The sequence below is a fragment of the Bubalus kerabau genome, chromosome 13, assembly GCF_029407905.1.
Source record: "Bubalus kerabau isolate K-KA32 ecotype Philippines breed swamp buffalo chromosome 13, PCC_UOA_SB_1v2, whole genome shotgun sequence".
Classification (NCBI taxonomy): Eukaryota; Metazoa; Chordata; class Mammalia; order Artiodactyla; family Bovidae; genus Bubalus; species Bubalus kerabau.
Window position 1 is genome coordinate 1,257,517 of NC_073636.1, and position 72,089 is coordinate 1,329,605.

Consider the following 72,089-nt stretch of genomic DNA (forward strand, 5'->3'; position numbering starts at 1 on the left):
CACCCCTTACCCAGATTTCCCTGATGTTAACACCTGCTGCTGCTGCTAAGTCACTTCAGTCATGTCCGACTCTGTGCAACCCCACAGATGGCAGCCCACCAGGCTCCCCTGTCTCTGGGATTCTCCAGGCAAGAACAGTGGAGTGGGTCGCCATTGCCTTCTCCAATGCATGAAAGTGAAAACTGAAAGTGAAGTTGCTCAGTCGTGTCCAACTCCCAGCGACCCTGTGGACTGCAGCCCACCAGGCTCCTCCAACAATGATCAAACTTGTGTGTTAGTCATTCAGTCATGTCTGACTCTTTGTGACCCCATGGACAGTAGCCCACATTGCAAGCAGATTTTTTACCATCTGAGCTACCAGGGAAGCCCCTTGAATGGAACTTGGTTATGAGACAATTCTTTTCTGTAGCTGAGCTGGGGAGAGGAGGGAAGGAGTCTAAAGGTTCTGGGGTCCCCTGAGAAGGAGGTCACTTCAGGAAAGCTGAATCAGAGGTGGAAGGGGCACTGAGCCTGATGACATCCCTGAGCTCCCAGACCTGAATGGGCCCTCCCACCCCTTGGCTTTTCATACGTGAAGCCCATCACAGATGATTCTGTCCTCGCCACCTCAAGAACTGACAGGACTCCAGATACCCTGACTTTGGCAGCATCCAAACCAAGGGCTGGACACTTGCAGACATGGGAGGCAAGCAAGCTTTCCCCTGGGCCTCCATCAAAACCAGGATATAAACAATTGGTACAATATTATTTGCTATGTTACTTTATTTGAAGTTCACCACTTTTCCCACTTATGTCCATTTTTCTGTTCCAAGATCTAATTCAAAACACTAGAATATATTTATTTAGCTGCCATGTCTGCTTGTTCTCCAATCTGTAACCGTACTACAGTCTCTCCTTGTTTTTCATGACCTTGGCAGGCAGAATATTTCTTGATTTGGGTTGACTTGGTATTTTCTCAGGATTATCTTGAAGTTCTGCATCTGTGTCTAAAACAGCACACAAGAGATGCTGTACCCTGCTCAGGGCATCTTATCAGGAGGGTGAGATGAAAATATCTTATTATCAGTTATTCCTGTTCTCTTTGTAAAGGTGTTGTCTGCTAGGTTTCTGCTCCATAAAGTTACCATTTTCCTTTTAAAATTAATATCCTGGGGAAGAGGATTTGAAACTATGCACAAAGCCTGCTTCTCAAACTTTGCCTACTGCTTTCAGAATTTATGTTGGTGACTCTTGCCTGCAATAATTATTTCTCTGGTGTTTGCCTTGTCATGATATATTCCCTCATTCCTTCTATATTAGAGTCTTTCTATAGATAGAGCTTTCTGTTCTCTCCCACATATTTATTTATTCCGCTATTCGTTCTATCAGGAGGAATACATGGACATTTCCTTTATTCTGTGGATTAGAAGCCAATACATATTCTCATTATTTTTTTTTTTTTTTTTGCTCAAAATGATGTAACTTTTGGCCTCTTTCAGTTGAAGCCTAGGTCCTCTCGACATGTCCACATCCTTTTCTGATCACTTTCTAATTTTTTGGCACTAAAGGAGATTCTCAGCTCATTTTGTAATTTTGTAATTTTAAAATGAGAATTTCTCCTTTTTTCATTTAAAATAAAAACAATTTTCATGCAGTTAATAAAAATGACTGGGATTTACAAAAGCCAAATAATTATCCTGGAAGAAAAGTGATTTAATCTCCATACAGAAGAAAGATGGAAGGTTGTAAGAGAAAAGGAAGGAAGGAAAACACAGAAGAGTAATGTAAATGATAGTTAAGAAAACAAATAAACTTGAGAAGAGAAACAAAGTGAGTGGAAAAAAGAGAAAGACTTTTTAAAAAATTTAAATGACTCTAAAGCACAGTAAATATGGAGAAAGTAAATGAAAACATGAGGTGTAATGACGGTTTGTTTTTTTTTTTAAGTAATTTGTATTTGACTTTATATAACATTTTGTCACTTTATAATATTAAAATTAAACACTTAAACATCATTATTTATCTTACACAATAAAATAGAAAATCTGCGGTTTAAAAAAATTTAAATACTTTGCATAAAATTCTTATGAAAATTTAGGAAACTAAATTCCAGTCTTTTATTGCTCAAGCTCTTTTGGTGTAAGATTTATAAATTTGTGGAGTTTCTTCTCTGAGATAGAACATACTTTGATTCCTTTTTTTACTTTTAAAATTTTTTCATAAAAACATGATGCAGGGGACAAGATTTCTTCCTATCAGTTGCAAAGCTAAGCTTGGTTAGCTGCCACCTTCCCCGATTTCTCTTTCAGTCTATCCTTGAAGCTCTAGTTCTAAGCTCTGGAGCTGTTATTGATCCCCGTCACCAAGAACTGATGACACAGATGTTGATATTCTCTTCCCAGCCGTGGGAACAGACACATATAAATGATTATGTTTATATGATATATGAGGGAGAGTTTGCTAAACTAGCCATATGTCAAGCTTCAAAAAAGGCCCCATTCTAGATCAAAGGCCTCCCAAGGGCTAGGACTCCGGTCTGTGAGCAAAATGCTGTTTCACCAGAAATGAAGAAATGCTACAAAGCTATTGTAGTAAAGGCAAAATTCTGGAGCCATATAGAAAAGTCAGAAAACAAGCACATGTGTATATGGAGACTTGGCATAATATAGAGGTGGCACTTCTAATCGGTAGGGAAATGATGACTTGTTTACTAGAAGGTGTAGTGTTGAGAAAACTGGATAAACAAATAAAAATAAACCTTTCTCACATTGTACCTTCAACAAGTGTTGGGGTGGGTAAAAATGTCTTAAAAAACACACTAAAAAAAGCACAAATCATAAGGCAAAACTATGGATGGATTAACTTTACAAACACAATTCAGAATTCCTGTTCAGTGTAGGAATCATAGACAAAGTCGGGGAAGTGAAGTGCACTAAAATCTATGTTATTAATATCAATAATATACAAGGACACTAGAAAAAGAATGGGCAACCCATAGAAAAATAGGCAAAAAGTAAGACTGAGGCATTCTTAGTAGAAACAAAAATGACTAGAAAGACTATGAAGTTTATCACCCAAGAGATCAGATTAACGGAATGCTACAATAATGGCCCTATCCTTTTGAAAAAAAGAAGAAGAAAACACCAGTGATATACCAAGTGATAGCAAGGCCACAGGAAAATGTGAGTCATATTGGACTTCAGGTACACCTTCAGACAGTGCAACATTCAGAAGAAAGATAATAATTTTCTGAAATTATTCTTGCAAAATCTTTATGAAACACCCTTGCAAATATAAATCAGAGAAAAACCTGCATAAAGGTCGTATGAAAGGATACTTGTCTAAGGTCTTAGTGATGTCTTACTTGTGGTACCAAGCATTGAGGCAATCCTATTGGCTACCATTAGAAACACAGGGAGACAAAAAAGTGATGGATACTGTGTAATTAGATGCAAAGAGCTATAGCAGAAACAGCAAAAGGAGGATTCTAAAAAGAGCTTGGGGGTGAAAAGAAGAACTGAATGATATCTGGAGCACGATACTTGTGGTGTGAGGAGAGGGGAAAGTAAAATAAAATGAGAAAGAAATTTTGCATGAAATAATGATAGCATCCTAAGAACTGTGCTTGTGCAACTAGCTAAGCAAAAGCAAACATTTCTGAAGTTTTCTCCACTGCAGATATGTAATATATCTTATTTCTTCCACTGTCTACATGATTGATAGATAACAGGCTACTCTGGGGTTCAGTTGGTTTAAGAATCTGCCTGCAATACAGGAGACTTGGGATCAATCCTAGAATTGGAAAGATCCCCTGGAGAAGGAAATGGCAACCCACTCCAGTATTCTTGCTTGGGAAATCCCATGGATAGAGGAACCTGGCGGGCTACAGTTCTTGGGACATGACTTAGGGTCGTGTCCAAGAGCCAGACATGAATTAGAAGTAAATCACCACCACCACGTGGTAAGTAAACATTAAAGCCATAGCCCAACCCAAACAAGCTTTTATATCTTATACATCTCCTGTTTTTACACTCAGAAAAAAATTTAAATTATTTTTACTGTAATCATTGATCCAAGTGCTTGTCATTTTTACATAAATCAGGAAACCCAGGTTGAGACATATTTATTCAGTTACGCACATGTCCTTTCCCCCAAGGTCAAGTTATGGGTCTTCCAAAGCTTAATTGGTTTGTTTTCTTAATACAATGCTACACTAACCTTTTAAACAAAGAGTTTACCTTTTTTTTTCAGGTTGATCATTTCCCTGAATCTGATTTTCATCTGTTATCAAAGTCAGGAAAACAAAGTTTAGAAAAAAGGTCATACCTTCAAACAGTTTAAATAAAAATCATCGATAATTCTCATATCTTTATTTAAAAGAAAATACTATAAGCACTATTTCTGAAGCCACATGTACCTTTCATATAAGAGGAAAAATAAAAGTTTTCCTAAAATGATAACTTAGTTTTTATGCTAAGTGAAATGGTGCAAACATGTCTTGTATTCCATTGATACAATTTCCTTCTGAATCCTTCTTTTAGAATCTAAATAAGGAACCTATACTTCATATGGTAACTCTCCAAACCTGCATACTGGCTGGGAGCAAAAAAGAAGATCATATTCTAGGGCATTTGGTTCTTGAGAACAATGCCCTGTGCTCCCAGGCAGGTGGCAACCTGACTGTTCTGTGGATTGGTTCTAGCCAGCTTTTAAGATTTGCGCCACAAGATGGCAATAGAGTCTATAAGTATACAGTCCTTTCTTTGCTGTGGGATCTTTACAAAGCTCCATTATTCTTGCATTTGATTTATTTATTTTAGATTACTCGTTATAATACAAGCATAATTGTTACTCAGATACTTGAATTTCTAGATGACAGAAGCCTTGTCTCTGTCTTTGAAGTGAAGTGAAGTTGATCAGTCATGTCCAACTCTTTGCGACCCCATGGACACCAGGCTCCTCCATCCGTAGGATTTTCTAGGCAAGAGTACTGGAGTGGGTTGCCATTTCCTTCTCCAGGGAATCTTCCTGACCCAGGGATCGAACCCAGGTCTCCCGCATTGTAGACAGATGCTTTACCATCTGAGCCACCAGGGAAGTCCTATTGTCTCTATAGCTTTGTGTACTTCACCTCGGTAGTATATATTTTTTAAAATAGCATATATTTAGTAGGAATCTTAGAAGAAATGGAGTAGCTCTCACAGTCAACAAAAGAGTCTGAAATGCAGTACATGGGTGTAATCTTAAAAACAACAGCATAATCTCGGTTTGCTTCCAAGGCAAATCATTCAACATCACTGTAATACAAGTCTGTGCCCCAAACACTAATGCCGAAGAAGCAGAAGCTGAACGGTTCTATGAAGACCTACAGGAGCTTCTGGAACTAATAGCAAAAAAGATGTCCTTTTCATCTTAGGGGGCTGGAATCTAGGAAGTCAAGAGATACCTGGAGTAATGGGCAAATTTGGCCTTGGAGAACAAAATGAAGCAGAGCAAAGGCTAACAGAATTTTGCCAAGAGAACACACTGGTCATAGTAAGCACCCTTTTCCAACAACACAAGAGATGACTTTACGTATGAACATCACCAGATGCTCAATACCAAAATCATATTGATGAGTCAGCCCTTCGAATCAGGTGGTCAAGGTACTGGAGCTTCAGTTTCAGCATCGTCCCTCCAATGAATATTCAGGATTGATTTTCTTTAGGATTGACTAGTTTGATCTCCTTGCAGTCCAACTCAATGGACATGAGTTTGAGCAAGCTCTGGGAGATGGTGAAGGACAGGGAAGCCTGGTGTGCTTCAGTCCAGGGGGCCACAAAGAGCTGGATGCGACTGAGCAACTGAACAACAATATTTACTATGGGCTTTCCTGGTGGCCCAGGAGAAAAGAATCCAGCTCCAATGCAGAAGATTTGGATTCCATCACTGGTCCAGGAAGATTTCCTTGGAGAAAGAAATGGCAGCCCACTCCAATCATCTTGCATGGGAAATCCCATAGACAAAGGAGCCTGGTGGGCTACAGTCCATGGGGTTGCAAAGAGTTAAACATGACTGTGTGATTAAACAAACAAAACAAAATATTAAGTATGTAAATTATATGTGCCACATATTATATAAATATATAATCTGTAACATAAAGGCAGGTGTTAAATAGCAATATATGCTCCTTTGTTGTGTTGTTTTAGTTGTGAGTCATGTCCAACCCTTTTGTGACCCCATGGACTGTAGCCCACCAGGCTTCTCTGTCCATGGCATTTCCTATGGAAAAATACTGGAGTGGGTTGCCATTTCCTTCTCCAAGGGAAATTCCCGACCCAGAGATCAAACCCACCTCTCCTGCATTGGCAGACGGATTCTTTACTACTGAGCCACCAGAGAAGCCCACACTCCTTTGTTACTGTCATATAAATAAGGACTTGCTGGCTTTCATATTTGAAGAAGAAATTTTTTGTTCACACTGTTTATTCAGTCTGAAAACAGCAAGAACCTAATAAATATTTGTTGAATGAATGAATGTAGTCACTTGGCTTGCATCTTCTTCATTCTACCTAAACTAATAAATATCACTTCAAAAATATGCTATTTCTTTAAAATCACAGTTAAATGACTATTGAATTTGACAGCGGACAGTTACTACAGTCAAACAACACTTTGTTGCATCTCCTAAAACAATCGTATTTTCCTACGCTTATTTTAAAAGTTTCCCTGTTACAGTAATCAACATACGGGGTGGGGCAGGGGAACTATCCTTCTTAGAGGGTCCAAAATCAAATGCAGCTGAAACGGACCACGTGACTATAAACGAAAGACAGACTGAATTCCACATCTGCTTGGCTCTTCCTGTGTAACTTGGAAAAGTTACTCCACGTGACATAATAGCCATATAATAGAATAGGTCCACTTAGTAAGATGAGAGACGTACAGAATATGTTCAGCCAATGGCTATATTTTCCCTACATTGTTTTCCCCGCCCCAGAGACCAGGTCATTTCTGATCCAGTCCTGAATTTTAGAGTGAACTTTAATATACACCCAAGTTTTTCTCACCTTCTGGGGACCGTCCTCTGAGCCCAGAGACCCCACCACGAGCTGCCCTGTTCCTCCACACAAGTCTGAGTGGCAGGCCCACAGGACCCCTCCTCCAAGTGCAATTCACCAGCATCTTCTATGCAGAGACCCGAGGTTCAGGTCTACAGAACCCCTTCTTTAAATGTCTAGTTTTGATTAGTCCAACACTTTCCCTTTTCTTCCCTTAGCCCTATGAGTGCTAGTTGTTTCCTGCAATTTTAAGTTGAGAAATAGTTTTCTTTCTTTTCTCTCTGTTGCATTAATCATTCTTTGTACTGATTTCTCACTGACAACGGAACTGGCATGATTTCTGTTCCCTGAATAGACACTGACCAATAACCCTTTTGTCAGTTGGAAGCATATTTCAAATCTTGCCTGTTGAAAATTTGGTAAATTTCTCATCCAGGGTAATGAGACATGAATTAACACTTAGCAAACTTTCATCTGTATTCTAAAATGAAAATGAGAGATATCGCTTATGGCAATATAGAAAAAAAATCCAAAGAGGCATCTAGCAAAGATGCTATTTTTGCAAAGTATATGCTTGGATTCTACAACAAAAGCATCTTTGAAAATTCAATTATTACTTAAACTGACTGGGAAATTACAGTTCAACAACTTTAAAAATGGGGAACATACTTTGACCCTGAAACAGAAACATCAGTATCCATAAAACAGTAAAAGAAAACTGGATATGTTTGTAATCCTGGCTTTTACATTGTCTACAAAGTTACCTCAACCCATTGTGTTTTTTACATCTTCTTGCTTCTCAGAGTCAAAAGAAACCATTCAGATATTTCATTTTCATTCAACAGCATGCCTTTCTCAAAGGGCAGCCCCAGTTTAATTGGGAAGGAATTCTGTCAAAGGAAAGTTAAATGAGCTGGATTAAGATGCAAGGATTATGATTTCTCATCTGTTTTGATAGCTTTTGTTTATCTGTAACATTTCCCAGATAGCGGACTAGGAGAGCTGGCTCAGTTTTGTTTAGTTTTCTTAATGAGATGTCCTGGCTTGCTTTTCTTATTACAGTATGTGTTACCATGGCTACTATATTTTTGAAGATTTAAGGTTTTTCTCAAGCAGATACCTTTATTGAGCTTTCCCCCCAGATTACATAAATAATGCTACATATAGAAAAGTAAAGATCATCTGAAATCTCACCACTCTGCCTCACTATTAATTTACATACTTTTATGTAAAATCTATGATAAAAACTTTTAAAATACCACTTTATAAAATTATTTGTTATTATCTTGTAAAGCTAACCATATGCATAGCCTGGCAATTCAAGCCTTAGGTATATACATGATGGGGAAATTCAGCAGACATAGATTGAGATGATTGTAATAGACTCCCAAAGAGAGAAAGCAGCACAATTGTTCATCGCAGAGGTAGAAAAAATAAACTGTGGTATAATCATAACTAAGAGATTATGTAGCAGTGAAAATGAATAGACTAGACTCCTCATTTGCATGAATTTTAGAATATAATTTTTAAAGGAAAAAAATGTAAGTTACAAAAGAATGCACATAATTCCATTCTTATGAAGATAATAAACAAATGAAAGTCAACTTTATCTAGGGATATGTGGTTAATCTGTGAACAAAAGCAAGAGAACGATAAAGCACTACAGTCTTCTCCTGTTTCGTCACCTCTACCTCACCTTCACCCTCTAGTCTTATGTTTTCACCCCTACCAAAATCCCAGTTTATGTTCAGCCTTGGAAATGTGCTGCTTGGATCTCCTTTCAAGAAAGAACTGGACACTGAGCTGCAAGGAACACAGTTAGTTAAAAGCCATGAACTTCAAGCTCCCCCTCAGCTTTTGAGTTGATGCTGCACAGCTTGGGACAGAAGTCAGCCAATGACTGGCCATTTGTGCCCTATGTGCGACTTCTTCAGTGGGCAATTTTAGTTTCAGGGCTTCCCATTGTACTGGTCAAGGCTTTGACAGAGCTGAATTATAATCTATGGCTTGCTTTATCCTATCCTGCATTTTCTCCCCTTCAATCTTTCAGACACTAGCCACCACAAAACTTCTTGCAGTCTTAAACCCATCTCAACATCTCTTTCCCAGTGGACAGAACAAAAATACCTATTTTCTCCAACTGACCTAATTTTATACAAAGCACACATTACAAGGTTTAGTATTGTTTAAAAACTATGATGGTATCACATATAATTCTATTCATTTGCTTCTGCCATTTAAGATAGTGTGGCTCTGACTCCAAGTCCACCTTAGAGATTTAACTAGTTGTTTTAATGGCTGCACAACATTTGCTGGCATAGATGTCCCTCAGTTTGATCAGTTACTCCTGTTATGGAAATTTTTGTTTTCAATCATTTAGTATTTAAAAGAGTGCTGCAATAAAAATACTTGTATATATAATGCACATTTTATATACACAGATGGACCAAACTTTTTATTTCAATGGGATATATTTTCAAAGGACTTCAGGAAGTATGAACATGCATATTTTGAATTTGAACAAGTATTGCAGATTGCATTCCAAAAGCCCCTTATACAGTACACATTCTCATCGGCCAGGGGACAGGATACCCTTCTTCCACAACTATGCCAGAAGCAGGTGTAGTGATTCTTTTCCAGTCTGAAAGATATAAAGTTTTATCTGCTGTTACTGATAATTCTACTCTCTAAGGGACTGGGAAAATTGAGCATTATTTCCACATGTTTATTGCTTATTTGTATTTTTTCCTCTATAGACTAACTTTTCATAGTCTAATTTTCCTATAATTCTTTAATTTGTTATAGCTCATTGAGTATTATGTATAACTACATACATTTTATTTTTTTAATTAAAGTGTAGTTGATTCACAATATTATGTTTGTTTCAGGTCTATAACATGATGATTCAATATTTTTATAGATTATACTCCATTTAAAGTTATTATAAAATATTGGCTATATTCCCTGTAGTATACAATATATCTTAGAATCTTATTTTATTTTATTTAAACTTTGTTTTTTATAACACAAAAACATTTTGTATTGGGATATAGCCAATTAACAATGTTGTGATAGTTTCAGGTGAACATACACATGCATCCTTTCTCCCCCAAACACCCCTCCCATCCAGGCTGGCACATAGCATTGACCTGAGTTCCATGTGCTATACAACAGGCTTTTCTTGGTTATCCATTTTAAATATGGCAGTGCACATGATCTTCCCAGAGTCCTTAGCTATCCCTGCCCCCCAGCAAACCATGAATTCATTTTCTAAGTCTGTGTGTCTCTTTCTGTTTTATAAGTTCATTTGTATCATTTCTTTTTAGAGCCCACATAAAAGGGATATTGTATGATATTTCTCCTTCTCTGTCTGACTTTTTCATTCCATGACTCTCTCTAGGTCCATTCATGTTGCTGCAAATGGCCTTATTTCATTCTTTCTAATGGCTGAGTAATATTTCATTGTGTATATATACCACATCTTCTTTTTCCATTCTTCTGTCAATAGACATTTAGGTTGTTTCCATGTCCAATGTTTCCAACATTTAGTTGCTGCCATTGTAAACAGTACTGCAATGAACATTAGGGTGCATGTTATCTTTTCAGGCCATGTTTTCTCTGCCCAGGTGTGGGTCTGCAGGGTCATATGGTAGCTTTACTTTTAGTTTTTAAAGTAACCTCCATACTGTTCTCCATAGTGAGTGTTCAGTTCAGTACAGTCACTCAGTCATGTCCAACTCTTTGTGACCCCATGAACCACAGCACGCCAGGCCTGCCTGTCCATCATCAACTCCTGAAGTTCACCCAAACCCATGTCCATCGAGTCAGTGATGCCATCCAACCATTTCATCCTCTGTCATCCCCTTCTCCTGCCCTCAATCTTTCCCAGCATCAGGGTCTTTTCCAGTGAGTCAGCTCTTCACATCAGGTGGCCAAAGTATTGGAGTTTCAGCTTCAACATCAGTCCTTCCAATGAACACCCAGGACTGATCTCCTTTAGGATGAACTAGTTGGATCTAGTTGCAGTCCAAGGGACTCTCAAGAGTCTTCTCCAACACCGCAGTTCAAAAGCATCAATTCTTTGGCATTCAGCTTTCTTTATAGTCCAACTCTCACATCCATACATGACCACTGGAAAACCCATAGCCTTGACTAGATGGACCTTTGTTGGCGAAGTAATGTCTCTGCTTTTTAATATGCTTTCTAGGTTGGTCATAACTTTCCTTCCAAGGAGTAAGCGTCTTTTAATTTCATGGCTGCAAGTACCATCTGCAGTGATTTTGGACCCCAGAAAAATAAAGTCAGCCACTGTTTCTACTGTTTCCCCATCTATCTGCCATGAAGTGATGGGACCGGATGCCATGATCTTAGTTTTCTGAATGTTGAGCTTTAAGCCAACTTTTTTATTCTCCTCTTTCACTTTCATCAAGAGGCTCTTTAGTTCCTCTTCACTTTCTGCCATAAGGGTCATGTCATCTGCATATCTGAGGTTAGTGATATTTCTCCCAGCAATCTTGATTCCAGCTGTGCTTCCTCCAGCCCAGCGTTTCTCATGATGTACTCTGCATATAAATTAAATAAGCAGGGTGACAATATACAGCCTTGACGTACTCCTTTTCCTATTTGGAACCAGTCTGTTGTTCCATGTCCAGTTCTAACTGTTTCTTCCTGAGTGTGCCAATTTACATTCTCACCACCAGTGCAGGAAGGTTCCATTTTCTCAACACCCTCTCCAGCATTTATTGTGGATTTTTTTTGATGATGCCATTCTGACCAGTGTGAGATGATATCTCTTTGTAGTTTTGATTTGCGTTTCTCTAATAACTAGCAATGTTGAGCATCTTTTCAAGTGCTTTTTGGCCGTCTGTATGTTCTCTTTAGAGAAATGTCTACTCAGGTCTTCGGCCCATTTTTTGAGTGGGTTGTTCATTTTGATTCTATTAGGTGTCATAAGCTGTTTGCAAATTTTTGTGACTAATCCCTTATCAGTCAGATCATTTGCAAATATTTTCTCCCAACTTGTGGGTTATCTCTTTGCTATGTTTATTGTTTCCTATGCTGTGCAAAAGCATTTGACTTTAAGTAGGTCCCATTCATTTATTTTTGCTTTTATTTCCATTATTCTAGGAGATGGATTTAAAAAGATGTTGCTGTGATTTATGTCAGAGTGTATTCTGCCTAAGTTTTCCTCTAAGAGTTTTATAGTGTCTGGTTTAACATTTAGGTCTTTAATCCATTTTAAGCTTATTTTGTGTATGGAGTTAAGGAATGATCTACTTTCATTTTTTTACATGTGCTGCCCAGTTTTCCCAGAATCATTTGTTGAAGAGATCATCTTTCCACCATTGTGTAGTCTTGCCTGCTTGGTCATAGATTATTGACCACAGGTGCGTGGGCTTATTCCTGGGGTTTCTATCCTACTCCATTGAACTAATTTCTGTTTTTGTGCCAGTTTCATACTGTTTTGATGACTGTAGCTTTTTAGTATAGTCTGAAGTCAGGGAGCCTCATTCCTCTAGTTCAATTTTTCTTTGTCAAGATTGCTTTGGCTATTTGGGGTCTTTTGTATATCCATACAAATTTTAAGATTTTTTGTTCTAGTTCTGTGAGAAATGTCATTGGTAATTGGATAAGTATTGTATTGAATCAACAGATTGCCTTGGGTAATACAGTCATTTTTACAATATTGAGTCTTCCAATCCATGAACATGGTCTATCTTTCCATCTGTTTATGTCTTCTTTGATTTCTCTCATCAGCATCTTATAGTTTTCAGAGTACAGGTCTTTTGTCTCCTTAGATAGGTTTATTCCTAAGTACTTTGTTCTTTTTGATGCAATGGTAAATGGAATTGCTTCTTGAATTTCTCCTTCTGATTTTTCATTGTTAGTGTATAGAAATGCAACAGACTTCTGTGTATTAATTTTCCAATCTGCAGATTTACCAAATTCATTGATGAGTTCTAGTAGTTTTCTGGTAGCATCTTTAGGATCTTCTTTTTTTTAATTTTTATTTCTTAAATTAGTTTATTTTAATTGGAGGCTATTTACTTTATGTATAGTATCATGTCATATGCAAAAAGTGACAGTTTAATTTTTTTTAATTTGGTTTCCCTTTACTTCTTTTTCTTTTCTGATTGTTGTTTTTAGGACTTCCAAAACTATGCTGAATAAAAGTGGTGAGAGTGGACATCCTTGTCTTTTTCCTGATCTTAGAGGTAATGCTTTCAGCTTTTCACAATTGATTATGATGCTAGCTGTAGGTTTATCATATATGGCTTTTATCATGTTGAGGTTTGTACTCTCTATGCCCACTTTCTGGTGAGTGTTTTCTTTTTTTTATCATAAATAGGTGCTGAATTTTGTCAAAAGCTATTTCTGCATCTATTGAAATGATTATATGATTTTTATTCTTCAATTAATTACACTCACTGACTGGAAGATGCTGAAAAATCCTTGCATCCCTGGGATGTATGACCTTTTTAATGTATTGTTGGATACAGACGGCTAGTATTTTGTTGAGGACATTTGCATCTATGTTTATCAGTGATGTTGGCCTGTAATTTTCTTTTTGTGGTATCTTTATCTACTTTTTCTGTCAGAGTGATGTGGCCTCATAAAATGAGTTGGGAAGTTTTCCTTGGTATGCAACTTTTTGGAACAGTTTCAGGCATATAGGTGTTAACTCTTCTCCACATGTTGGATAAAATTTGCCTGTGATGCTGTCGGGCACTGGACCTTGGTTTGTTAGGAGGTTTTTAATCATTGTTTCAATTTCAGTGCTTGTGATTGGTCTGTACATATTTTCTATTCTTCCTGGTTCAGTCTAGGGAGACTGTACCTTTCTAATAATTTGTCCATTACTTCTAGGTTGTCCATTTTATTGGCATACAGTTGTTTATAGTGAAAGCAAAGTCGCTCAGTTGTGTCCAACTCTTTGCGACCCCCTGGACTGTAGCCTGCCAAGCTCCTCCATCCATGGGATTTTCCAGGCAAGAATACAGAGTGAGTTGCCATTTCCTTCTTCAGGGGATCTTCCTGATCCAGGGATCGAACCTGGGTCTCATGCACTGCAGGCAGACTTTTTACCATCTGAGCCACCAGGGAAGCCCATAGTTGTTCATAGTAGTCTTTTATGATTCTTGGTATTTCTGTGGATTCATTTGTAACTTCCCCTTTTCCATTTCTAATTTTACTGATTTGAATCCTCTCCCTTTTTTTCCTGATGAGTCTGGCTAAAGGCTTATCGATCTTATCTTTCCAAAGAACCATCTTTTAGTTTCATTGATCTTTGCAATTGTTTTCCTTGTCCCTATTTCATTTCTGCCCTTATCTCTATGATTTCCTTCCTTCTACTGACTTTAGATTTTGTTTGTTTTTCTTTCTCTAAATTTTTTAGGTGTAAGGCTAGATTGTTTATTTGAGATTTTTCTTATTTCTTGAGATAAGATTGTATTGCTATAAACTTTTTTCTTAGAACTGCTTTTGCTGCATCCCATAAGTTTTGGGCCATTGTGTTTTTGTTTTCATTTGTCTCTAGATATTTGTCTTATTTATTCTTTGATTTCTTTAGTGATCCAATGATTGTTTAGTAGCATAGTGTTTAACCACTACATGTTTGTGTTTCTTAGAGCTTTTCTCTTGTAGTTTATTTCTAATCTCATAACATAGTATTCAGAAAACGTGCTTGATATGATTTCCATGTTCTTAAGCTTGCCTTGTGACACAGCATGTGGTCAATCCTGGAGAATTTTCCAAAAATATTGGGGAAAATGTGTGATCTGCTGCTTTTGGGTGAAATGCTCTATAAATATCAATTAAGTCCAACTCATCTAAAGTGTCTCTGAAGGCCTATGTTTCCTTATTGATTTTCTGTCTGGATGATCTGTTGGGTGATCTGGATGATTCTGTCTGATGATCTATTAAAAGTCCCCCACTATTATTGTGTTACTGTCAATATCTCCCTTTATGTTTGTTAGTATTTGCCTTACATATTGAGATGCTTTTATGTTGGGCACATATATATTTATAATTATTATATCTTCTTCTTGGATTGAACCCTTGATCATTATGTAGTGTCCTTCTTTGTCCCTCTTTTGTTTTAAAGTCTATATTATCTGATTTGAGTGTTGCTGCTCCAACTTTCTTATAATTTCCATTTGTATGAGATACCTTCTCCCATCCCCTTACTTTCAGTCTGTAAGTGTCTGTAGGTATGAAGTGGATCTCTTGTAGACAATATATATAAGTCTTGTTTTAGTATCCACCAGCCACTCTATGTCTTTTGGTTGGTGCATTTAATCCATTTACATTTAAGGTAATTATCAATATGTGTGATCCTATTACCAGTTTGTTAATTGTTTTGGGTTTACTTTTTGTAGATATTTTCCTTCTCTTGTGTTTCCTGTCCAGAGAACTTCATTTAGCATTTGTTGTAAAACTGGTATAGTGGTGCTGACTTCTCTTAACTTTTGCTTGTTTGGAAAGCTTTTGATTTCTCCATCAAATCCAAATGAGAGTCTTGCTGGATAGAGTATTCTTGTTCATAGGTTATTCCCTATCATTACTTGGAATATATTATGTCATCCCCTTCTGGTTTGTAGAGTTTCTGTTGAGAAATCCACTGATAATCTTATAGGTTTTCCCCTGTATGTTGTATTTTTTTCCCTTGTTGTCTTAATATGTCTTAATAAATTATATTTGTCTTTAATTTTTGTCCATTAGATTACCATGTGTCTTGGTGTGTTCCTCCTTGGGTTTATCCTTCCTGGGACTCTCTGTGCTTCCTCGACATGGCCGACAATTTCCTTTCTCATGTTGGGGAAGTTTTCAGCTATTATCTCTTCAAATATTTTCTCAGGTCTTTTCTCTTTCTCTCCTCATTCTGGGACTCCTATACTGTGAATACTGGTGCATTTAATGTTGTCCCAGAGGTTAAGCTGTTAGGTTGTCTTCGTTTCTTTTCATTCCTTTTTCTATATTCTGTTTTGCAGCATTGATTTCCATCATTCTGTCTTCCAGGTCACTTATCTGTTCTTCTGCCTCAGCTTTCTGCTGTTAGTTCCTTCTAGTGTATTGTTCATCTGTGTTTGTTTGCTCTTTAGTTCTTCTAGGTCCTTGGTAAACATTTCTTGCATATTCTCAATCTTTGCCTCCATTCTTTTTCTGAGATCCTGAATCATCATCACTATCATTATTCTGAATTCTTTTTCTGGGAGGTGTCCTATCTTCACTTCATCTAGGTATTTTTCTGGGGATTTATCTTGATCCTTCATCTGGACACAATCCTATTTCTTTTCATTTTGGGTAGCTTTCTGTGATTGTGGTATTAGTTCTAGAGATTGATTGGGTTATGGTTATTTCTTCTGTCTGTCCTCTGGTGGATGAGGTAAGAGACATGTTCAAACTTCCTGATGGGAGGGACTGGCTGTGGGGTAAACTGGGTCTTGCTCTGGTAGGCAGGGCTCTGCTCAGTAAAACTTTAATCCAATTGTCTTCTGATAGGTAGGGCTGTGCTCCCTCCCTGTTTTTTGTTTGGCCTAAGTCTATAGGCTTCTACAGTAGGGCTACTGGTGAGCTCCAAGAGGACTTAATGCTGAGACACATCTCCCAGGGCAGGCCACTCCCAGCTCAAGCCTCTGCAGAAGACCTTCAAGCACTCACAGGTGGGTCTGGCTCAGTCTCCTGTGGGGGTCACTGCTCCTTTCTCCTGGGTCCTGGTGTGCACAAGATTTTGTTTGTGTCCTCCAAGGGTCTCTGTTTCCCCCAGTCCTATGGAAGCTCTGTAATCAAACCCTCCTGGCCCTCAAAGTCAGATTCCCTGGGGATTCCCAGTTTCTTGACCAAATTCCCAAGCTAGGGAGCCTGATGTGGGGCCTATAACTTTCACAACAATGTGAGAACTTCTTTGGTATTATTGTTTTCAAGTTTGAGTCGCCCACTCAGTTGGATATAGGATTTGATTTTATCATAATTGTTCCCCTCCTACCATTTCAGTGCGGCTTCTTCTTTGTCCTTGGATGAGGGGTATCTTTTTTTGTTGGGTTCCAGAGTTTTCCTGTTGATGACTGTTCAACAACTAGTTGCATTTTTGGTGCTCTGGCAAGAATGAGCGCACTACTTAATCTTAATCTTGTTACTCTGTATCTTATTTATTACATAGTTTGTGTCTCTTAATCTTCCATGCCAATCTTGCCCCTCCCCCCACCATCTCCCTACTGGTAACCACTAGCTAGTTTGTGCTCTATATCTGTGATTCTTTTTCTTTTTTTATATGCACTAGCATTTTTTAACTTTTAGAGTCCACACATATCATGCAGTATTTGTCTTTCTCTATGTATTTCACTAAGCATAATATCCTCCAAGTTTTATGTTGTCACAAATAACAAAATTTTCATTTTTATGGCTTTGCAGTATTCCACTGTGTATATGTGTGTGTGCATGTGTATGTGTATCTAACATCATTTTATTAATTCATCTGTTGATAGGTACATAGGTTGCTCTCATATCTTAACTATCATAAATAATGCATTGTGATGCTTTTGTCTTTTCAAATTAGCGTTCACAGTTTTTTTGGATATATACCCAGGAGTAGAATCCTGGGCCATACAATAATTCTGTTTTCAGCTTTTTGAGAAAACTCCATACAGTTTTACAGAATGGCTGCACTAGTTTACAAACCCACCAACAGTGAACAAAGGGCCCTTTTTCACCACATCCTTGACAACAGTTGCTATTTATGTTCATCTTCATGATAGCCATTCTGACTCATGTGAGGTGATATCTCCTTGTGGTCTTGTTTGTATTTCCCTGGGCGCTGAGAGAGGACATCAGAGAGCAGACAGACTGAAACCACAATCACAGACAACTAGCCAATTTGATCACATGGACCACAGCCTTGTCTAAATCAATGAAACTAAGCCATGCCCGTGGGGCCACCCAACACTGACGAGTCATGGTGGAGAGGTCTGACAGAATGTGGTCCACTGGAGAAGGGAATGACAAAACACATCAGTATTCTTTCCTTGAGAACCCCATGAGCAGCATGAAAAGGCAAAAAGACAGGACACTGAAAGATGAACTCCCCAGGTCGGTAGGTGCCCAATATGCTACTGGAGATCAGTGGAGAAATAACTCCAGAAAGAATGAAGGGATGGAGCCAAAGCACAAACAACACCCAGTTTGTGGATGTGACTGGTGATAGAAGCAAGATCTGATGCTATAAGAGGAAAATTGCATAGGAACCTGGAATGTTAGGTCCATGAATCAAGGCAGATTGGATGTGGTCAAACAGGAGATGGCAAGAGTGAATGTCAACATTTTAGGAATCAGAGAACTAAAATGGACTGGAATGGGTGAATTTAACTCAGATGGCCATTATATCTACTACTATGGGCAAGAACCCCTTAGAAGATATGGAGTAGCCATCATAGTCAACAAAAAGAGTCCGAAATTCAGCTCTTGGATACAACCCCCAAATGATAGAATGATCTCTGTTCATTTCCAAGGCAAACCATTCAATACCACAGTAATCCAAGTCTATGCCCCAACCAGTAATGCTGAAGAAGCTGAAGTTGAATGGTTCTATGAAGACCTACAAGACCTTTTAGAACTAAAACCCCAAACAGATGTCCTTTTCATTATAGGGGACTGGGATGCAAAAGTAGGAAGTCAAGAAACACCTGGAGTAGCAGGCAAATTTGGCCTTGGAGTAGAGGATGAAGCAGGGCAAAGGCAAATAGAGTTTTTCCAAGGGAACACACTGGTCATAGCAAACACCCTCTTCCAACAACACAAGAGAAGGCTCTACACATGGACATCACCAGATGGCCAGCACTAAAATCAGATTGGTTATATCGTTTGCAGCCAAAGATGGAAAACTCTATACAGTCCGCAAAAACAAGCCCAGGAGCTGACTATGGCTCAGATCAGGAACTCCTTATTGCTAACTTCAGACTTAAATTGAAGAAAGTGGGGGAAACCACTAGACCATTCAGGTATGACCAAAATCAAATCCCTTATGATTATACAATGGAAATTAGAAATAAATTTAAGGGACTAGATCTGACAGAGTGCCTGATGAACTATGGATGGAGATTCGTGACATTGTACAAGAGACAGGGATCAAGACCCTACCATGGAAAAGAAATGCAAAAAGGCAAAACAGCTGTCTGAGGAGGCCTTAAAAATAGCTGTGAAAAGAAGAGAAATGAAAGGCAAAGGAGACAAGGAAAGATATAAGCATCTGAATGCAGAGTTCCAAAGAATAGCAAGGAGAGATAAGAAAGTCTTCCTCAGTGATCAATGCAAAGAAATAGAGAAAAACAATAGAATGGGAAAGACTAGAGATATCTTCAAGGAAATAGAGATACTAAGGGAACATTTCATGCAAAGATGGGCTCAATAAAGGACAAAAATTTTATGGACCTAACAAAAGATATTAAGAAGAGGTGGCAAGAATTCACAGAAGAACTATACAAATAAGATCTTTACGATCCAGATAATCACGATGGTATGATCGCTCACCTGGAGCCAGACATCCTGGAATGTGAAGTCAAGTGGGCCCTAGGAAGCATCGCTATGATCAAAGCTAGTGGAGGTGATGCAATTCCAGTTGAGCTATTTGAAATCCTAAAAGATAATTCTGTGAAAGTGCTACACTCAAAATGCCAGAAAATTTGGGAAACTCAGCAGTGGCCACAGGAATGGAAAAGGGCAGTTTTCATTCCAATCCCAAAGAAGGGCAATGCAAAGAATGTTCAAACTGCCACACGATTGCATTCATCTCACACACTAGTAAAATAATGCTCAAAATTCTCCAAGCCAGGCTTCAGAAATATATGAACAACTTCCAGATGTTCAAGCTGGTTTTAGAAAAGGTATAGGAACCAGAGATCAAATTGCCAACATCCACTGGATCATCAAAAAAGCAAGAGAGTTCCAGAAAAACATCTATTTCTGCTTTATTCCTTATGCCAAAGCCTTTGACCATGTGGATCACCTTAAACTGTGGAATATTTTGAAAGAGATGGGAATACCAGACCACCTGACCTGCCTCTTGAGAAATCTGTATGCAGGTCAGGAAGCAACCATTAGAACTGGACATGGAAAAACAGACTGGTTCCAAATAGGAAAAGGAGTATGTCAAGGCTGTATATTGTCACCCTGCTTATTTAACTTATATGCAGAGTACATCATGAAAAGTGCTGGGCTGGAGGAAGCACAAGCTGGAATCAAGATTGCTGGGAGTAATATCAATAACCTCAGACATGCAAGTGACACTACCCTTATAGCAGAAAGTGAAGAAGAACTAAAAAGCCTCTTGATGAAAGTTAAAGAGGAGAGTAAAAAAGTTGGCTCAACATTCAGAAAACTAAGATCATGGCATCCGCTGCCATCACTTCATGGCAAATAGATACGGAAACAGTGCAAACAATAGCTGACTTTATTTTGGGGGGCTCCAAATTTGCTGCAGATGGTGATTGCAGCCATGAAATTAAAAGACGCTTACTCCTTGGAAGGAAAGTTATGACCAACCTAGACAGCACTTTAAAAAGCAGAGGCATTACTTTGTCAACAAAGGTCTGTCTAGACAAGGCTATGTTTTTTCCATTAGTCGTGTTTGGATGTGAGAGTTGGACTATAAAGAAAGCTGAGTGCAGAAGAATTGATGCTTTTGAACTCTTGTGTTGGAGAAAACTCTTGAGAGTCCCCTGGACTGCAAGGAGATCCAACCAGTCCATCCTAAAGGAGATCAGTCCTGGGTGTTCATTGGAAGGACTGATGCTGAAGCTGAAACTCCAATACTTTGGCCACCTGATGCGAAGAGCTGACTCATTGGAAAAGACCCTGATGCTGGGAAAGATTGAGGGTAGGAGGAGAAGGGGACGACAGAGGAGGAGATGGTTGGATGGCATCATCAGTCGACTTGATGGACATGGGTTTGGGTGGACTCCGGGAGTTGCTGATGGACAGGAAGTCCTGACATGCTTCAGTTCATGGGGTCACAAAGAGTAGGACACGAGTGAGCAACTGAACTGAACTGAATGATTAGTGATACTGAGCATCCTTTCATTTGCCTATTGGCCATCTGTATGTCTTTTTGGGAAAATGTCTATTCAGCTCTTCTTCGCTTTTTGATTGGGTTGGTTTTTGTATATTTGATATTAAGTTGTATGAGTTGTTTATATATTTTCAATATTAACCCCTTATAAGGCATATCATTTACAAATCTCTTTCCCTATACAGCAGATAGTCTCAAAGTAGTGGTGATTAGTGACAACAGTAGGCATCTCTTTCTTATTTTTTATTTTAGTGGGTATGGATTTAGTGATTCTTAATCAGAATGGTGGCAATTATTTTTTGAAGTGGGAGAATATTATTTTCCTCATTTTATTTACATTTGTATAGCAAATGGTGCTGAATTTTCTAAAATTCCTTTTTAATGTCTGTATGTTGTGTTTTTGCTTTTTCTTTAACTTGTTGTAGTTTAGTCGCTAAGACTTTTTGCAACCCCATGACTGCCTCACAGCGGGCTTCTTGTCCTTCACAATCTCCCGGGGTTTGCTCAAATTCATGTCCATTGAGTCCCTGATGTCATCCAACCATGTCATCCTCTCTTGCCGCTTCTCCTCCAGCTCTCAATCTTTCCCAGCATCAGGTTCTTTTCCAGTGAGCTGACTCTTTGCATCTGGGGCCAAATTATTGGAGCTTCAGATTCAGCATCAGTTCTTCCAGTGAATATTCAGGGCTGATTTCCTTTAGCATTGACTGGTTTGGTCTCCTTACTGTCCAAGGAACTCAAGAATCTTTTCCAACACCACAATTCAAAAACAAATTTTTCAGCACTCAGTCTTCTTTATGGTCCAACTCTCACATCCATACACAACTACTGGAAAAAATCAATCATAGCTTTGACTCTATGGACCTTTATTGGTAGTTATGTCTCTGACTTTAATATTCTGTCTAGATTTGTCATAGCTTTCCTTCCAAGGAGTAAGTATCTTTTAATTTCGTGGCTACAGTCACCATCCATAGTGATTTTGAAGCCCAAGAAAACCGAATTTGTCACTGCTTCCATCTTTGCCCCTTCTATTTGCAATGAAGTCCTGGGACAGGATGCCGTTTTATATATATATATATATATATATATATATATATTTAATGTTGAGTTTTAAGCCAGCTTTTTCACTCTCCTCTTTCACCTTCATCAAGAGGCTCTTTAGTTCTCACCTTCTGCCATTAGAGTGGTATCATCTGCATATTTGAGACTGTTGATATTTTTCCTAGCAATCATGATTTTAGCTTTGATACATCCAGCTTGGTATTTTGCAAGATGTATTCTGCATATAAGTTAAATAAGAAGGTGACAATATACAGACTTGTCTTACTCCTTTCCTAATTTTGAACCAGTCCATTGTTCCATGTCTGGTTCTTACTGTTGCTTCTTGACCGGCATACAGGTTTCTCAGGAGACATGTAAGATGATCTGATATTCCTATGTCTTTAAGAATTTTCCACAGTTTGTTGTGATTCTCAGTAGTTATTGCAGAAGTAGATGTTTTTCTGGAACTCTTGCTTTCTTTATGATCCAACTAATGTCAATTTGATCTCTAGTTCCTCTGCTTTTTCAAAATTCAACTTGTACATCTGGAAGTTCTTGGTTCCTGTACTGTTGAAGCTTAGCTTGAAGGATTTTGAGCATTACCTTGTTAGCATGTGAAATGAACAAAACTGCACAGTAGTTTGAACATTCTTTAGTATTGCCCTTCTTTGGGATTGGGATGAAATGAAAATTGACCTCTTCCAGTCCTGTGGCCATTGCTGAGTTTTCCAAATTTTCTGGCACATTGAGTGCAGCAGCATCTTTCAGGATTTTAAGTAGCTCAGCTGGAATTCCTCATCTCCTCTAGCTTTGTTCATAGTCATGCTTTCTAAGGCCCAGTTAACTTCACACTCTAAGCTGTCTGGCTCTAAGTGAGTGACCACACCATCAGGGTTATCCAGGTCATTAAGACTTTTTTGTATAGTTTTTCTGTGTATTCTTGCCACCCATTCTTAATCTTTTCTGCTTCTGTTAGGTCCTTACCATTTCTGTCCTTTACTATGCCCATCTTTGCATGAAATATTCCCTTGATATATTCAATTTCTTGAAGGGATTTCTAGTCTTTCCCGTTCTATTGTTTCCCTCTATTTCTTTGCATTATTCACTTAAGAAGGCCTTCTTATCTCTCCTTGCTATTCTCTTAGACTCTGCATTCAGTTGCATATATCTTTCCCTTTCTCCTTTGGCTTTTGCTTCTCTTCTTTTCTCACTATTTGTAAGACCTCCTCTTACAATGACCTTGCCTTCTCACATTTCTTTTTCTTTGGAATGGTATTGGTCACTGCCTCTTGTACAATGTTATGAACGTCCATCCAGAGGTTATGAGATCTGATGATTTGTTGACAACATAAATGGAAAGATTTTTCTGATATTTTACTGTCAAAATATTCCTGGTATCCACCTTATTTTTCCCAATGTATTATTTTTGATATTCTGATTTTATATAATGAAGAGGGGTAGTTTTCCAAGTTTTTCCTCCACTAAGGAGTTAATATTAAACATATTTTTCTGAAAAACATAGCAATCATTCATTTGGTTTTAGTGCTATTTTCATCTTTTTTTTAAAAGAATAATTGTTTTCCTTCTGTCCTTAGGCAAAAGAATTCATATTTTTTACAAATTTGGGGGTCAATTTTGAAAATATTTATTTTTCTAAGAAAATATATATTTTCTCTAAACTTTCTAATTTTATGTCACAGAATTCCATATAATCATTCCTTTTCATTTGTTTCATCTCTTCACTTTTACTATCTCTTTTATTCACTAACCATTTTTATCTATTTTAGGTCTAGGATTTGTTTATCAATTGTTACTTTTTTATTTTCTAGTTTTAAATTTTCACTATATATCTTTATCCATTACCTCTTTCTATTTTCATTTATATTAAATAACTTTTATTTTTGTTTTCTGCTGTGCCTTGTGGCTGTCAGGATCTTAGTTCCCAGACCAGGGATTGACTGGGGCAGTGAATGCAGCTAGTCCTAACCACCGGAACACTGGGAATTCCTTTCTTCAACTTCTTAAGATGAGTTTTAACATAGGGATTCAGGGTGTACAATGGAACCAGACTTCTCTAGTTTTGAAGATTCATGCTACCACTTACTATGTTACACTCATCAAGCTATTTAACCTTTCTGTGCCTCAGTTTCCTCATCTAAATAATAGGGATAATATTTCCCTCCTAAAATTTGGTGAGAATTAAATAATGTGATATAGATAAAAAACACAGAACATTATCTAGCATATACTAAGCATCTTAAGTACTGTTTTCTTCTTTATTCTCTTTCTCTTTATTAAGTAAAAACATTCAAACTATGTTTTCCTGAGATTATGCTTTAGTTATGTCTCAACTGGTGTGAACTTTATAGTCATCTATATGTAGCTTCTCATGTTAACTTTGTTTTTCTAATTAACTCAAAGGTCATTTGGTGTTATATTAATAGCTGGAATTCTTTAGTTTGGGGGTGTATTTTATTATGTTTAGAGATTTCAATCAGAAGATTTGGCTTATAAAATTGATTTTTTTGTGTTCTGGGTTGTCAATTATATAAGCAATTTTTATAAATGTTCCATGTATATGGGGAAGTTACATATGCTCTACATATAAATATTTGCTATATCATAAAATCCATGTTTGATTGTTCCTCATTTCCTGTTCAAGAGCTTACTGATTCTTAAAATGATGTTTATAATATTTCACCATAGTTCTATTTTATTAAGATCTCTCTGCACCTCTGACTGGTTTTGTTTGGCAGATTTAGCTGTCATATTCATTAGTTTATAACTTTTTATCTTCATCAGTAATTGTACCTTTTCTTGTATATAATGTTCCTTTATCCTGTTAGCACTTTCAATCTTAAATTCTCCTTCTTTATATTGTTATTACAAAATTTATGTTCTTTTTAGTTTTGATTACCTTGGAGCTACCATGCCAATTCTCTCTCTCTCTCTCTCTTTTTTTTTTTAAGGAATTATTTTCTTTCTTTTTTAGATCTGGTATAAGTTGCTACTTATGCTTGAAGTTCAGGTATTTTTCCAGGATATGTTAAGACTCATCTTATCAGCCCTGTGAGGAACTTATTCACCCCTTTAACTGTGAAGAATTTATCTTCCCTCCACTAAGAGAAAATTTATCCTATTATTGAGTTGTTACCTCTTCTCCATCCTTTCCTTTATCTCTATTTGGGGTTCTTATTAATTGCATACTAAAACATCCATGGTGGTACTCAAACAGCTTTTGATTTCATCATGATTTCCAAATCTTTATAATTAATTTTTGTGTTTTTTAGTTGCTACATCATGTCCAACTTTTTGCTACTCCATGGACTGTAGCCCACCAGGCTCCACTGTCTATGGGATTTCCTGTGCTAGAATACTGGAGTGGGTTGCTATTTCCTTCTCTAGGGTATCTTCCCAATCCAGGAGTCGAACCCACATGTCCTGCATTAGCAGGCAGATTCTTTATCACTGAGTCACTGGGGAAGTCCTAGCTAATATATGTTGTTATTGTTGTTCATTCGTTAAATTGTGTCCAACTCTTTGTGACCTCATGGACTGCAGCACGTCAGGCTTCCCTGTCTTCCACTATCTTTCATAGTTTGCTCAAGTTTATGTCTATTGAATCGGTGATGTTATCTTACCATCTCATCCTTTGCTGCCCTCTTCTCCTCCTGCCTTCAGTCTTTCCCAGCACCAGGGTATTCTTCTGGCTCTTTGCATCTGGTGGCCATAGTATTGGAGCTTCAGGCTTATCATCAGTCCTTCCAGTGAACATTTGGGGTTCATTGGTTTGACTGGTTTGATCTCCTTGCTATCCAAGGGACTCTCAAGAGGCTTCTCCAGCTCCAAAAGCATCATTTCTTCGGCATTCAGCCTTTTTATGGTCCAACTCTCACATCTGCCCATGACTACTAGAAAAACAATACCTTTGACTATATAAACCTTTGTTGACAAAGTGATATAAAGCCAATGTATTATTTTCTTTAAACAAACAAACAAAGTAATTAGTAACTTGTCTGGCCTGATAACAAAGTTTACTCTAGATCTACAGAATAAAAGCAATGTGACAATACTTTCAGAAAATACAAATAGAAAAATCAAATAGGCTGAATGATCCAAATGCAAACCTGTTTTCAATGGGAAAGTTAATATATAATAAATATGACATTAAATCAAAAGGATTAATTGTTTAGTAAAAGGTACTGAGATTGTTGATTTTGCATTTGGAAGAAAAATAAATTCAGTTAATTTTTTCAAATTTGTTGGAGATCAGTTTCCCTAAGAAGCAATTTTCAAGACAGATTTGTTGGCAGGAAGTTTATTGAGGATTTGCTCTCTGGATCAGTACCTGAGGGGTATGAGAACGAAGCAGCAGTGGGCAAGAGAGAAACTGGGTTGCAATTTAGTCTCAGTGGCTTTGGCCAACCCTAAGTGGAGCCTCTGAAGCTGAGTATCCAGCACTGAGGTCAGAAGAAAGTGTACTGTACAGGGATCAGTCGTTGGATGCATGCTGCCCCTGGGAAGGGGGCGTGACCTTGAGCAAGGCAGCTCTGCCCAGCTGAGGGCAAGTATTCCATGGAGAGCTGACACCACAATAGTCACAAAATGAATTCCAGATGTATCTAAAACTATCTGTAGGAAGCTAAAATATGGAATGTGAAGTTTTTTAAGTAGAATATATTTATAATCCTAGGGTAAGAAGGTCTTTCTAATGATAGATTGATTAGCTGACTTAGAGTCAAGAATGTCTATAAATGTATTATAACACAAAGAAAACCAAAGGACAGACTAGGGAAAAACATCTGCAGTGTGTTTTAATGAAGGCATGGTGTAAGGGATATAACAAAAAGTAACACTACTTGTGTCTCCCAGTGGAAATATTAAAGATGATTTAAATAGGAGAAGCTTTAATAGGTATCATGACTTTTCTGTACTATGTTCATGTTAAGTCAGAAACACATTCTTATTTTGGTCCAAGGTATTAATTAACACTTCAAACTTCTCTCTTAGATAAGATTTCTCCTGCTCCTCCTCTGCCTTTATGGAGCCCCAGCTCTTAGGGAAGGGAATATGGTTGTGGTTTTAGACCCTGCCTGATGGTAAAGTGTATAATTAAGGAAGGAATGGTAAAAGGATAGAGCAGGGAAGTTCCTGTTTAGCTAGGGGTGGCCTCTGTCACAGCTGATGTCTTGTACTCTGGGTCTCATGTGTTTGAAGGAGACCCTCCTGGGAAATTTGGTGTGGTCTTTGGAAACCAGGATGATCCTCCCCAGCCCCAACCATACTTTTAATCACTCTCTGGTCCATACTTCTAGTAACTGGCAGACCCCTCCTCAGGGGTCACACAGGTGAACTCCCACCTCCCTGTACCCCTTAGTGGGAAGAAGTTATTCTTCCAATGCAGCCCTTTATACTCTCTCTCTTTTCCATCTCTCACCTTCTGTACATTTTGAGCAGGAGACAAACAGCAGTCAGATTTTCCCCAACTGCAACCTTACAGGCAGCATTGCTCACTTAGATGTGAGGAGAAAACAGGACCATTTACCCAGGGTCAGGGTTGGGCAGGGATGGAACTCACATCAGAGGCTCTCCTAAGAAATCCCTTACAAACCTCTGCCCATCTTCTCAACCCCTGTGGATGAGGTTGTGTGCATGTGTTTCAAAATGGTCTCTCTTTGAAAACATCCCTTCACAGTACATAATAGAAAAATGATTAACTCTAGAACATATAAAGAGCATCTACAAATCAACCAAATTACAGAAGACAAATATAAAAAGGCAGTTAAAGGAAGAAAAGGTTCTCAAACTCACTGATAATAACCAGAATAGAATTTAACCCAACAAATGCTTGGATTATCAGAAACAAAGAAATTCAAAGCATCTAGCTTGACAAACATGTAGGAGAATGAATATTCTCATTTATACCAGTGATGAATTGTCAATTTGACAAGAATTATTAAAATATGGAGTACAATTTTACTAGATTATTTAAATTTTAAGCCCTCATAACCTTCAATGCAGCAATTATATCAGAAGTGACTGTATTAAGTTTTCCCAATAATGAGTGAAAATGATTATCAGAGATCAGGAAAATATGTAGAGCATAAAAGAGATTTTTTTGAGGATACATATCTAATTTGTTACTATCAAAGTTCTGGCTGTAGCGTATGCTTTACTGAAGTTTCTATAAAAATGTATTCCTGTAATACTATGTACTTAAAATATTTTAAGAGATTATAAAAGTTTATTATTATTTTATAATAACTTAAGTGCAACAAATTCAACATTTATTTCATAAGACATAAATGATGTATCAGTACACTCTTGCTCTTTTCCAGGCTGCTGGCTTCAGAGAAGATAAACAACACTTTTTTTCACAATCATTTTATTGCAGGCAAATGATTTTTGAAATAGAAGCATTAGAAAAGCAAGACATTTCTTTAAGCGCAGTAAGTTTCCCAATTTCACTTGGCCATTACCTATATTGTCTTAAGATTATAAACACCTGATAGAGGTGGCCAATAAACACATGAAAAAAATGCTCAGTATCATTCAAATGCAAATCAAAACTACAATGAGGTATCACCTCACGTCAATCAGAATGGCCATCATCATCAAAACATCTACAAACAATAAATGCTGGAGAAGCTGTGGAGAAAAGGGAACTCTCCTGCGCTGGTGGTGGGAATGTAAATTGATATAGCCACTATGGACAACAGTATGGAGATTCCTTAAAAAAACTAAGAATAAAACAACCATATGACTCAGCAATTCCACTACTGCATATATACCAAGAGAAAACCATAACTGAGAAAGACACATGTACCCCAGTGTTCATTGGAGCACTATTTACAATAACTAGAATGAGGAAGCAACCTGGATTCCCATCAACAGATGAATGGCTAAAGAAGATGTGATGTATTTATATAATGGAATATTATTTAGCCATCAAAAAGAATGAATCTGAGTCCATTTTAGTGAAGTGGATGAACTTAGAGCCTCTAATACAGAGTGAAGTAAGTCAGAAAGAGAAAAATATCAAACATTGACTCATATCTATGGAATCTAGAAAAACAGTACTAGTGAAAGTATTTGCAGGGAAGGAATGGAGACACAGATGCAAAGAACAGACTTGTGGACACAGTGGGGTGAGGAGAGTGTAGGATGAATTGAGAAAGTAGCATTGACATACATACACTATCATATGCAAAATAGATAGCTAATGGGAAGCTGCCATATAACAGAGGGAGCCCAGTCTGGCACTCTGTGATGACCTAAAAGGGTGGGATGGGAGGGAGTAGGGAGGCTCAAAAGGAGCGGATGTATGTATAATTATGACTGATTTGCATTGTTGTACAGCAGAAACCAGTAAACACTGTAAAGCAATTATTCTCCAATTAAAAAATAAATATCAGATACAACTCTAATTCCACAATTAAAATAGTTTCTATAGACCTAAAATGGACAGCTCAGTTCAGTTCAATTCAGTCACTCAGTCATGTCCGACTCTTTGCGACCCCATGAATTGCAGCACACCAGGCCTCCTTGTCCAAAACCAACTCCCGGAGTTCACTCAGACTCATGTCCATCGAGTCGGTGATGCCATCCAGCCATCTCATCCTCTGTCATCCCCTTCTCCTCCTGCCCCCAATCCCTCCCAGCATCAGAGTCTTTTCCAATGAGTCAACTCTTCACATGAGGTGGCCAAAGTACTGGAGTTTCAGCTTTAGCATCGTTCCTTCCAAAGAACACCCAGGGCTAATCTCCTTTAGAATGGACTGGTTGCATCTCCTTGCAGTCCAAGGGACTCTCAAGAGTCTTCTCCAACAACACGGTTCAAAAGCATCCATTCTTCGGCACTCAGCTCTATGTTAAAACCATCTTCTAATTAAGAAAGGTCTGTAGAGCTCATTTCTCCCTTCTTAGAGTTGTTTTCTAAGAGATCCTGGGCCTCACAGTCATGTTTTTACTACAGGATCCTGTTCAACCTGTTTCTAAAGTTGACTGAATCTGAATGACCCAAGATCTATAATCAGACTATGTCTTCATGAGTGAACTTGAGGGACACAGGAGATTCTGGACCGGTTGCTTGAACAGAGGACAGAGAAGCTCAAGAGAGACAACAAAGTAAGACATGTATTCAGAAAGAGGGCAAAACATTCTGCAAAGACAAGGGTGAGATTAAAGTGGACACACAGAGAGAGGCTGAGAGGGAAATAGAGAACAGTTGCCTGGGTTCATAGTGATTTTCCTTGTGTTAGAAATAATCACTGTTAATAGTGATACTGGACTTCCTGGTGGCTCAGATGGTAAAGAATCTGCCTACAATGCAAGAGGTTCAAGAGACTTGAGTGCAATACCTGGGTCAGGAAGATCCCTTGGAGAAGGGAATGACAACCCACTCCAGTATTCTAGCCTGGAGAATTCCATGGACAGAGGAGCCTGGTGGGCTGCAGTCCGTGAGGTCTCAAAGAGTAGGACATGACTGAGCGATTATCACTTTCACTTTCTGTAGTGATACTGAGCTGGCAGTTGTTCTAACTATTTTACACATCATGTCCTCTTTCTTTCAATTCACATAACATAAGATGACCCAATACTCTTAGCAACCTTACAAATGGAAAAAGAGTTTATCTATGTATGGTCTCAGAGCTCCCAAAGAGAAGAGCAACAATGTTAACCCAGGTGAATGACTCCAGAGCCTAAGTGTGCTCTCTCTTTCTCTCTCTTTTAACTTTTTACTCTATTCTTTTCCCCAAGCTTTTATTTTGAAAAGTCCTTCTTTGTCCCTAATATTTTCTTTAGGTTGTTTTTGCCCCCAAAGATGTAATGAAGGTAATGTATTCCATTTAGTTGTCAGATTACTTTCAGTATAATTTAGTTCAGTAGCTAAGTCATGTTGGACTCTTTGTCACCCCATTGACTGCAGCACAGCACTTTTCCCTGTCCTTCACTGTCTCCTGGAGTTTGCTCAAACTCCTATCCACTGAGTTGATGATGCCATCCAACCATCTCATCCTCTATCATCCCCTTCTCCTGCTGTCAATCTTTCCAAGCATCAGGGTCTTTTTCAATGAGTTGGCTCTTCTTATCAGGTAGCAAAAGTATTGAGTCTCAGCTTCAGCAGCAGTCCTTCCAATGAATATTCAGGGATGATTTTCTTTAGGATTGACTCATTTCATCTGCTGTCCAAAGGGCTCTCAAGAATCTTCTCCAACACCACAGTTGGAAAGCATCAATTCGTTGGCATTCAGCCTTTTTTATGGTCCAATTATCACATCTGTGCATGACTATTGGAAAAAACATAGCTTGGACTATAAGTACTTGGATGCAATCTCAAAAACGACAGAATGATCTCTGTTCATTTCCAAGGCAAACCATTCAATATCACAGAAATCCAAGTCTATGCCCTGACCAGTAACGTTGAAGAAGCTGAAGTTGAACAGTTCTATGGGGACCTACAAGACTTTCCAGAACTAACACCTAAAAAAGATGTCTTATTCATTAGAGAGGATTGGAATGCAAAAGTAGGAAGTCAAGAAACACCTGGAGTAACAGGCACATTTGGCCTTGGAGTACAGAATGAAGCAGGGCAAAGGCTAATAAAGAGTTTTGCCAAGAGAACGCACTGGTCATAGCAAATGCACTCTTCCAACAACACAAGAGAAGACTGTACACATGGACATCATCAGATGGTCGACACCAAAATCAGACTGATTATATTCTTTGCAGCCAAAGATGGAGAAGCTTTATACAGTCAGCAAAAACAAGACCAGGAGCTGACTGTGGCTCAGATCATGAACTCCTTATTGCAAAATTCACACTTAAATTGAAGAAAGTGGAGAAAACCACTAGACCATTCAGATATGACCAAAATCAAATCCCTAACGATTATACACTGGAAGTGCAAAGTAGATTTAAGGGACTAGATCTGATAGACAGGTTGCCTAATGAACTATGGACGGAGGTTTGTGACATTGCACAGGAGAGAGGGTTAGGGTTAGGCTCTGTGATGCCTGATGTCTCATCAGTTATCTGGCTAAAAGCTGGGATCATCTGAAGGCTTCTTCACTCATACATCTGCTACTTGAACTGTTATGATTCAAAGACGACTCAGCTGTGGTTGTCAACTGACACACCTACGTGTGGCCTTGCCATGTTGCTTAGCCTCCCTTACAACATGGCAGGCTCAGAGGAGTTAAGCTCCGGACTTAACACCAAGTGTTCTAGCACTACATTGTAGAAGCTGCAGAGCCCTCAGTGACCTTGCCTCAGAAGCCACATAGTGTCACTTCTGATCTACTGTACTGATTAATACAGAAGAAGGTACACAGATTATCTACCTTTTAATGGGAATAGTGTCAAAGAATTTAGACCGTGTTTTAAACCAACAGAATATCATTAATCTCTTTGAAGAATCCAAACTGCTTAAATGCATTTCTAACATCATGACATATTGATTCTTTTGCAAATTGTGCTATTAATTCTAGCTCTCAACTTTTCTTTCATAATTCTAGTTTGGAGCAGGTTTTGGTTAGTTAAGTTAAAAGGGCTCTAAAAGAGTTAAACAATAAGGGACATATTTCAAAAATTTTAATTACATTGAATCCTAAGTAGGTTGTGTTGGTAGCAAGCAGGAGGGCCTTCAACAAAACTGCCTTTTACTGATGAAAGAAAAAGACTATGTATTTCCTCTTACCCACATCAGTAAATCAAAGCAACATATAACACCTGTAAACTCAGAAAGACCATTGACCCATACCACCTCATAGTATGCACCATGTGCATTGCGGCATGCTATGGAAAGCAAGAGTGGTGTGCTGTTCTTCTAAAAAGTGAAAACAAAACGTACTTTTCAACCAAGAACAATTTTTAAATAAGGTTTGTGTGTGCTCAGTTATGTCTGATTCTTTGCAAACCCATTGACTGTAGCCCATCAGGCTCTTCTGTCCATGGAATTTTCCAGGCAAGAATACTGGAGTGAGTTGCCATTTCCTACTCTAGGGGATCTTCCCAACCCATGGATCAAATTCACGTCTCTGGTGTCTCCTGCATCGGCAGGTGAATTCTTCACCCCTGTGTCACAAGGGAAGCCCTATTGATAAGTTTATTAATGTATAATTTACATACAGTAAGATTCACTCTTTTTTGATATGCCATTCTATGATTTTTGACAAATTAAAATATATGATCCCAGTCAGATAACTACTACCACAATTATGTTGTTGAATAATCCCATCACTTCAAATGATAATCTACTGTGCCTTTATAGTCAGCTCTTTTCATCCATTTCCAGCCTTTGGCAACCACTGATCCCATTTCCCCATAATCTTTCAGAGCAGGTCATATATGCGGAGTCACTTACCATAATGTATTTGAGATTCATCCAGGTTGTATTTATCCATAGCTCATTACCTTCTTTTGCTGTGTAGTATTCTACTGTAAGACTATCAGTTCAGTTCAGTTGCTCAGTCGTGTCTGACTCTTTGCAACTCCATGAACCATATACCACATTTTTAAAAATCTATTCACCTAATGAGGAAAACTTGGGCTGATTTCAATATACAACATTTAAAAAATAGCAGAAAAGAGTAAAAATCTATCTTGCCATAGAGTCTTTAAATTTCTCAACTGTCTTCATAGTTCCAGGTCATTTTGAGTTTTTTACTAACAAAAGTTAGAAATAATCAATCTGATGGAAACCATGCAAGTTTGGTGGGGATCAGTGGTCTCTTTCTAATCAATCATTTTCTCACTGAATTCCTTCTGGTTTAATGCAATTGCTCTTGCTTCCCAACCAGTGTGTCTATGGAGAACATCGAAGGATGATTATGTTTCAATGAAGAACAGCTGGCCTCATAGCAACTGGATGACAAAGGGATTATCCAAGTGTATAATTTGTAAAAATTGGGCCAGAAGTCAGATTTGGGGATGGAACACCCTCTCTGGCTGACGTTTAAGGCTCAATCCTTGATGATGCTGTTGATTACGCTATCATGAGCTTTCTGCAGGACAGATAGTGAACAGTCAAGGGCAGTGGGAGGCCCCTTGGAGAAAGAACATGAATATTTCTGCTTTTTCCATTATCCGGCTCCTTCTCAGCAATAACTCAGTGAGTCATTGCACATGGTGTACAAGATTTCAATAGGTTAGAAATGAATTTTAAATCCATTAAAAACGAGCCTGTATCTACATTGTCTCCATGACCCCTTGCCTTTAAAACAACTGAGCACAATGCTGCCTCACTGATTTTCTCCTGCTACTGTACCATTTGCATAAAATAGGGGTAGCACAAACATTTCCCTATCAACTCCACACAATGTGCTTGCCCAATTCTCTAATTTCACTATCAGTGAAGTAATCTTTTCTCCTTTGTTCAAAGGCTCTCCAAATCACTGTAAGTAATGCCAATGCATACTGAATTTAAGTTAACTCATACCTATGCCTTTCCCACTAACTTTGAATCTGGTTAAAAACAAAAACAAAAAAAAACAAGACCTAAAAAATTAGAGATGAGTCCTGGAGTGAGTCACTCACTACTCAAGCTCTCTAATTTTGTGACAGCCAATATTTCTAAAAAGAATAAAAATAATAGGAAAAGAAAAATGTTACCATCATGCTTAAAGCTTCAAGTTAGATGGTTTTTAAAATTTATTTTCAGTCCTTTTCATTTTATAATACTTCTTTGCTTTAAGGAGTTTCGATCAAAACCCTGAAATGAGTCCCAACTTAGATTTACCTGTCATCCATCTGTTTTCTGTTTTTCTCTCCCAACTAGTTCCCACTGTTACTGTCTCAGTAACTCTCATCAGCAGTGTGCTGGTTATATGTGACTAGACATTCAGAGTTATCCACAAAGACTTCAACCAGGGACCACAAAATACACACTTATTTGTCTACAGTGTTCATTCTTTAATTGGAATATAATTGCTTTACAATGTTGTGTGAGTTTCTGTTGTACAAGAAAGTGAATCGGCCATATGAATACCCATAGCCTTCCTCTTGACCTTCCCTCTCCCTCCCCAGGCCATCCCTCTAGGTCAAAACAGCATCGAGCTGAACTTCCTGTGCTTTATAGCAGCTTCCCACTGGCTATCTATTTTACACATGGTATGCACTGTTCATTTTTGCACAATGACTGGGAATGAAAGCAGATTCTATTATATTCATCATCTACTAGACTCGTATTTATAAATAAGTACTTAACCAAATGTATTGCTTCATGGATCACAGCTTTGTCATGGTGAAGGGTTTTGCATAACTCAATGAAGATATGAGCCAGGCAGTGCCGGGCCACCTAAGACAGACAAGTCATAGTGAAGAGTTCCAACAAAACGTGGTCTACTGGAAGAGGAAAAGGAAAACCACTCCAGTATTCTTTCCACAGAACTCCATGAAAAGTATGAAAAGACAAAAATATATGACACCAGAAGATGACCCCCATAGGTTAGAAGGTGTCCAATATGCTACTGAACAAGAGTACAGGGCAATTGCAAATAGCTCCAGAAAGATGAAGCAGCTGGGCCAAAGTGTAAATGATGTTCGGTTGTTGATGTGTCTGGTGGTGAAAGTAAAGCCTGATGCTGCAAAGAACAATATTGGACAGGAACTTGGAATGTTAGGTCCATGAATCAAGGTAAATTGGACATGGTCAAGCAGGAGATAGCAAGAATGAACATCAACATCATAGGAATCAGTAAACTAAAATGGACAGGACTGAGCAAATTTAATTCAGATGACCATTACATCTACTACTGTGGACAAGAATTACTTGGAAAAAATGGAGTAGCCATTATCATCAATAAAAGATTCCAAAGTGCAGTATTTTGGTGCAATCTCAAAAACGACAGAATGATCTCAGATCCTTTCCAAGGCAAACCATTCAGCATCACAGCAATCCAAGTCTGTGCCCCAACCACTAATGCTGAAGGCTGATGTTGACTGCCTCTATGAAGATTTACAAGGCTTGCTAGAACTAGCACCAAAAAAATCTGTCTTTTTCATCACAGGGAATGTGAATTCAAAAGTAGGAAATCAAAAGATGCATGGAGTAACAGGCAAGAGTGGCCTAGGAGTACAAAATGTAGCAAAATGAAGGGCAAAGGCTAACAGTTTTGTCAAGAGAACACACTGGTCAAAGCAAACATCCTTTTTGAACACAAGAAAAGACTACACATGGACATTACCAGATGGTCAATATCAGAATCAGATTGATAAAATTCTGTACAGCCAAAGATGGGAAATCTCTATACAGTCAGCAAAAACAAGGCCTGGAGTTGATGGTATCTCAGATAAGAGCTCCTTATTGAAAAATTCAGGCTTAAGCTGAAGAATGTAGAGAAAACCACTAGGCAAATCAGGTATGACCTAAATCAAAACCTTTATGATTATATAGTGGAGGTGATGAATAGACTCAAAGGATTAGGTCTGGTAGACAGTGTGCCTAAAGAACTATGGATGGAGGTTCATAGCACTGTACAGGAGGCAGTGATCAAAACCATCTCAAAGAAAAAGAAATGCAAGACGGCAAAGTGGTTGTCTGAGGAGGCTTTGCTGAGAAAAGTGAACTGAAAGGCAAGGGAGAAAGGGAAAGATAAATGCAACTGAGTGCAGAGTTCCAGAGAATAGCAAGAAGAGATAAGAAGGCCTTCTTAAATGAACAAAGAAATAGAGGAAAACAATAGAATGGGAAAGACTAGAAATCTCTTCAAAAAAACTAGAGATATCAAGAGAACATTTCATGCAAGTGTGGGCATGATAAAGGACAGAAATTGTAAGGACCTAACATAACCAGAAGAGATTAAGAAGAGGTGGCAAGAATACACAGAAGAGCTATACATAAAAGGTCTTAATAACCTGGGTAACCAGGATGGTGTGGTCACTCACCTAGAGTCAGACATACTAGAGTGTGAAGTTAACTGGGCCTTAGGAAGCATGACAACCAGCAAAGCTAGTGGAGGTGATGGAATTCCAGTTCAGCTACTTAAAATCCTAAAAGATGATGCTGTTAAAATGCTGCACTCAATATAGCAGCAAATTTGGGAAACTCAGCAGTGGCTACAGGACTAGAAAAGGTCAGTTTTCATTCCAATCCCAAAAAAGGGTAATGCCAAAGAATGTTCAAACTTCCATACAATTGTTCTATTTTCACATGCTAGTAAAGTTATGCTCAAAATCCTTCAAGCTAGGCTTCAGTAGTACATGAACTGAGAAATTCCAGATGTACCAGCAGGGTTTAGAAAAGGCATAGGAATCAGAGATCAAACTGTTAACATTTGTTGGATCATAGCAAAAGCAAGGGAATTCCAAAAAACTTCTGCTTCATTGATTATGCTAAAGCCTTTGACTGTGTGCATCACAGAAAACTATGGAAAATTCTTAACGAGATGGGAATATCAGACCACCATATCTGAAGGTCAAGAAGCAACAGTTAGAACTGGACTTGGAACAACTCACTGGTTCCAAATTGGGAAAGAGTACAAGGCTGTATATTGTAATCTGCTTATTTAACTTCTATGAGGAGTACATCATTCATAATGCCAGGCTGAATGAATCACGGGCTGGAATCAAGATGCCAGGAGAAATATCAACGATCTCAGATATGCAGATGATACTACTCTCAGTTCAGTTCAGTCGCTCAGTCGTGTCCGACTCTGCGACCCCATGAATCACAGCACACCAGGCCTCCCTGTCCATCACCTACTCCTGGAGTTCACTCAGACTCATGTCCATCGAGTCAGTGATGCCATCCAGCCATCTCATCCTCTGTCGTCCCCTTCTCCTCCTGCCCCCAATCCCTCCCAGCATCAGAGTCTTTTCCAATGAGTCAACTCTTCACATGAGGTGGCCAAAGTACTGGAGTTTCAGCTTCAGCATCATTCCTTCCAAAGAAATCCCAGGGCTGATGTACTTCAAAATGGACCGGTTGGATCTCCTTGCAGTCCAAGGGACTCTCAAGAGTCTTCTCCAACACCACAGTTCAAAAGCATCAATTCTTCGGCGCTCAGCCTTCTTCACGGTCCAACTCTCACATCCATACATGACCACTGGAAAAACCATAGCCTTGACTAGACAGACCTTTGTTGGCAAAGTAATGTCTCTGCTTTTCAATATGCTATCTATGTTGATCATAACTTTTCTTCCAAGGAGTAAGCATCTTTTAATTTCATGGCTGCAGTCACTATCTGCAGTGATTTTGGAGCCCCAAAAAATAAAGTCTGACACTGTTTCCACTGTTTCCCCATCTATTTCCCATGAAGTGATGGGACCAGATGCCATGATCTCCATTTTCTCAATGTTGAGTTTTAAGCCAACGTTTTCACTCTCTTCTTTCACCTTCTTCAAGAGGCTTTTTAGTTCCTCTTCACTTTCTGCCATAAGGGTGGTGTCATCTGCATGACAGACAAAAAAGAGGAACTAAAGGGCCTCTTTAGTTGAGGTGAAAAAGGAGAGTGAAATGAGGAGAGTTGATGAGGGTGAAAGAGGAGAGTGAAAAAGCTGCCTTAATGCTCAACATTAAAAAGACAAAGATCATGGCATTTGGTCGCATCACTTGATGGCAAATAGATATGGAAAAAGTACAAGGAAATCAAACCTGTCGATCCAAATGGAAATCAACCCTTAATATTCTTTGGAAGGACTGATGCTGAAACTGAAACTCTAAAAGTTTGAACACCTGATGGGAAGAGCTAACTCATTGGAAAAATCACTGATGCTGGGAAAGATTGAGGGCAGGAGAAGGAGTGACAGAGGATGAGATGGTTGGATGGCATCACCAAGTCAATGCATGTGAATCTGAGCAATCTGAAAGACAGTGAAAGGCAGAGGAGCCTGTCGAACAATGGGGTCACCAAGAGTCACACATGACTTAGCAACTGAACAGCAACTACTACTAATTGTGTGTAAGTGGAAGTGAAAGTTTTAGTCGCTCAATTTTGTCCACCTCTTTGTGCTCCATGGACTGTAGGCTGCGAGGCTCCTCCGTTCATGGTATATTCTAAGCAAGAATTCTAGCGTGGGTTGCCATTTTATATTCCAGGGGATCTTCCCGACCAAGGGATTGAACCCGGGTCTCCTGCACTGCACACAGATTCTTTACCATCTGAGCCACCACAGAAGCCCAATTGTGAATAATTATATAAATATGTATTGATATTTTAAAATGTTTATCTAATGAATGTACAAATGTACGGGCATACATATGTGTATGTATAATGCATAATGTCTGTATAACTTTTGACATGAATGTAAGCTTGTGGGATTCCCATTATGGAACCTTTAGTGACTCATGGCACCTGCAGGTCTCTGACATTGTCCCTTCCTTTCTTTCACTTGCTTACTTCATTTTGACCTGCAGGCCTCTTAGTTTCTTAAACATATCAAACTAATCCCTTCATTCTGGTCTTTGCCCTGGATGCCCTCCACCCCAGGAAGCTCTTCCTCTGATAGAAGCGGCACCAACCCCTTCATGTCTTGAATATTTCAGCTGAGCATCACACACTGAGAACGACTTTTCTTTGCCAACTGAACAGAGCTACCCATTCACTCTAGTTCTTTTTTGTTTCTCTTGAATTTTCCTTTCTTCCTAAATGTACTGCCAGTCCTCTGCAGCAGGGGTGGGTCCTCTAATGGCTCCCCCTTCCCATGTCATCCACTTTGTGGGATTCACACTCTGAGAATCCAATATTTTCTGTCTGGGTCTTCCTCTGGCTACAAATCATGCTCAGCATGCACAAAGGAGCTGGCCAAAGTGCCATGTGTTCATGTCCTATGAGCAGCCCTCAACCAATGATGGCTGAAAGTTGATGGGCCATGGGGTGGGACCGCTTTGAGCTGTACTTTGTGACAGAGCATAGAAAGACAGAGCAGCACTCAGCCCCAGTTGCCCAGAGCACTAACAGCTCTTCAATGTACCCTTGCCTGCTTTCCTTCCCACCTAACATCTTTCACGTAGGCCATTCATCCCATGTACTTGTTTCAGATCTATTTCTGAGACATCCAACCTAAAACATTCCATAAAGCAGAATACAAATCTCACTAAAAGCAGGAAACACCTGAAACTATTTATCATTATATTCACACCCCAAACCCCTCACCATGCCCCATCTCAAATTCAAGATAGATATTTGTTGAATAATAAGGGATTACATTTGTATGCATGTCTATGCTGTGGGACATGATTTGTATATTAAGAGGCTTTGTCGTTGACCCTAGGATCTGCCTATCTCCCAATATGAAAAAAGTTCTTTATTGCTTGGGGCCTAAGTATTGAAGAGAAAACAAAACCATACAGAGGAAATGAAAGAACAGTGGGGAATGTAGGGGATTCTAAGTTGATATTTGAAATGTGTCTGAGGATTTGATATGACTTTTCAGAGGAGGATTTTTTTGAGAGAGAAGAGGCTGTTTGAACATTCACCTTGTAAGAGAGGTCCACTTACATGGGAGGGAGTGAGGATCATGGATCAGGGGACCTAGGAACTTTGTACTCCACCATCATCCTGTGGTATTTCTCCACCAAACTTTTCCTGCCTCAATTAGAGAGGAAAAGGGACAATTGGATACCTGGAGATTATCAGTGGCTTTAATAAAGTCATATGTTACTATCATTCACTCAAAAATAGTTATCATGAACTTCCCTGGTGGTTAAGAATCCACCTGTCAATGCAAGAGACACATGTTTGATCCCTGGTCCAGAAAGATTCCATATGCCAAGCAGCAACTAAGCCTATGCACCACAGCGATGTGCTCTAGACCCTGTGCTCCGCAACAAGAGAAGCCACTGCAATGAGAAGCCCACTCATGGCAAATAGAGAGTAGCCCCCACTCACCACAACTAGAGAAAGCCTGCTCATAGCAATGAAGACCCAGCATAGCCAAAAATAAATAAATATTTTTTTAAATAAAAAATAGTTATCATATACCTATTGTATATTCCCAGGAAATGTTTTAGGCTCTGAGGTTATTGCCATGAACCAACAGCAAAAAACTCTTGGTCTGATAGAGCTAAAGTTTGAGTGGGCAGAGGCAGTTCAATAAGTAACATTTTAAACAGCATAGATAAGAATTTCAGTGATGAAAATAAATGTAAGAGAGTAGGGAGAAATGTTGTTGTTTTTAATTTAAATTTATTTATTTTAATTGGAGTCTACTTACTTTACAATATTGTATTGGTTTTGCCATACATCAACAAGAATCCGCCATGGGTGTACACGTGTTCCCCATCCTGAACCCCCCTCCCACCTCCCTCCCCTTAGCATTCCTCTGGGTCATCCCAGTGCACCAGCCCCAAGCTTCCTGTGCTACGCTAAGTCATTTCAGTCGTGTCTGACTCTGTGTGACCCCATAGACAGCAGCCCACTAGGCTCCCCCGTCCCTGGGATTCTCCAGGCAAGAACACTGGAGTGGGTTGCCATTTCCTTCTCCACTACATGAAAGTGAAAAGTGAAAGTGAAGTCACTCAGTCGTGTCCGACTCTCAGTGACCCCATGGACTGCAGCCTACCAGGCTCCTCCATCCATGGGATTTTCCAAGCAAGAGTACTGGAGTGGGGTGCCATTGCTTTCTCCGAAGTGTTCCCCATCCTGAACCCCCCTTCCTCTTCCCTCCCCATAGCATCCCTCTGGGTCATCCCAGTGCACCAGCCCCAAGCTTCCTGTACCCTGCATCAAACCTAGACTGGCTATTCATTTCTTATATGATATTATACATGTTTCAATGCCATTCTCCCAAATCATCCCACCCTCTCCCTGTCCCACAGAGTGCAAAAGACTGTTCTATACATCTCTGTCTCTTTTGCTCTCTCGCATACAGGGTTATCGTTACCGTCTTTCTAAATTCCATATATATGCATTAGTATACTGTATTGGTGTTTTTCTTTCTGGCTTACTTCACTCTGTATAATTGGCTCCAGTTTCATCCACCTCGTTAGAACTGATTCAAATGTATTCTTTTTCAGTTCAGTTCAGTTCAGTCGCTCAGTCGTGTCCGACTCTTTGCTACCCCATGAATCGCAGCATACCAGGCCTCCCTGTCCATCACCAACTCCCAGAGTTTACCCAGACTCACGTCCATCGAGTCAGTGATGCCATCCAGCCATCTTATCCTCTGTTGTCCCCTTCTCCTCCTGCCCCCAATCCCTCCCAGCATCAGAGTCTTTTCCAATGAGTCAACACTTCGCATGAGGTGGCCAAAGTACTGGAGTTTCAGCTTTAGCATCCTTCCTTCCAAAGAAATCCCAGGGCTGATGTCCTTCAGAATGGACTGGTTGGATCTCCTTGCAGGCCAAGGGACTCTCAAGAGTCTTCTCCAACACCACAGTTCAAAAGCATCAATTCTTCTGCATTCAGCCTTCTCACAGTCCAACTCTCACATCCATACATGACCACAGGAAAAACCATAGCCTTGACTAGACGGACCTTTGTTGGCAAAGTAAGGTCTCTGCTTTTGAATATGCTATCTAGGTTGGACATAATTTTCCTTCCAAGGAGTAAGCATCTTTTAATTTCATGGCTGCAGTTACTATCTGCAGTGATTTTGGAGCCCCCCAAAATATTCTTTTTAATGGCTGAGTAATACTCCATTGTGTATATGTACCACAGCTTTCTTATCCATTCATCTGCTGATGGACATCTAGGTTGCTTCCATGTCCTGGCTATTATAAACAGTGCTGTGATGAACATTGGGGTACAAGTGTCTCTTTCAATTCTGGTTTCCTCGGTGTGTATGCCCAGCAGTGGGATTGCTGGCTCGTAAGGCAGTTCTATTTCCAGTTTTTTAAGCAATCTCTACACTGTTCTCCACCGTGGCTGTACTAGTTTGCATTCCCACCAACAGTGTAAGAGGGTTCCCTTTATAGATTCAATGCAATCCTTATCAAACTACCAATGGTATTTTTCACAGAGCTAGAACAAATAATTTCACAATTTGTATGGAAATACAAAACCTCTAATAGCCACAGCAATCTTGAGAAAGAAGAATGGAACTGGAGGAATCAACCTGCCTGACTTCAGGCTCTACTACAAAGCCACAGTCATCAAGACAGTATGGTACTGGCACAAAGACACAAATATAGATCAATGGAACAAAATAGAAACCCCAGAGATAAATCCACACACCTATGGACACCTTATCTTTGACAAAGGAGGCAAGAATATACAATGGAGAAAAGACAATCTCTTTAACAAGTGGTACTGGGAAAACTGGTCAACCACTTGTAAAAGAATGAAACTAGAACACTTTCTAATACCATACACAAAAATAAACTCAAAATGGATTAAAGATCTAAATATAAGACCAGAAACTATAAAACTCCTAGAGGAGAACATAGGCAAAACACTCTCCAACATACATCACAACAGGATCCTCTATGACCCACCTCCCAGAAGACTGGAAATAAAAACAAAAATAAACAAATGGGACCTAATTAAAATTAAAAGCTTCTGCACAACAAAGGAAACTCTAAGCAAGGTGAAAAGACAGCCTTCAGAATGGGAGAAAACAATAGCAAATGAAGCAACTGACAAACAACTAATATCAAAAATATACAAGCAACTCCTGCAGCTCAATTCCAGAAAAATAAACGACCCAATCAAAAAATGGGCCAAAGAACTACATAGACATTTCTCCAAAGAAGACATACCGATGGCTAACAAACACATGAAAAGATGCTCCACATCACTCATTATCATAGAAATGCAAATCAAAACCACACTGAGGTACCATTTCATGCCAGTCAGAATGGCTGTGATCCAAAAGTCTACAAACAATAAATGCTGGAGAGGGTGTGGATAAAAATGTTGTGTTTTACATGTGGGGGTGAGGGCAGGTCGTTCTGATGAGAAGATATTTAAGCAGAAGCATAGAGGAAGCGAGGAAGCAAGCTCTGCAGATACCTTTGAGGGACAGCTCCAGGCAGAAACCATGAGGCTCAGGGCAGAAGTCATGCCTCCTGCTTGGCAAGTTTAAGGAGCTGCCAGAAGACTTGAGTCTGGGGGATGGATAGTGAGATTCTGGGGGACAAGAGACAGAACAAAGACCCTCTGGTGTGGAATGAAACTCTCCATTATTTTCAAATTATCTTTATTTGACCTCAAGTCAATTAATTTGACAATCGTGCATTAATTGAGGAGTGAATGTATGATGAATTTGCTTCATGGTCACAAAATGGCTGCTGTCCTCCAGCCTCAGGCCACAAAGTTAGGAAAAACAGCAAATGTTTACTTTTATACATAAAATTTCATTTGAAAAATGACGAGCATGTTGAAAAGTTTAAAGATCATGTTTGCAAATAGATGAATTTTCATGAACTGAACACATCCATGCAATAAACATCCAGTGGTGGTGGTTAGTTGCTTAGTCGTGTCCTACTCACTGCAACTTGGACTGTAGTGCACTAGGTTTCTCTGTCCATGGGATTTCTCAGGCAAGAATATTGGAGTGGTTTGCCATTTCCTTCTCTGAGGAATCTTCCTGACCCAGGGATTGAACTCAGGTCTCCTGCACTGCAGGCAATCTCCTGCATTGCAAGCAGATTCTTTTTACCAACTGAGCCACCTGAAAAAATAAAATGTGACTCAACTTCCCAAAGGTAGACATTATTCTAACTTTTAGCATTATCTATTGCTTATCTCTTTTGAACTCTCTATAAATGGGATAAAATAATATGTATTCTTTTGTATCTGATATGTTTTGTTCAACATTATTCTGTAAGATGCATCTGTGTCATTGAATGTAGTTGTATTTTGTTCGCTGGGTGTAAATTATTTGAGTTGAACAAACTATAATTCATTTATCCATTCTGATATTGGTGGGTGTTTGTAGTTTTTTTGGACTACTACAAATAGTGCTGCTATGAACATCTTTATATCTTTTTGGTACACATCTTTGTGTCTATTTAACTAGGAGTTGCATTGCTAGATTAAAGAAAAGGCATTATTTTTTAGCTTTAGTAGATTTTGCCACATAGTTTTCCAGAGTGATGGAACAATTTTTTTTTTCTCCCTAAAGCAATGTGTTAGAATTTCTACTGATTCATATCAGACAACTGACAATGTCTTTGTCTTTAATTGGGGAATTGGAGTATAGCTGCTTTACAATGTTGTGTTAGTTTCAGCTGTGCAAGGAAGTAAATCAGCTATACATACATCTCCTCCCTCTTAAACCTCATTTTAGCCATTTTATGTCAAAGTATTGAACTGTAGTTTTCATTTCTATTCCCTTGGTGATTAATGAAGTTAGCATTTTATATTTCCATTGGCAATTAATTGTTTATGTTTTAAAGGCTGCTAATAATTCATCCTACAAGTAGTTAGGGGAATTATAAATGAAGATAATAATAGTATCTATAACACAGAGGGGGCAATAATTATATGAAAGGATCCATGTTCACTCAATATGACACCTGGCAGAGAGTAAGAGCACAAATTAACATTATATATTAATGTCAGTATTTTATTTGATAAAGAATAGCTAAAAATGTGATGATCTTTGCTACTAAATATTCCATTTGACATTTGTTGGCAAAGTAATGTCTCTGCTTTTGAATATGCTATCTAGGTTGGTCATAGCTTTGCTTCCAAGGAGTAAGCGTCTTTTAATTCCATGGCTGCAGTCACCAACCGCAGTGATTTTGGAGCCCAAAAAAATAAAGTCTGACACTGTTTCCACTGTTTCCCCATCTATTTCCCATCAAGTGATGAAGAAGGGACTGGATGCCATGATCTTCGTTTTCTGAATGTTGAGCTTTAAGCCAACTTTTTCACTCTCCACTTTCACTTTCATCAAGAGGCTTTTTAGTTCCTCTTCACTTTCTGCCATAAGGGTGGTATCATCTGCATATTTGAGGTGATTGATATTTCTCCCGGCAATCTTGATTCCAGTTTGTGCTTCTTCCAGCCCAGCGTTTCTCATGATGTACTCTGCATATAAGTTAAATAAGCAGGGTGACAATATACAGCCTTGACATACTCCTTTTCCTATTTGGAACAGGTCTGTTGTTCCATATCCAGTTCTAAGTGTTGCTTCCTGACCTGCATACAAATTTCTCAAGAGGCAGGTCAGGTGGTCTGGTATCCCCATCTCTTTCAGAATTTTCCACAGTTTATTGTGATCCACACAGTCAAAGGCTTTGGCATAATCAATAAAGCAGAAATAGATGTTTTCCTGGAATTATCTTGCTTTTTCCATGATCCAGGGGATGTTGGCAATTTGATCTCTGGTTCCTCTGCCTTTTCTAAAACCAGCTTGAACATCAGGAAGTTCACGGTTCACGTATTGCTGAAGCCTGGCTTGGAGAATTTTGAGCATTACTTCACTATCGTGTGAGATGAGTGCAACTGTGCGGTAGTTTGAGCATTCTTTGGCATTGCCTTTCTTTGGGATTGGAATGAAAACTGCCCTTTTCCAGTCCTGTGGCCACTGCTGAGTTTTCCTAATTTGCTGGCATATTGAGTGCAGCACTTTCACAGCATCATCTTTCAGGATTTGAAATAGCTCAACTGGAATTCCATCACCTCTACTAGCTTTGTTTGTAGTGATGGTTTCTAAGGCCCACTTGACTTTACATTCCAGGATGTCTGGCTCTAGGTCAGTGATCACACCATCATGATTATCTGGGTGGTGAAGATCTTTTTGGAAAGTTCTTCTGTGTATTCTTGCCACCTCTTCTTAGGCTGTGGTTTTTCCTGTGGTCATGTATGGATGTGAGAGTTGGACTGTGAAGAAGGCTGAGCACTGAAGAATTGATGCTTTTGAACTGTGGTGTTGGAGAAGACTCTTGAGAGTCCCTTGGACTGCAAGGAGATCCAACCAGTCCATTCTGAAGGATATCAGCCCTGGGATTTCTTTGGAAGGAATGATGCTAAAGCTGAAACTCCAGTACTTTGGCCACCTCATGCCAAGAGTTGACTCATTGGAAAAGACTCTGATACTGGTAGGGATTGGGGGCAGGATGAGAAGGGGACGACAGAGGATGAGATGGCAGAATGGCATCACTGACTCGATGGATGTGAGTCTGGGTGAACTCCGGGAGTTGGTGATGGACAGGGAGGCCTGGCATGTTGCGATTCATGGGGTTGCAAAGAGTCAAACACGACTGAGTGACTGAACTGAACTGATTTCATTTGAAGATGAAATCCAGAGTCACTGCTGAGTGAAAAAAACAAACAAACATGAATCACTTTCATAGAGCCAATAAAAATGAACAGGCACTGGAATAGAAATAAACTAATCAAAGTCACGTAAGACACTGTACTATTTTTGTTTCAATGATAAATATAATTTTAAATGTCAAAGTGAGGGTCAAAATAATGACATTAAAAGGTTTTATCTTTGACAGTGTATATGTACTGTAATTTGATTTTTGACATATTTCATTGACCTAGATATTTTTATCTTTGGTCTATGAATGAATGATCTTTTAATATCTATAAGATACACTGATAATACTCAGCACAATTAAACCGAGGCTTATTTTCATAATTATCACCTTTTGATATCAGTTGAACCATTAAGTGGAGTCTGGACTGTACTAGTCTGCTGTATAGGCAGATGAAATAAAAATCGACATGGAGAAACTTTAATACCGAACTAGCATATGGGGTTGCACAGAATCGGATACAACTGAAGTGACTTAGCAGCAGCAGCAGCAGCAGCATATGATATAAACCTTAAAGGATGAGTAGGATACATTGGAGTTGAAGGCAAGAAGAGCATATCAAGTCATTAAAAAATAACAATGAAAGAATTGACAAAATATTGTACATGTAATGTTCAGAGGATCATAAGATCTGGAAACACTGGTACACAAAAGGTAGTAGAGGGATGCAGGCTGCAAAGATTATGGTGGATCTTGACTGTCTTTCTGGATTTTGTTTTGTAGCCTTTAGGGACTAGGGAAATGATTTTGAATTGAAAAAAAGATGTGCATATAATCTGGGAAGGTAAATTTAGAAACCTTGAAAAGAATGAATGAAATCACATTAAGTTTGGTAGCAAGAAAACCAGAAAGACTTTTGCAAGAGTTGGTATATGATGTGAGCCTGATCATAGGCTCAGTTCAGTTCAGTTGCTCAGTCATGTCTGACTCATTGTGACCCCATGAACCACAGCGTTCCAGGCCTCCTTGTCCATCACCAACTCCCGGAGTTTACCCAAACTCATGTACATTGAGCCGGTGATGCCATCCAACCAACTCATCCTCCGTCATCCCCTTCTCCTCCTACCCCCAATCATTCCTAGCACCAGGGTTTTTTAAAATGAGTCAGCTCTTCGCATCAGGTGGCCAAAGTATTGGAGTTTCAGCTTCCATATCAGTCCTTCTAATGAACACCCAGGACTGATCTCCTTTAAGATAGACTCGTTGGATCCTCTTGCAGTCCAAGGGACTCTCAAGAGTCTTCTCCAACACCACAGTTCAAAAGAATCAGTTCTTCTGCACTCAGCTTTCTTTATAGTCCAACTCTCACATCCATACATGAACACTGGAAAAACCATAGCCTTGACTAGACAGACGTTTGTTGGTGAAGTAATGTCTCTGCTTTTTAATATGCTGGTGAGAGAGAAAATCTGAAAGGGTTGATTCATTTGAAGTATATTTTTGAAACAAGCTTGATTAAATTTGATGACCTGTTGAATGAAAAAAATGGAAGAGTGGTCTAAAATTACACTGAAGATTTTAGGTTACCACTAGTACTTCTGTACAAAAAAGATCTTCACGACCCAGATAATCACAATGGTGTGATCACTGACCTAGAGCCAGACATCCTGGAATGTGAAGTCAAGTGGGCCTTAGAAAGCATCACTACAAACAAACCTAGTGAGGTGATGGAATTCCAGTTGAGCTATTTTAAATCCTGAAAGATGATGCTATGAATGTGTTGCAGTCAATATGCCAGCATTTTAGGAAAACTCAGCAGTGCCCACAGGACTGGAAAAGGGCAGTTTTCATTTCAATCCCAAAGAAAGGCAATGCCAAAGAATGCTCAAACTACCGCACAACTACAGTCATCTCACACGCTAGTAAAGTAATGCTCAAAATTCTCCAAGCCAGGCTTCAGCAATATGTGAACTGTGAACTTCCAGATGTTCAAGCTGGTTTTAGAAAAGACAGAAGGATCAGAGATCAAATTGCCAACATCCACTGGATCATGGAAAAAGCAAGAGAGTTCCAGAAAAACATCTATTTCTGCTTTATTGACTATGCCAAAGCCTTTGACTGTGTGGATCACAATAAACTGTGGAAAATTCTGAAAGAGATGGGAATAACAGACCACCTGAGCTGCCTCTTGAGAAATTTGTATGCAGGTCAGGAAGCAACACTTAGAACTGGATATGGAACAACAGACCTGTTCCAAATAGGAAAAGGAGTATGTCAAGGCTGTATATTGTCACCCTGCTTATTTAACTTATATGCAGAGTACATCATGAGAAACGCTGGGCTGGAAGAAGTACAAACTGGAATCAAGATTGCCGGGAGAAATATAAATAACCTCAGATATGCAGATGATACCACCCTTATGGCAGAAAGTGAAGAGGAACTAAAGAGCCTCTTGCTGAAAGTGTAAGAGGAGAGTGAAAATGTTGGTTTAAAGCTCAATATTCAGAAAACTAAGATCATGGCATCTGGTCCCAGCACTTGATGGGAAATAGATGGGGAAACAGTGGAAACAGTGTCAGACTTTATTTTCTTGGGCTCCAAAATCACTGCAGATGGTGACTGCAGCCATGAAATTAAAAGACACTTACTCCTTGGAAGGAAAGCTGTGACCAACCTAGATAGCATATTGAAAAGCAGAGACATTACTTTGCCAACAAAGGTCCATCTAGTCAAGGCTATGGTTTTTTCAGTAGTCATGTATGGATGTGAACGTTGGACTGTGAAGAAAGCTGAGCACTGAAGAATTGATGCTTTTGAAGTGTGGTGTTGAAGAAGACTCTTGAGAGTCCCTTGGCCTGCAAGGAGATCCAACCAGTCCATTCTAAAGGAGATCAGTCCTGGGTGTTCATTGGAAGGACTGATGCTGAAGCTGAAACTCCAATACTTTGGCCACCTCATGCGAAGAGTTGACTCATTGGAAAAGACTCTGATACTGGGAGGGATTGGGGGCAAGAGGAGAAAGGGACGACAGAGGATGAGATGGCTAGATGGCATCACTGACTCGTTGGGCATGAGTTTGAGTGAACTCCAGGGATTGATGATGAACAGGGAGGCTTGGCGTGCTGTGATTCATGGGGTTGCAAAGAGTTGGATACAACTGAGTGACTGAACTGAACTGAACTGAACTAGTACTTTATAATTTTACAAAGTCTTAATAGGACTGGATGGTCCAAATTTGGGAAGAAGACAATGAGTTTACTGTGAGACTTTTTAATCTGATAATTTAATTCCTTTGAATTTATTAATGCAATGAGAATACTGATAAAAAAATGTATTACCAAGATCAGAGCATTGTGGGGGAAATAATAAAACATAGGAAGAAGCAGAAAAGTAAACATAAAATATGGGGTAACTTTGTTAGACAAACAAATCTGGACATTGAAACAATAGAGATTCTACATTGATGACATGTTTTATGATAGACATCTAAAACATACTATAGATTTCTCTGTGAATACAAAAATTCTCCTTCATGGTATCTTCATTCCAAAATCCCAATTGAATGGGGAGTCATCAACACCGAAAAAAATGAGTATTTAAGGGAAATCATATTAAGTAATTTCCATATTTTGGAATGCTTTTATATGGGAAACTGGAGGGCACAAACAAAACCTTGTGCACCAGGACCCAGAAGAAAGGAGCAGTGACCCCACAAGAAACTGATCCAGACTTGCCTGTGAGTGTCCAGGAGTCTCCAGTGGAGGTGTGGATTGGTGATGGCTTGCTGCAGGGTTGGGGGCACTGAGTGTAGAAGTATACGCAAGGTATCTTTTGAAGGAGGTCACCATTTTCTTCATTACCTCCACCATTGTTTGTGAAGTGAAGTCGCTCAGTCATGTCCAACTCTTTGCAACCCCATGGGCACCAGGCTCCTCTGTCCATGGGACTTTCTAGGCAAGAGTACTGGAGTGGGTTGCCATTCCCTTCTCCAGGAGATCTTCCCTACCCAGGGATTGAACTCAGGTCTCCCACATTGTAGGCAGATGCTTAACCGTCTGAGCCACCAGGGAAGTCCCACCATAGTTTGGCCCCAGGTAAACAGCAGTGAAGGAACACAGCTTCAACCATCAACAGAAAATTAGATTAAAGATTTATTGAGCTTGGCCCCGCCCATCAGACCAACACCCAGTTTCCCCCTCAGTCAGTCTCTTCTGTCAGGAAGCTTCCATAAGCCTCTTATCCTTCTTGATCAGAGGGCAGATGGACTGAAAACCACAACCACAGAAAACTAACCAATCTAATCACATGGACCACAGCCTTGTCTAACTCAGTGAAACTATGAGTCATGCCGTGTAGGGCCACCCAGTACAGATGGGTCATGGTTGAGAGTACGGACAAAATGTGGTCCACTGGAGAAGGCAACTACAAACCACTTCAGTGTTCTTGCCTTGAGAACCCCATGAATAGCATGAAAAGACAGATAGGACACTGAAAGATGAACTCCCCAGGTCAGTAGGTGCCCAATATGCTATTGGAGATCAGTGGAGAAATAACTCAAGAAAGAATGAAGAGACAGACCCAAATCAAAAACAACACCCAGTGTGGATGCAACTGGTGATGGAACAAAGGTCCAATGCTTGTAAAGAGCAATATTGCATAGGAACCTGAAATGTTAGGTCCATGAATCAAGGCAAATTGGAAGTGGTCAAACAGGAAATGGCAAGAGTGAACGTTGACATTCTAGGAATCAGCAAATTAAAATGGACTGGAATGGGTGAATGTAACTCAGATGACCATCATATCTACTACTGTGGGCAAAAACCTCTTAGAAGAAATGGAGTAGCCACCATAGTCAATTAAAGAGTCTGAAATGCAGTACTTGGATGCAATCTCAAAAATTACAGAATGGTCTCTGTTCATTTCCAAGGCAAATCATTCAATATCACATTAATCCAAGTCTATGCCCTGGCTAGTAATGTTGAAGAAGCTGAACTTGAACGGTTCTATGAAGAACCTTGAACAAGACCTTCTAGAACTAGCTCCCAGAAGGATGTTTTTTTCATTATAGGGGACTGGAATGCAAAAGTAGGAAGTCAAAAAATACCTGGAATAACAGGAAAATTTCAGCTTTGGAGTACAGAATGAAGCAGGGCAAAGGCTAATAGAATTTTGCCAAGAGAATGCACTGGTCATAGCAAACACACTCTTCCAAAAACACAAGAGAAGACTCTACACATGGACATCACCAGATGGTCAACACTGAAATCAAATTGATTACATTTTTTGCAGACAAAGATGGAGAAGCTCTATACACTCATCAAAAACAAGACTGGGAGCAGACTGTGGCTCAGATCATAAACTCCTTATTGCCAAATTCACACTTAAATTGAAGAAAGGGAAAACCACTAGACCATTCAGGTATGAACAAAATCAAATCCCTAACGATTATACTCTGGAAGTGAAAAATAGACTTAAGGGACTAGATCTGATAGACAGAGTTCCTGACAAACTATGGATGGAGATTCGTAACATTGTACAGGAGACAGGGATCAAGATCATCCCCAAGAAAAAGAAATGCAAAAAAGTAAAATGACTGTCTGAGGAGGCCTTACAAATAGCTGTGAAAAGAAGGGAAGTGAAAGGCAAAGGATAAAAGTAAAGATATATCCATTTGAATGCAAAGTTCCAAAGAATAGCAAGAAGAGATAAGAAAGGCTTCCTCAGAGATCAATGCAAAGAAATAGAGGAAAACAACAGAATGGGAAAGACTAGAGATCTCTTCAAGAAAATTAGAGATACCAAGGGAATATTTCATGCAAATATGGGCTCAATAAAGGACAGAAATGGTATGGACTTAACAGAAGCAGAAGATACTAAGAAGAGATGGCAAGAATACACAGAAGAACTGTACAAAGAAGATCTTCACGACCCAGATAATGATGATGGCATGCTCACTCACCTAGAGCCAGACATCCTGGAATGCGAAGTCAAGTGGACCTTAGGAAGCATCACTATGAACAAAGCTAGTGGAGGTGATGGAATTCCAGTTGAGCTATTTCAAATCCTGGAAGATGATGCTGTTAAAGTGCTGCACTCAATATGCCAGCAAACTTGGAAAACTCAGCAGTGCCCACGGGACTGGAAAAGGTCAGTTTTCATTCCAATCCCAAAAAAAGGCAATGCCAAAGAATGCTCAAACTACTGCGCAATTGCACGCATCTCACACACTAGCAAAGTAATGCTCAAAATTCTCCAAGCCAGACTTCAGCAATACGTGAACCATGAACTTCAAGATGCTCAAGGCAGATTTATAAAAGGCAGAGGAAGCAGAGATCAAATTGCCAACATCTGCTGGATCATTGAAAAATCAAGAGATTTCTATAAAAACATCTATTTCTACTTTATTGACTATGCCAAAGCCTTTGACTGTGTGGATCACAATAAACTGTAGAAAATTCTGAAAGAGATGGGAATACCAGACCACCTGACTTACCTCTTGAGAAACCTATATGCAGGTCAGGAAACAACAGTTAGAACTGGACATGGAACAGCAGACTGGTTCCAAATAGGAAAAGGAATACGTCAAGGCTGTATATTATCATCCTGCTTATTTAACTTATATGCAAAATACATCATGAGAAACGCTGGGCTGGAGAAAGCACAAGCTGGAATCAAGATTGCCAGGAGAAATATCAATAACCTCAGATATGCAGATGACACCACCCTTATGGTAGAAAGTGAAGAAGAACTAAAGAGCCTCTTGATGAAAGTGAAAGAGAAGAGTGAAAAAGTTGGCTTAAAGCTCAACATTCAGAAATCTAAGATCATGGCCTCCGGTCCCATCACTTCATAGGAAATAGATGGGGAAACTGTGTCAGACTTTATTTTCTTGGGCTCCAAAATCACTGCAGATGGTGACTGTAGCCATGAAATTAGAAGGTGCTTACTTCTTGGCAGGAAAGTTATGACCAACCTAGACAACATATTAAAAAGCAGAGAGGTTACTTTGTCAGCAAAGGTCCGTCTAGTCAAGGCTATGGTTTTTTTCAGTAGTCATGTATGGATGTGAGAGTTGGATTATCAAGAAAGCTGAGTACCGAAGAATTGATGCATTTGAACTGTGGTGTTGGAGAAGACTCTTGAGAGTCCCTTGGACTGCAAGGAGATCCAACCAATCCATCCTAATGGAAATCAGTCCTGAATATTCATTGGAAGGACTGATGCTGAAGCTGAAGCTCCAATACTTTGGCCACCTGATGCGAAGAACTAATTCATTAGAAAAGACCCTGATGTTGGGAAAGATTAAAGGTGGGAGGAGAAGGGGATGACAGAGGATGAGATGGTTAGATGGCATCACCAGCTCAATGGACATGAGTTTGGGCAAACTCCGGGAGTTGTTGATGGACAGGGAGGCCTGGCGTGCTGTATCCATGGGGTCGCAAAGAGTCAGACATGACTGAGTGACTGAACTGAACTGAACTGATATGGGAAAAGAGATTTTCCAAATAAGTTGTCTTTTTATTATTATATAGTGCTGTATCACTGTAGTTGATTCCTCTGGAAGATAATTTTAAATTTCTGAACTGTTTCAGGGATTGTTCTAAGCACTTGGATATAGGAATGCATACAATCAACCTCAAATCTTAATCTTTCTCAAGAACCTTTGTGCAGTTGGTTATGCAAAAAGTAACCCTCCTCCCCCCAAAATTAACATTAACTTATCTGTTTGTTTATATTCTTCCTCCCATTATCAAAGGTAACCACAGCCAAATACACCCACAATTGTAATGTACAACCTGCAATGGACTTGGCAATCACATGGGCTGTGTGATATCTAATAGAGATAAATTAGTATTGAGATTTCAGTACAACTATGTTAACTGTAAAATGCAAATAAACATTTAAAGTGCCTCCAGTGATTCAGTAAATGAAGTCAGTATTTTGTGAGTACGTATTAATCTATGTGCATGATTGCTCCAATTGTTCGCATCGTGAGAGCTTTAACCTTACACTGTTCATTTTCTCAGAAAGGACAGTGAGTCCTTAAAACAATTACTTAACTAACCTCTGAGTGAACTGGCTCTGCTGTCATTGTGAAAATTTGGATGTTCTCATTGTATTAATAGGCTTTGGCTCACTTCTCTTCTTTACTTCCGTCTTTTAAGTCTGGATCTTATTCTAAGTGGTGTCCTTTACAAAAATATAAAAGGCATATTTTGTTTGTTTGTTTGAGAGGAGAACAGAATTCATTAGCGTGAGAGTTGTTGTTAGAACAGCGGGCTGGCTCAAGGGAAAGCAGACCCGTTCGAGGGCTAGTAGCCCATTTCAGTGGTGAAGAATCTGCCAACCAATGCAGGGCACGCATTCCTGGTTCAGGAAGATACCTGGAGTATAAAATGGCAACCTTCTCCAGTATTCTTGCCTGGAAAGTTCCACGGACAGAGGAGCCTAGCAGGGAACAGTCCATGGGTCACAAAGGCTCGACTGAGTGACTGAGCACAGACACACACTCAGCCAATTTCATAGCCTTAAGACAGAGAAAATTCCTACTGGAAGGATGTCATTAGGTGATTGGTTAGGATGTTATACTTTAAATAAACTGCATTGCTGTTTTTTACTATTATTTCCCCTTTGAATTTGATTCTGGAATTCTACATAGTTGTCATAAAATACAAGGCACTGAGGACACTTCACTGTGAGAAATCCCCATATATAATGTTGATTCACACTATTAAAACTGGCTGATGCTTTATCTTAGTCCCGGAAAAGTTCCCAGGATTTGAAAGTAAATATATACTTTCTTCAATTTGTCACTAAAAATCAAAATATCTACAAACAGGATGTTAGTAAATACTTATTTTAAAATCATATTCAGACATACTTTTATCCTAGTTGAACTATGGCCTCTGTGTGTTGTAAATCTTGCCTTGAAATTCATTATTATTGCTACTTATTTTGGGCTGCTTTAATTAACACAGTTCAAAGCTCACAGATGTAAAAGTTGCCTAAAATACTAAAATGCAACTGAAATAAGACAAAACATTTCAAAATAGCCATCTGAAAGAAATTCAGAATTTAAGAGGATATTCTCACCTTGAATGAGCACTATTTTAGAGTACAAAGATTCTGTTCATTGTATTTATAGATTTTACAGATGTCTTGAAATATGTGTTTTTACTCTGAGAGAATATAAAGAAAGCTAAATATCTACCAGAAGTCTTGAAAAAGTAAGTTTAAAAAAATCTATGTGAAGAAGTTTAAAAAAATAAAAGGGATGAATAGATTTTTTATTTTTTTTAATGCCAACTAGTTTCTCTTGAAAAGGTTCCAGCAGGGGAAATCATAAAATAAAACTATAAATAAGATAGCTTGCTAAATTTATTTTGCATGAAAAGCTTCTTCTATAGTGTGTTAGTCATACATTAACTATATAATCTATTCCTTGTCACTATGTAATCCACAATCTTCAGATTAGATCTTGAATCTTTTTATACATTATACCTCCAAGATTTTATTTGGAGTATTGGCTTAATTTTTCAAAACACATGATTAAGTTGGCTTATCTGCACTTTTATTTTTAACACCACACTAAGTGTATCTTTAGAGGCTTAGATGTGATTGTTTCAAGAAAAATACTGAATGGTTTTGATTAAAGGAATGGTATGCACAGTTTCTCTCTCTTTACTGGAGTTCAAAGTTCATTTCTCACCTTACTGAAATTCTGAATTTATTTGTCACTCAACTGAAGACTGCAAGATATAAACAAATCTTTTAAAAAATTAACTGCCAAGAGTGCAGTGGAGATGAGCAACATTTTGGTATTTCTTTGAGCAAAAGTCAATCATGTGAATAGAGCTTCCATAGTCTTCAAAAACAAGTGGCTTTCATGTGTTGTTCAAAATAACTGAAAAATATTGAGGCACGTACGCTTTGGCCATGACTTGGGATTTTAATAGTGAGCTAAAACCATCCTTTTAGCTTCCCTGGTGGCTCAGACGGTAAAGCGTCTGTCTGCCTGTAAGGCGGGAGACCCAGGTTCAATCCCTGGGTGGGGAAGATCTCTTGGAGAAGGAAAAGGCAAACCACTCCAATACTCTTGCCTGGAAAATTCCATGGACGGAGGAGCCTAGAAGGCTGTACAGTCCATGGGGTTGCAAATGGTCGGACACGACTGAGCTACTTCACTTTCACTTTTAAATCTATCCTAGTCTTGTAAACAATCAGATTGATTGACCAAAGCTGCCAGGAAGGTGTTCCTTAGTTTATGGCTCATGCAAGACCACCATATTTTGAGGCTGCACGACCTAGATCAGTAGCAATCCAGTTACTTATTTCCATAGTTTGCATCATTGGAGAAGCTTTACAGGCTTTCAGCTGGGTATGGGAAGTGGTGACAGGGAAATGTCACTTCTATTTTCAGAGAAAACTGAGATGTATAACAATGACAGAAACTCTCAGACTTGCTTTTTACCAAGGCAAAAGAAACATTTTCAGTTTTTAAATGGCAACATAGGTAAAATTCAGTGAATGGTCATGGATGCATTAGAAGCTTTTAGAAGCTTTTGGTAAATATTGCATAGCTCAAAAATACATTTCTGCATTCTTAATTTTTAAAAATTATTGTTTCTAATAGAAAAGTTTGTAATGCTACTACTTATTGTTCATTTTATATTGGCTTCCTTCTTATTTTGTAAGGACCCCAACTCTTTTTATTAAAATTAAAGGCAAGTAAATTTGTAATTCTTAGGTGTTAAATTTTGGGAATCATCCATTTCCTTTATTTACAGCAAGCAAGATAAGCAAAGTATTTTTGGATGTTCACTAAGTGTTAGGTACTGGGCTGTAGATATATACATCAAGATGTGAGAAAATGGGTGCATAAATGTATATTACAAAGGAGAACATGGCTATTGCTAATAACTGGTACAGACAATAAGCACTATGTGGATTTAAAGGAGACAGATTTCTTGATGGTAGGCAGTCAGAGAAGGTTTTATGGGGTGGGAGAGAAAGCAGAAACTAAAGAGAAAATAAATAATTAAAATATGTTGTGACAATTTTCTGTGATAGTGGTACATATAAGAGTTTTGGCATCACTGATAAAGAGAGGTCTTGTAGGATTAAATCTTCAGTGAATCACATTATTTCTCATTTGTATTTATTCTAGGACATCCTGAGACACAACTGGATTGTGGAGTAGATGTCACCAGTACCCTGTTACTTCCTGGATCATCTTCCAAATATACTTCTTGTATTCGAATCTTTGTAATCGACTCTGCTAGTCAAGGCTATAGTTTTTCCTGTGGTCGTGTATGGATGTGAGAGTTGGACTGTGAAGAAGGCTGAGCGCTGAAGAATTGATGCTTTTGAACTGTGGTGTTGGAGAAGACTCTTGAGAGTCCCTTGGACTGCAAGGAGATCCAACCAGTCCATTCTGAAGGACATCAGCCCTGGGATTTCTTTGGAGGGAATGATGCTAAAGCCGAAACTCCAGTACTTTGGCCACCTCATGCGAAGAGTTGACTCATTGGAAAAGACTCTGATGCTGGGAGGGATTGGGGGCAGGATGAGAAGGGAACGACAGAGGATGAGATGGCTGGATGGCATCACTGACTCGATGGATGTGAGTCTGGGTGAACTCCGGGAGTTGGTGATGGACAGGGAGGCCTGGTGTGCTGCGATTCATGGGGTCGCAAAGAGTTGGGCACGACTGAGGGACTGAACTGACTGACTGCTAATGCAGGAACCCAGATGCAGAGAGATGGGATAGGTTATGTTTAATTGACTTAGTATTAGCTGATGGAGTCATGTTTGAGTAGTGCCAAAAACTGTGCATGCGTATACATGTAAGTGATATAAATTGCTAAACAACAACTTACGGAAATGCAATCACTTTTATTAACTTTCTCTCTTAAGATGCTAAGTGCTCTGCTCTATCTTCACCAATAAATTTAGAATAATATTATATTTTGTGGGTCAAGGATATTTCATTTTATCTCATTATCTTAAAATTGAAGCCTACTAAAAGTGATTTTAAAATGTAAAAAGATGTAATCTGAAAAAAACATACAATTCACATTGTATTCCTTTTTTTTTTTTGGTCCAGACAATACAAGCTTAAGGTGGAACATGTGACAGAAGGATAATACTATTGGTGATAATATTTGGTGGTAAGTGAGCCATTAACATGAAGGGAAGGCCGTTTCCCCTGTGTATGATTTGTTTCATAGTCTTTATCTTTTCCAGTGGATTTCCAGATAATCACAAATTTCATTTTATAAGAATGATATCAGATTCCACTTAGTAACATTATTAGGTTTATATATTTTTGGTGAAATGCTAATAATTCTCTCATCTCATGTTAGAAGAAAGGAAGTAGAATTAAAGACAGAAGCTATTACAGGGGCCGACCTGAGAAGGCATATTCAGTGGTCTTACTTAGTTATAACCTAAGGGTTATAGATTACACAACAGGTAGAAAATAGACTTTTATCAAATTATATTCCCAAATTATATTTACTTACCTCATATTCATTTCAAGTCACTTTTATTACCTGTACTTTGCAGCTCCCTTGACATTAGCACACACAGAAGTAGTATACAGTGAACAGACCAAGTGCTGGCAAACAAATCCCTCATTCAAATGACCAAGATGATAAAAAAGTAAAATGTGACTTCTGCCCTCAAAAAAAGGAAGGAGGAGAAGGATGATCTATAAAAAGTGTGATGACTTCATTTTTTTCCCTGGAACATATTCCTGTCAAAAACTGGATTGATTTCCTCCTTAGCTGTAAAATGTAATGCCTGCCTCAAATCAAATTGTAAAGAAACAATTTGTAAATATTAGTGACTCTTACATAGCATAACCTAATTAAACAAATTACCTTTAGAAGTAAGCTGAGTCTGTCAGAGGTCCAATTTTTACAGAAAATGAAATTAAGAAGCTCTCCTAAAATCTCAAAACTGATAAATCTGGATCTAGAAACTACCCTTTACCATTATGGGATGGCTAAGCAGAAATAGGACCCAGGACAAATGTGACCTAAGGTCTGTTTATTCGAAAAACTGGAGATTGAGAACTTGAAGCTCTGCCCTCATAAGCAGCTGCAACATTTTTGAACAGAGAAGAAACTAGTGTTAAATTCTTTAGAATATTCATAATTTATGTACTATTCTCCAATTTACCAAAAAAATAAAAATTCAAAACAGACATTGCTATTAGACTTTGAGAATATAAGTGTTTTTACTTCCTTTGCTGTGTCTTTGTTCTGGAGCCAATATGTATATTTTGTGGGAAACACAAACAAGTGAAGGGAATCTCATTCCAGAAACTCTGCTCAATTCTTTTTCAACCTTTCATTACTTAGGTCAATCTTGAAAGAAAAATCTCATCTGATCATATGGCAGTTTCTCTGTTAATGAATTAACTGTTATGACATCTATAAATAGTCATCAAAAGGGACCATAGCTCATATTTTTATTTAGTTCCCATTCTTCTTCTGTATACTTGTCTATGTCTTTGAAATATAAGTAACTGGGAAGGAACAAGTCATGAATGCATTTTTAATCTTTAGTGATATTATGTAGTTCTTGTGTAAAGCTACTTCTGTTGAAAGTAGTAAAATTGTGCCAAATTTACTGATTAAGCTATATCAAAATTTTCATAAGTTCAGGTAACTCTGTCTAGCAGGAGCTACACCCATGTCAAAGAAAGAAGCGTATTTAAATCATTTAAAGTAGGAACAATTATGTAGGTCTTCTCTCCGGGTAACTTTCTTCCCCCTAGTGACAGGAAGACTAGTCAAAAAGATCCTTGTATCTCTACTCAGGAGTATGTATCAAATTGCCTATGGTATCAACAAATGACAGAGGGCCAAAAACTGAGCCCTGGGACAGAAATGAATTAGGTAATGACACTTGACTCAGTGACTTTGTCACTATGTCACGTTAAGAGAAAAAATACATAATCAGTTTCAAAGCTGTAGAAAATAAGCACTTACAAAATATGTGCCCATTCATGATTTTTAAAGAAAACAATTCACTAAAATTGGAGTAGAAGACAATTTTAAGTTCTGCCAAAAATTAAAAAACAAAATCTAAAACTAGATTAAACATCATTCTACATGAAGCAACATTTAAAATACCCTCTTAAAATTAATTATAATGATCTCTGGTATCATTACTTTTACATATTATATTGGAGGTCCTGTCTAGTGCAGTTGAGAAGAAAAAGAAATGAGACACATAAGGATTTGAAAAGTTAAGAATTGCATTTTTCACTATTTACATGGGATGTTTGTTTCACTATTTGCATGGGTCACAGAAACCACAAAAAATTCACAAACATATTATTAGATGTAATAGAGTTGCAGCTCAGCTGGTAAAGAATCAACGTGCAATGTAACAGACCCTAGTTCAATTTCAGGTCTCCCGCATTGCAGGCTGATTCTTTACTGTCTGAACTATAAGAGAAGCCCTTAAATACCTAGGAAACATAAATAAAGAAAATGATACCATATACAATAATATCAGAGAATACCAAGGACCTAGGAATAAATCAAACAGAGAATACGCATGACCACAACAGAGAAAATTATAAAATTGCATTGAGATAAACCCGTGGTGTTGGAGAAGACTTTTGAGAGTCCCTTGGACTGCAAGGAGATCCAACCAATCCATCCTAAAGGAGATCAGTCCTGGGTGTTCTTTGGAAGGACTGATGCTAAAGCTGAAACTCCAATACCGAAGAGTTGACTCATTGGAAAAGACTGATGCTGGGAGGGATTGAGGGCAGGAGGAGAAGGGGATGACAGAGGATGAGAAGGCTAGATGGCATCACTGACTCGATGGACGTGAGTTTGGGTGGACTCCGGGAGTTGGTGATGGACAGGGAGGACTGGCATGCTGCAGTTCATGGGGTCGCAGAGAGTCAGACATGACTGAGTGACTGAACTAAACTGAACTGAACTGAAACCAAAGAAATTATAAATAAATGGAGAGATTTTTATGATTAAATTGTTGTTATAAATATTCTAATCCGTCCCCCACCCCAATTACCTATAGAGTTAATGAAATTCCAGTTAAGATCTTGACAGAGCTTTTCCTAGAAACAGATAAGATAAAGCTTCAATTTACAGGGAAGTATAATAGGCTGGGAATACTCAGGACTTGTTTGAAAATTCCTTCTGAAGCTGAAAGAGCCAGCTTGTCGTACCAGGAATCCACATATATTTTGAAGCTATGGAATTTAAAACAAGGAGGTAATGACACAGGAAGAGAAATATTAAATGATGAAATTTAACAAAAATGCAGAAAGAGGCCTTAGTAAGCAATGAACTTTGGTCTATAACAGGTCAAAAATGGATGGATCATTCAATAATAGAACACAGGTTAAGTGGTTGGTTATTTGGAAAATAATGAAGTTGAATTTCTATCTCATATCATATTAAAAAAAATGAACTCCTGCTGGATTAAAGTCTTGAATGTTTGAAAAAGGTTGAGAGTTTTAAAACCATCAGTAACTATGTTTTAAATATTGGGTCAGGGAGAGGAAATCAAAGGAAATTATGAACATAGGATTTGGGATAATAGTTATCTACGGCAATGAGAGATAAAAGTGGGAAGGGAAGGGATCCTATTTAGAAAGGTTATGATCAAAAGTTTCGGAGAAGGCAATGGCAACCCAATCTAGTACTCTTGCCTTGAAAGTCCCATGGATGGAGGAGCCTGGTAGGCTGCAGTCCACGGGGTCACTAAGAGTAGGACACGACTGAGCGACTTCACTTTCACTTTTCACTTTCATGCATTGGAGAAGGCAATGGCAACCCACTCCAGTGTTCTTGCCTGGAGAATCCCAGGGACGGGGGAGCCTGGTGGGCTGCCGTCTATGGGGTCGCACACAGTCAGACACGACTGAAGCGACTTAGCAGCAGCATGATCAAAAGTTTAGCTTTTGGACTTCCTTGGTGGTCCAGTGGTTAAGATTCTATCTGCCAATGCAGGGGAGATGAGTTCGATCCCTGGTCTGAGAAGATTTCACATACTGTAGGGCAAATAAGCCTGTGTGCCACAACTACTGAGGTCATGCTCTAGAGCCCAAGAGCTGCAAATCCTTAGCCCATGGGCAACAACTCCTGAAGCCTGTGTGCCCCAGAACCCGCACTCTGTAACAAGAGAAGCCACAACAGTGAGAACTCTGAGCACTGCAACTAGAGTGGTCCCTGCTCAGCAAAACTAGAGAAGGCCTGGGCACAGCAAGAAAAGCCCAACGGAATCATAAACAAATAAGCAATTTTTTTTTTAAGTTCAGCTTTGGTTTTAGTGTGTGTGTTAATCCCTCAGTCGTGTCCGACTCTTAGTGACCTTGTGGACTATAGCCCCCCAGACTCCTCTGTCTGTGGAATTCTCCAGGCATGAATACTGGGTTGTCATTTCCTTCTCCAGGGGATCTTCTGGACCAAGGATTGGACCCAAGTCTCCTGTGTTTCAGGCAGATTCTTTACCATCTGAGCCACCAGGGAAACCCCTCTTTTTTTGGTAGTTGGTTGATTTATTATTAAGTAAACAATATAGCCACAATGGTAAGCTGTACATGAGAGTGTCACAAACCAGGGTTTGTGATTAATCCAATTCTAAATAATCAAGGTCTTAATACAAAAAATAATACGTTGTCATTTTAAATATTTTTATGCTTTATAATTCAGAGTATATGAGCAAAGGAAACATTATAACCATACAATGCTTATAAGCATGGACTTCAAAGTCAAGAAGACATTCTAATTTTGTTATTTCAACCTAGGATGCTAGTTTGTTACCAATTCTAAAGCCTCAGTTTCCTCATCTGGAAAAAGGGTATCCAAAATTTTGTCTTATGTTAGTTTGAGATTTAAAACAGGAACATGAGATCACTGATGCCACTGATCCCCAAATATTTCATAAAAGTTTTCCAAATAGAAAAGGACAGAGAATGGTTATCTCTGGGTAGAAGAAAAAGCACCTTCCACAAGCATTTGGGACTGTGGTCTATTACCTCTAAAATTTCATCTAATTTTGAGTATTTTAGGTCCTCTTTATAAAATGGTTTAAATTACTTATCATTAGCAATAATAGGGAAAAATAAAATTGTGACAGAAGACCCAGCAAGAACTCAATGTATGAGTGTGTGTGTGTGTGTGTGTGTGTGTGTGCGTGCACGCATGCAGGGATCAAACCTGCATCTCCTGCATTGGCAGATGGATTTTTTACCACTGAGCCACCTGGAAAGTCCCAAGAGGTGGGCACATGCTGCAGGTTGAATCCTTGGAGACCAACTTAAGAGATCCTAGCATCAATCTGAACATGGGAAGAATATAGTATAAGCCTTTGCATGACCAAGAGAATCCCAGCACAGCATAGCTCAGTGGATTGGTGCATTTTCCACTAAGAACAAACACCAGCAAGAAGCAAATTAGAGTTTAAGGTCCCATTATTCCTACCCACACAGGAGAGGAAGTTTGAGCTCCATAGCTCTGTAATGTTCATGAAGCCACAAGGATTTGATTCTATAGCTTCACTAGAGAGGGCCTGACACACATTCTAATTTAATTTTAAACAATAAATTAAAATGAGACTCCTTGTACTTACATTTTCATGGAATAATTCTTATCTGTTTCTGTCCAGTTAATAAGAGAAATTATGCTGACTCAGTCTTCCCATACCAGAAAACTGGGTCAAACTGAAGAGAGCAGATACCTTATACAGTCAATGTCCTTTTTCCATTTTTGTAAACCAATATTGTGAAAACCCAGATTTACTCAAACAGAAGATTTGGACTTTATATATATATATATATATATATATATATATGTGTGTGTGTGTGTGTGTGTGTGTGTATTTGTGTGTGTATATAAATATATATATATATATAAAATCTATGTAAAAGGTAACTCAAAATGGTAATAAAAATTACTAGATGTCTAAATAAATTTGAATAAATAATCTGAAATGAAAGCTGTATAAGCCCTTTTTGGAGAAAATTTGTTTTAAAAAATTAAAAAAACAAAAGAAAGACCTTATGAAATGGTGAAATATATCCTGGATGAAATAATCCAATATAAAAAGATTTCCATTCTTTTTGTGTCTAGCCATAACAGAGAATATAGTCAATTGCAATAAACAGTAAACACAATTTATCAAATAATTTGACAAACTTATTTTAAGATGTATAGAAGAGGAAAAGTAATGGAATAACTAAGATCATTTTGAAAAAGTAGAAGAAAGATTACTTTCCTACCAATTATCAAGATGCATGATAAAGATACTGTAACTAAGATAATTTTTTTTAAAAAAAAGTGTAGTAGTGGTACTTAAATAAATAAATAAACTGAATAAAACAAAAGGAAACAAAATCATGCATGGGACATTGATATGAGAAAAAGTAAGGATTTGAAATTCAGAGTGGCAGATGAATTAGCATATTTGGTTTCCTATATGGAAAATGTAATCCAAAATTCATATCATAAAATATGCTAAGTGGGTAAAGACTAACTTTGAAAAAAAGTGAACCTATAACAGTATTATCTTTTCTACCTCAGAATATAGAATGATTTATTAATATAGACTTAAAGGAAAATTTAAACCGTAAACAAGTCATTATTGAAAGTAATAGATTGACAGGTTGAATTACATCATAATTAAAAGCTTCTGTACAAATAAGACATTGAAGTAGGTAATCTCTAGCAGGGTCCCCAAATATTGATATTCATGATTTTGGGTAATCCCCTGAAGTAGCTTGCTTCTAACCAACAGTAACCCCCAAGATACAGGCAACTCATTCCTATGATTAGATTACTAAATGTTCTGACAACTATCTTGCCGGTACCTTCTCTCCCTTGATTGCTTTGATGAAACAAGTTGCCATGTTGCCTTTTCAACAGCCAGAAAAGAAGTTAGTCCCCTAGTCCAGCCCAAAGGGAACTGCATAGTGCCAAAAATCATATCTGGGGGGAGTCTTCTTTGGCTGGTCCTTCAAATAAGACCCTGACCCTGTGTGACGTCTTGATTGTAGCTTTGTCAGAAGGTCTGCATTAAGGCACATCTAGATTGCTGACCCACAAAAACTGTAAGATAAAACACATGTGTAGTTTTAACCTAAGTTTGTGGTCATTTGTTTTACAGTAATAGATAACTAATACAGATACCATGAACAAACAGACATGAGTCAGAGTGAGACAAGACATTATAACACACATAAGTCAAAGATTTAATACAGTATTCAGAAAGCATAGTACATATGAAAGTTATATCAATTAACATAAAAATAATCACTCAAAATGGGCAAATGAAATGATCAGGTACTTTACAGAACAGAAACCTGCATTGATAGTGAACAAATGAAACTGGTTATTTTTGCTAACATTCAGGGAAATAAATGAAACTTAAAGAACAAGTATATACCTATTTGATTGACACAATCTTTACAAGTTTGATAAAATCAAGTATGGCCTGAATATGTGAAAATGAGAATTCATATGCTCTGTTGGTAAAAGTGTAAGTTATCACAACTGCTGTGGAAATCAATTTAGTACCATTTTATAAAAATTAAAAGATGCATAGCTAAGAAACAGGATTGCCATTTCTAGGTATATTCTCAAGAAGATATGAACAAAGGTACATATTTTGGGCTTTTCTGCAATAATGAAAATAGGAAACAGCCCAAATGTCCATCAATAGCCAAATGTTATAGTTATGTTTTGAAATTATATGTTAAAACATCAAAAATATTGAGACAAATAAAAATATATAATAGTAAATTCTTTATTATTATTATTTGAAAAATGACCAAATATACACTAAATTCATGATAACCATCACCTGGGAAAGGAGAGAAGAAAGTGATTCCATCACCTTGGAAAGGAGAGAAGAAAGTGATTCCAGGAGAAACCAGTAAAATTTTTATTATTTTATTTTTAGGCCTGTTTTTATTTATTTAAACACATTATTATTAATATAAAATATAATCATGCTTAAATGTGGGGTGAATGATGTAAACATTTTTATTATCCTTCTATTTTTATATTATTTTTCAAAATTAAAAATAAAAAGGATTCTGTGTGGCAATTGTGTTCTCTGTGAATAATATTAGCCCGAGAGAGTAACTGGGGCTTCCTAGTGGCTCGGTTCTGCCTGCAATTCAGGGGACCCAGATTCAATTCCTGGGTCAGGAAGATCCCCTGGAGAAGGGAATGACAGCCCACTCCAGTATTCTTGCCAGAAGAATTCCATGGAGAGAGGAGCCTGAAGGGCTCCCATGGACAGAGGAGCAAAGAATCAGACATGACTGAGTGACTAAAACTTTCACTTTCTTCCAAGAGAGCAACAAAGATTTTCAGAAAACTGCCTAAATTAATATATATGACAACATTTCTCACTGCTGTCAGTAAAAATGTCTATGATGAAATCTCCTTGCTTTGAAGTCTTATCACATGTCACATCTCAGGCTGGAAAGCTTATGTGAGTTGGACTATTTGTTGCAGACTTGGACACAATTGAGTGACTGACACTTTCCGCTTCTCTTCACATTATATATAAACGAAGAAACTCAAAGACATATAATCCTCACTATCAGCTTTTTTAATTTAACTCATAGCTTTCTAGTTCATTGCTGTAATCTGATCACATGTAGCATCACAAATTCCTGGCTAACAAATCACTCCAAATCTTAGTGGTTTAAAACAATAATCACTTGTCACTTTGCATGGATGTAGCATTCATCTTAGTAGGTCTGCTGATCTTGGCTGGGCTCACTCATGTGTCTGATGTCAACTTCTGGGTTGGCTGAGTACTGGATGATGCAACATATCTTCAGCAGGACAGCTCAGGTCTAGCCGCGTGTCTCATCCTCTGCAGCTTAATCCACACGTGTTCTTGAGGTTGTGCAGGGGTCCAAGAAAGAAAGTGAAATACCCAAGTGCTTTTTCAAAGCTCTGTTTGGGTCAATAACTACCTGTCCAAAGCTACAATCAGTGGAGGCAAGCACTACCACAGACGCGAGGAAGTGTGAAAACTTCAGGATATTAGTAGGACCCATCTACCATACATGCTTATAAGTACTCATGGTTTTTCTTGTAGCCTTATAAGAATATTTACTAAATTGGTCAACTTCAAAAACCATTTTATTATTATTCAGTTTGTGACTCTATGTTATCTGTGGTACAAATAACATTCTTTATTCAGTTCCCGGACTGTTACATTTTATTCCCCACTGTTAATAATAGAAGCTCTGAAGTGAGTTTACCCAGCTCCACAATTCCAGGAATCTACTGTTCGTAAATATCAAACAGACAGGGAGAAAGTAGTCCTATCCACTTTGGCCTTATGTGTTGGAGGGATGCTGGCTGTCAGTAGAAGTTCCAACTTCCAATTTTGAAACAAGTATGATTGGTGGGGTTACACTTCCGTGCTACATTTTCCTCAAGATTGAACTGAGCTCCTGCTGGGAGGATTGGTGTCCTTATTCAAACATTTTCTCCAGGTGTCATTAGACTCAGAATATTGGAGAAAGGCTTGCTCTTTGATGAAGACCCTAGGAAACCCTACTGAGAGTAAGCACATGGATAATTTATGTGCAGCTCACAAATCAAACATGGTTTGTAGGCCTACAAGGATTCTTTAAATAAGAGTTTCAGGACAGAATTTATCAGAAGCAGCCTTATTGCATACTTGGAAGAGATAACCAAGGTTAGTCAGCTTCTGGCTTTTACATTTGATATAATTCAGATGACTGTGATTTTGCCAAAGTTATAAATAACCAACAGAACCTTGAAACATTTTATCATGAAGTATAAGTTTTATGTCTTCTACTTTGGTAGATTTTACAAATGCCAACTAGAAGCAGCCATTAGGGAGAAAACACATGGATCCAAATAATTTTTTCTTCCTACTCTCTTGAGTGACCCTTTATATACGGAAAAAAATACATTACCATTATTTTAAAGGACTGAAGTGCAGCAGTCAGTCCTTTAAAAGCATATACAAATACTTCTAGAAAACATGAGACATTACACAAAATGCAACTCAAAGCAGAATCAGTTCCCAATATTTAAGGAATTGATTTCAACATGTAAAGAATTGTGAACTGGTATAAATTTTCCCCCAATAATTAATAATACACTTGGCAAAAATTATTTTTAAAAAATAAAAAGAGAAAAAGGCTGAGATCAGCCAACCATCGGCAACTTTATATGGTCAGAAAAAGCAGTAACTCTTAGGATGCTTAATAGTGAATTAGGCCTGTGTTTTTAAAAAAATTCTAGCAAACAGAATCCAACAACATATTAAAAAGATCACATATCATGACCAAGTGGGCTTTATCCCAGGAATGCAAGGATTCTTTAATATCTGCAAATCAAGCAATATAATACAGCACATTAACAAATTGAAAGATAAAAACCATATGATTATCTCAAAAGATGCAGAAAAAGCCTTTGACAAAATTCAACATCCATTTATGATAAAAACTCTCCAGAAAGCAGGAATAGAAGGAACATACCTCAACATAATAAAAGCTATATATGACAAACCCACAGCAAACATTATCCTCAATGGTGAAAAATTGAAAGCATTTCCCCTAAAGTCAGGAACAAGACAAGGGTGCCCACTCTCACCACTACTATTCAACATAGTTTTCGAAGTTTTGACCACAGCAATCAGAGCAGAAAAAGAAATAAAAGGAACCCAGATTGGAAAAGAAGAAGTAAAACTCTCACTGTTTGCAGAAGACATGATCCTCTACATAGAAAACCCTAAAGACTCCACCAGAAAATTACTAGAGCTAATCAATGAATATAGTAAAGTTGCAGGATATAAACTCAACACACAGAAATCCCTTGCATTCCTATAGACTAATAATGAGAAAATAGAAAGAGAAATTAAGGAAACAATTCCATTCACCATTGCAATGAAAAGAATAAAATACTTAGGAATACATCTACCTAATTTTATGTGTTTATTTACTTTCGGATGAGCTTCGTCTTGGTTGCTATGCGGGCTTTTCTCCAGTTGCAGGGAGTGGAGCCTACTCTCTAGCTGTGGTGTGCAGCTTCTCATTGTGGTGGCTTCTCTTGCTGTGGAGCATGGGTTTTAGGGTACGCAGGCTTCAGTAGTTGCAGTACCATGGGCTCAGTTGTTGTGGTTTCCAGAAGCACAGGCTCAATAGTGTGGTGCATGGGTTTAGTTGATCTGAGACTTGTGAGATCTTTCAGGATCAAGGATGGAACTGTGTCTCCTGCATTGGCAAGCAGATTCTTTACCTCTGAGCTACCAGGGAAGACCTGGCTTGCATTTTTAGAGGCATTTTTGAACACATGGTTTGATATTTCATATTAAAAGTATTTAAAAATGAATATGGTAATTTTCCAGGATGAAAATTTTGTTTTGTTTTGATACATTTATTCTAGCAAACAATAGGAAAATTGGGAATTAAATCATTCAATTCAGTTCAGTTCAGTTGTGTCTGACTCTTTGTGACCCCATGGACTGCAGCATGCCAGGCTTTCCCAGTTCTTCACCATCTCCCAGAACTTGTTCAAACTCATGTCCATTGGGTTAGTGATGCCATCCAACCATCTCACCTTCTGTCATCCCCTTCTCCTCCTGACTTCAATCTTTCCCAGGTTCAGGGTCTTTTCTAATGAGTCAGCTCTTCGCATCAGATGGCCAAAGTATTGGAGCTTTGGCTTCAGCAGCAGTCCTTCCAATGAATATTCAGGATTGGTTTCCTTTAAGATTGACTGACTTGATCTCCTTGCAGTCCAAGGAACTCTCAAGAGCACTTTGAGTAGTCACCAATACCAGCATTCCCGCCATATATGTACCCTCTCTTCTGTTTTGTGATGTTTGTATGTGGGCACATAAGAGTGTGTGGATGTTTGTGAATACATTCAGACACTTATAAAAATATAGAAAACAAGTGCAGTTGAGTTTATTTTCCACATACTGGCCATTTGCATTTCCTTGTGTATGGATTTCCTATTTCCTATGAATTTCAAAGGAAGACCTTATAGAAATATAAATATATAGGGATTTTTGATATATGAATAATTTAATATACTTGTATCTCTATCTGGGTTACTTAGAAATGCCTCAGAGTTCTTGCCTTGTCAGAACATAAAGAACTGTTCATCTTTTTTTAACCACCATGTAGAGTTGTTTCGGAGGAGAGATTGGAAATGTTTTATTTAACTGTTTCTTTGTATTTTATGAAAGTAGTTTCTTGTCTAATTGTAAAAATCATTTATATATCCTGAATATCTATTTAATTTGTGTGATATAGTTTCCCCTATTTTCTGACTTTTCTTTTAACTTTAATCATCATATATTTTATAATTATTTTAATAATTAACTTTAAAATTATATGATTAAAATTCATCAAACTTTCTCTGCATAGCATTTTCAGCACTTTGCCAAAGTCTTAAACATATTCTGTCACTTTTGCTATGTTTTGTTTATATATTTAGATGTAAACCCAGCTGGAAATAACTTTTGTGAGTAGGAGGTAGGGTTCCAGCTTTATTTTTTCCAGATGAAAAATCTATTTCCCAATATCATTTAGTGACTACTTCATTTCCTCACTGATGAGAGATATCACCTAATTAATACACGAAATTCTCATAGATGTATACGTATTCTTGACTCTCTAGTTTGCATGCGTGCATGCTCAGTCACTTCAGTCATGTCCAACTCTGTGACCCCATGGACTGTAGCCCGTCAGGCTCCTCTGTCCATGGGATTTCCCAGGCAAGAATACTGGAGTGGGTTGCTATGCCCTCCTCCAGGGATCAAACCCACAGAAGGATTAGGAATTTAATTATGATTCAGTTCAGTTCAGTTCAGTTGA

At 38.4% G+C, this 72,089-nt stretch overlaps 1 long non-coding RNA gene across 1 annotated transcript; it reads left to right on the forward strand.

Moving 5' to 3' along the window:
• The first annotated feature begins 16,558 nt into the window (after positions 1-16,558).
• On the forward strand, positions 16,559-60,426 carry LOC129625263 (uncharacterized). Its single transcript, XR_008701299.1, has 3 exons — positions 16,559-16,681; positions 58,383-58,838; positions 59,322-60,426. It is a non-coding gene; the product is annotated as an uncharacterized LOC129625263 (long non-coding RNA).
• Positions 60,427-72,089: the final 11,663 nt, after the last annotated feature.